Raw genomic sequence first — 72089 nt, 5'->3', positions numbered from 1 at the left:
TAACGTCGTCAAAGGGATGAGGGTTACGTAATGTCCAACAGTCCCGTAACAATCTAAAAACCTCATTTCTTACCCCAATTATCGACTCCGTCACTTGTGGGAACGTTTTGTTTAATAGTTGTAGCCCGATGTTCTTGTTCTCACTTTGGTGAGAAGCGAACATTACTAATCCGTAAGCAAAACATACTTCTTTATGTTGCATGTTAGCCACTTTTTCTAAATCACGAAGTCCAATATTCGGATATATTGAGTCAAAATAATTTCTTAACCCATTGCGTAAAATAGCATTTGGGTTCCCCGCAATATATGCGTCAAAGTAAACACATCGTAACTTATGGATTTCCCAATGTGATATCCCCCATCTTTTGAACGAAAGCCTTTTATAAACCAAGGCATTCTTGGAACGTTTTTCGAATGTCTTACAAACTGATCTCGCCTTAAATAGTTGTGCCGAAGAATTCTGACCGACTCTAGACAAGATTTCATCAATCATGTCTCCGGGTAGGTCTCTTAAAATGTTGGGTTGTCTATCCATTTTGTGTTTTTATACTGTAAAATAGACAAGAGTTATATTCATAAAAAAAATACTTATTAATACAAGCAATTTTTACATATATCATAAAGCATAAGCACACTATATTACATATATTACACCACACGAATACAACTATCTTATTCCGACTCGCTTGTTTCTTCTTTTTCGGTTTTGGTTCGTTTTGCCAAGTTTCTAGGGATATATGATGCTCCCCTAATACGAGCCGTCGTTTTCCACATTGGTTTAGAAAAACCTGGTGGTTTAGAGGTTCCCGGGTCATTGTTACAACTTAAGGACTTCGGGGGTTGACGATACATATAAAGTTCATCGGGGTTGGAATTAGATTTCTCTATTTTTATGCCCTTTCCCTTATTATTTTCTTTTGCCTTTTTAAATTCAGTTGGGGTAATTTCTATAACATCATCGGAATTCTCGTCGGAATCCGATTCATCGGAGAATTGGTAATCCTCCCAATATTTTGCTTCCTTGGCGGAAACACCATTGGCCATAATTAACCTTGGTCGGTTGGTTGAGGATTTTCTTTTACTTAACCGTTTTATTATTTCCCCCACCGGTTCTATTTCTTCATCCGGTTTCGATTCTTCTTCCGGTTCCGATTCTTCTTCCGGTTCCGACTCTTCTTCCGGTTCCTCTTCGGGAACTTGTGAATCAGTCCACGAATCATTCCAATTTACATTTGACTCTTCATTATTATTAGGTGAGTCAATGGGACTTGTTCTAGGGGTAGACATCTATCACATAATATCAAACACGTTAAGAGATTAATATATCACATAATATTCACATGTTAAAAATATATAGTTTCCAACAAAATTTGTTAAGCAATCATTTTTCAAGTAAACACGGTCGAAGTCCAGACTCACTAATGCATCCTAACAAACTCGATAAGACACACTAATGCAAAATTCTGGTTCTCTAAGACCAACGCTCGGATACCAACTGAAATGTCCCGTTCTTATTGATTAAAAACGTTCCATATTAATTGATTTCGTTGCGAGGTTTTGACCTCTATATGAGACGTTTTTCAAAGACTGCATTCATTTTAAAACAAACCATAACCTTTCTTTCATCAATAAAGGTTTAAAAAGCTTTACGTAGATTATCAAATAATGATAATCTAAAATATCCTGTTTACACACGACCATTACATAATGGTTTACAATACAAATATGTTACAACAAAATAAGTTTCTTGAATGCAGTTTTTACACAATATCATACAAGCATGGACTCCAAATCTCGTTCTTATTTAAGTATGCGACAGCGGAAGCTCTTAATAATCACCTGAGAATAAACTTGCTTAAAACGTCAACAAAAATGTTGGTGAGTTATAGGTTTAACCTATATATATCAAATCATAATAATAGACCACAAGATTTCATATTTCAATACACATCCCATACATAGAGATAAAAATCATTCATATGGTGAACACCTGGTAACCGACATTAACAAGATGCATATATAATAATATCCCCATCATTCCGGGACACCCTTCGGATATGATATAAATTTCAAAGTACTAAAGCATCCGGTACTTTGGATGGGGTTTGTTAGGCCCAATACATCTATCTTTAGAGTTCGCGTCAATTAGGGTGTCTGTTCCCTAATTCTTAGATTACCAGACTTAATAAAAAGGGGCATATTCGATTTCGATAATTCAACCATAGAATGTAGTTTCACGTACTTGTGTATATTTTGTAAATCATTTATAAAACCTGCATGTATCCTCATCCCAAAAATATTAGATTTTAAAAGTGGGACTATAACTCACTTTCACAGATTTTTACTTCGTCGGGAAGTAAGACTTGGCCACTGGTTGATTCACGAACCTATAACAATATATACATATATATCAAAGTATGTTCAAAATATATTTACAACATTTTTAATATATTTTGATGTTTTAAGTTTATTAAGTCAGCTGTCCTCGTTAGTAATCTACAACTAGTTGTCCACAGTTAGATGTACAGAAATAAATCGATAAATATTATCTTGAATCAATCCACGACCCAGTGTATACGTATCTCAGTATTGATCACAACTCAAACTATATATATTTTGGAATCAACCTCAACCCTGTATAGCTAACTCCAACATTCACATATAGAGTGTCTATGGTTGTTCCGAAATATATATAGATGTGTCGACATGATAGGTCGAAACATTGTATACGTGTCTATGGTATCTCAAGATTACATAATATACAATACAAGTTGATTAAGTTATGGTTGGAATAGATTTGTTACCAATTTTCACGTAGCTAAAATGAGAAAAATTATCCAATCTTGTTTTACCCATAACTTCTTCATTTTAAATCCGTTTTGAGTGAATCAAATTGCTATAGTTTCATATTGAACTCTATTTTATGAATCTAAACAGAAAAAGTATAGGTTTATAGTCAGAAAAATAAGTTACAAGTCGTTTTTGTAAAGGTAGTCATTTCAGTCGAAAGAACGACGTCTAGATGACCATTTTAGAAAACATACTTCCACTTTGAGTTTAACCATAATTTTTGGATATAGTTTCATGTTCATAATAAAAATTATTTTCTCAGAATAACAACTTTTAAATCAAAGTTTATCATAGTTTTTAATTAACTAACCCAAAACAGCCCGCGGTGTTACTACGACGGCGTAAATCCGGTTTTACGGTGTTTTTCGTGTTTCCAGGTTTTAAATCATTAAGTTAGTATATCATATAGATATAGAACATGTATTTAGTTGATTTTAAAAGTCAAGTTAGAAGGATTAACTTTTATTTGCGAACAAGTTTAGAATTAACTAAACTATGTTCTAGTGATTACAAGTTTAAACCTTCGAATAAGATAGCTTTATATGTATGAATCGAATGATGTTATGAACATCATTACTACCTTAAGTTCCTTGGATAAACCTACTGGAAAATAGAAAAATGGATCTAGCTTCAACCGATCCTTGGATGGCTCGAAGTTCTTGAAGCAGAATCATGACACGAAAACAAGTTCAAGTAAGATCATCACTTGAAATAAGATTGTTATAGTTATAGAAATTGAACCAAAGTTTGAATATGATTATTACCTTATATTAGAATGATAACCTACTGAAAGAAACAAAGATTTCTTGAGGTTGGATGATCACCTTACAAGATTGGAAGTGAGCTAGCAAACTTGAAAGTATTCTTAATTTTATGTAACTAGAACTTGTAGAATATATGAAGAACACTTAGAACTTGAAGATAGAACTTGAGAGAGATCAATTAGATGAAGAAAATTGAAGAATGAAAGTGTTTGTAGGTGTTTTTGGTCGTTGGTGTATGGATTAGATATAAAGGATATGTAATTTTATTTTCATGTAAATAAGTCATGAATGATTACTCATATTTTTGTAATTTTATGAGATATTTCATGCTAGTTGCCAAATGATGGTTCCCACATGTGTTAGGTGACTCACATGGGCTACTAAGATCTAATAATTGGAGTGTATATACCAATAGTACATACATCTAAAAGCTGTATATTGTACGAGTACGAATACGGGTGCATACGAGTAGAATTGTTGATGAAACTGAACGAGGATGTAATTGTAAGCATTTTTGTTAAGTAGAAGTACTTTGATATGTGTCTTGAAGTCTTTCAAAAGTGTAAGAATACATATCAAAACACAACATGTATATACATTCTAATGGAGTCGTTAAGTCTTCGTTAGTCGTTACATGTAAGTGTTGTTTTGAAACCTTTAAGTTAACGATCTCAATTAATGTTGTTAACCCAATGTTTATTATATCAAATGAGATGTTAAATTATTATATTATAATGATATTATGATGTATGAATATCTCTTAATATGATATATACATTAAAATATCGTTACAACGATAATCGTTACATATAAGTCTCGTTTCGTAATTCTTGAGTTAGTAGTCTTGTTTTTACATATGTAGTTCATTGTTAACACACTTAATGATATATTTAAATATCATTTTATCATGTTAAATATAGTGTATCAATATCTTAATATGATACATATATATTTAGTAGACGTTATCATAACGATAATCGTTATATATATCATTTCGAGTTTCTTAACTTAGTAATCTCATTTCTTATGTATATCACACATTGTTAATATACTTAGTGAGATACTTACTCATCATAATCTCATGTCAACCATATATATATGTCTATATATACCACAACATGTAGTTTTTACAATTTTGCAACGTTCGTGAATCGCCGGTCAACTTGGGTGATCAATTGTCTATATGAAACTTATTTCATTTAATCAAGTCTTAACAAGTTTGATTGCTTAACACGTTGGAAACATTTAGTCATGTAAATATCAATCTCAATTAATATATATAAACATGAAAAAGTTCGGGTCACTACATATGTAGTGACCCGAACTTTTCCATGTTTATATATATTAAATGAAATTTTTATTTACATGATTAAGTGTTTTCAACATGTTAAGCAATCAAACTTGTTAAGACTTGATTAATTGAAATAGGTTTCATATAGACAATTGACCACCCAAGTTGACCGGTGATTCACGAACGTTAAAACTTGTAAAAACTATATGATGACATATATATGGATATATATATATATATTGTTAACATGATATTATGATAAGTAAACATATCATTAAGTATATTAACAATGAACTACATATGTAAAAGCAAGACTACTAACTTAATGATTTTGAAATGAGACATATATGTAACGATTATCGTTGTAACGACATTTAATGTATATATATCATATTAAGAGATATTCATATATCATATTATCATGATAATATAATAATTTAAAATCCCATTTGATATTATAAACATTGGGTTAACAACATTTAACAAGATCGTTAACCTAAAGGTTTCAAAACAACACTTACATGTAACGACTAACGATGACTTAACGACTCAGTTAAAATGTATATACATGTAGTGTTTTAATATGTATTAATACACTTTTGAAAGACTTTAAGACACTTATCAAAATACTTCTACTTAACAAAAATGCTTACAATTACATCCTCGTTCAGTTTCATCAACAATTCTACTCGTATGCACCCGTATTCGTACTCGTACAATACACAGCTTTTAGATGTATGCACTATTGGTATATACACTACAATGATCAGCTCTTAGTAGCCCATGTGAGTCACCTAATACATGTGAGAACCATCATTTGGCAACTAGCATGAAATATCTCATAAAATTACAAAAATATGAGTAATCATTCATGACTTATTTACATGAAAACAAAATTACATATCCTTTATATCTAATCCATACACCAAAGACCAAAAACACCTACAAACACTTTCATTCTTCAATTTTCTTCATATAATTGATCTCTCTCAAGTTCTATCTTCAAGTTCTAAGTGTTCTTCATAAATTCTACAAGTTCTAGTTACATAAAATCAAGAATACTTCTAAGTTTGCTAGCTTACTTCCAATCTTGTAAGGTGATCATCCAACCTCAAGAAATCTTTGTTTCTTACAGTAGGTTATCATTCTAATACAAGGTAATAATCATATTCAAACTTTGGTTCAATTTCTATAACTATAACAATCTTATTTCAAGTGATGATCTTACTTGAACTTGTTTTCGTGTCATGATTCTGCTTCAAGAACTTCGAGCCATCCAAGGATCCGTTGAGGCTAGATCCATTTTTCTCTTTTTCAGTAGGTTTATCCAAGGAACTTAAGGTAGTAATGATGTTCATAACATCATTCGATTCATACATAAAAAGCTATCATATTCGAAGTGGTAAACTTGTAATTACTAGAACATAGTTTAGTTAATTCTAAACTTGTTTGCAAATAAAGTTAATCCTTCTAACTACACTTTTAAAATCAACTATACACATGATCTATATCTATATGATATGCTAACTTAATGATTTAAAACCCGGAAACACGATAAACACCATAAAACCGGATTTACGCCGTCGTAGTTACAACTGGGGGCTGTTTTTTGTTTGGATAATTAAAAACTATGAAAAACTTTGATTTAAAATCTATACTTCTGGGAAAATGATTTTTCTTATGAACATGAAACTATATCCAAAAATCAAGGTTAAACTCAAAGTGAAAGTATGTTTTTCAAAACAGTCATCAAGATGTCGTTCTTTCGACGAAAATGACTACCTCTTTCAAAAACGACTTGTAACTTGTATTTTCGACTATAAACCTATACCTTTTCTGTTTAGTTTCATAAATTCACGTTCAATACAAAACCTTGGCCGCTTAAATCACTCAAAACGGATTAGAAACGAAGAAATGGCGAGCAAAACAAAATTGGTAAAAACTACTCATTTTAGCTACGTGAAAATTGGTAACAAATCTATTCCAACCATAACTTAATCAACTTGTATTGTATATTATGTAATCTTGAGATACCATAGACACGTATACAATGTTTCGACCTATCATGTCGACACATCTATATATATTTCGGAACAACCATAGACACTCTATATGTGAATGTTGGAGATAGCTATACAGGGTTGTGGTTGATTCCAAAATATATATATAGTTTGAGTTGTGATTAATACTGAGATATGTATACACTGGGTCGTGGATTGATTCAAGATAATATATATCGATTTATTTTCTGTACATCTAACTGTGGACAACTAGTTGTAGGTTACTAACGAGGACAGCTGACTTAATAAACTTAAAATATCAAAATGTATTAAAAGTGTTGTAAATATATTTTGAACATACTTTGATATATATGTACATATTTGTTATAGGTTCGTGAATCGACCAGTGGCCAAGTCTTACTTCTCAACGAAGTAAAAAAACTGTGAAAGTGAGTTATAGTCCCACTTTTAAAATCTAATATTTTTGGGATGAGAATACATGCAGGTTTTATAAATGATTTACAAAATATACACAAGTACGTGAAACTACATTCAATGGTTGAATTATCGAAATTGAATATGCCCCTTTTTATTAAGTCTGGTAATCTAAGAATTAGGGAACAGACACCCTAATTGACACGAATCCTAAAGATAGATCTATTGGGTCGAACAAACCCCATCCAAAGTACCGGATGCTTTAGTACTTCGAAATTTATATCATATCTGAAGGGTGTCCCGGAATGATGGGGATATTCTTATATATGCATCTTGTTAATGTCGGTTACCAGGTGTTCACCATATGAATGATTTTTATCTCTATGTATGGAATGTATATTGAAATATGAAATCTTGTGGTCTATTGTTACGATTTGATATATATAGGTTAAACCTATAACTCACCAACATTTTTGTTGACGTTTAAAGCATGTTTATTCTCAGGTGAATATTAAGAGCTTCCGCTGTTGCATACTAAAATAAGGACAAGATTTGGAGTCCATGTTTGTATGATATTATGTAAAAACTGCATTCAAGAAACATATGTCGATGTAATATATTTCTATTGTAAACCATTATGTAATGGTCGTCTGTAAACAGTATATTATAGATTATCATTATTTGATAATCTACGTAATGCTTTTGAAACCTTTATTGATAAAATAAAGGTTATGGTTGTTTTAAAAATGAATGCAGTCTTTGAAAAACGTCTCATATAGAGGTCAAAACCTCGCAACGAAATCAATTAATATGGAACGTTTATAATCAATATGAACGAGACATTTCAGTTGGTATCCGAGCGTTAGTCTTAGAGAACCAGAATTTTGCATTAGTGTGTCTTATCGAGTTTGTTAGGATGCATTAGTGAGTCTGGACTTCGACCGTGTTTACTTGAAAAAATGATTGCTTAACAAATTTTTTTGGAAACTATATATTTTTAACATGTGAATATTATGTGATATATTAATCTCTTAACGCGTTTGATATTATGTGATAGATGTCTACCTCTAGAACAAGTCCCATTGACTCACCTAATAATAATGAAGAGTCAAATGTAAATTGGAATGATTCGTGGACTGATTCACAAGTTCCCGTAGAGGAACCGGAAGAAGAGTTGGAACCAGAAGAAGAATCGGAACCGGAAGAAAAATCAGAACCGGAAGAAGAAATAGAACCAGTGGGGGAAATAATAAAACGGTTAAGTAGAAGAAAATCCTCAACCAACCGACCAAAGTTAATTATGGTCAATGGTGTTTCCACCAAGGAAGCAAAGTATTGGGAGGATTACTAATTCTCCGATGAATCAGATCCCTACAAGGATTCCGATGATGTTATAGAAATTACCCCAACACAATTTAATAAGGCAAAGGAGAACAATAAGGGAAAGGGCATAAAAATAGAGAAATTTGATTCCAAACCCGATGAACTTTATATGTATCATCAACACCCGTATTTCTTAAGTTGTGATAATAACCCGGGAATCTCTAAACCACCAGGTTTTTCTAAACCAATGTGGAAAACGACGGCTCGTATTAGGGGAACATCATATATCCCTAGAAACTTGGCAAAACGAAACAAAACCGAAGAAGAAGAAACGAGCGAGTCGGAATAAGATAGTTGTATTCGTGTGGTGTAATATATGTAATATAGTGTGCTTATGCTTTATGATATATGTAAAAATTGCTTGTATTAATAAGTATTTTTTTTATGAATCTAACTCTTGTCTATTTTACAGTATAAAAACACAAAATGGATAGACAACCCAATATTTTAAGAGACCTACCCGGAGACATGATTGATGAAATCTTGTCTAGAGTCGGTCAGAATTCCTCGGCACAACTATTTAAGGCGAGATCAGCTTGTAAGACATTCGAAGAACGTTCCAAGAATGCCTTGATTTATAAAAGGCTTTCGTTCAAAAGATGGGGGATATCACATTGGGAAATCCATAAGTTACGATGTGTTTACTTTGACGCATATATTGCGGGGAACCCAAATGCTATTTTACGCAACGGGTTAAGAAATTATTTTGACTCAATATATCCGAATATAGGACTTCGTGATTTAGAAAAAGCGGCTAACATGCAACATAAAGAAGCATGTTATGCTTACGGGTTAGTAATGTTCACTTCTCACCAAAGTGAGAACAAGAACATCGGGCTACAACTATTAAACAAAACGTTCCCACAAGTGACGGAGTCGATAATTGGGGTAAGAAATGAGGTTTTTAGGTTATTACGAGACTGTTGGTCATTATGTAACCTTCATCCTTTTGACGACGTTACAACACATTGTCTTACTATCGGTCACAACGGTTATGTTCCACAAAACCAAGGATGGGAAGTGGTATTAGTAAAACCAGAATGCATGACTTGTTTCTGGACGTATGAATTACGTGTCTTTATTGCCTTTGCTGAACGCCTTATTTATTAACTAGAATTATCTTCGCAACTACTTTGTATCAAAATTTTATGTGCTATATTTCATGCTATATGTAAAAAAAAAAAAGCGGTATTGTAAGTTTGCAAGTTATTGTATAAAGGTTTGAATATGATATTTTTTTTTTGTGATTAGTTTTTCATATAGAATTGTAGTAGTTGAAATGGTATGTTAGCTACTAAGTATGAACTTAACGGGTAGGTACTACCCGAATTAAAGAGTATAAAACGCTAATATGAAGAAAAAGCTTTTATAAATAAGTTCATATTACGCTACGAAATACTATTGACTACTCTTGATATTCTATATGATTAACTCGTTTCATTTGACTATTTTCAAGGAAATGGCACCGACTACTCGACACACCTTGAATATGAGCGAAGAGGAATTTCGTGCCTTTCTTGCTTCTAACATATCCGCAGTACAGGCTGTGCTACATACCAACAATAACCTTGGATCTAGCAGTACAGGAAATCGTGTAGGATGCACCTACAAAGAATTCACTGCCTGCAAACCTTTGGAATTTGATGGAACCGAAGGACCGATCGGATTGAAATGGTGGACCGAGAAGGTCGAATTGGTGTTTGCCATAAGTAAGTGTACTGAAGAGGACAAAGTGAAGTATGCTACGCATACCTTCACAGGTTCTGCGTTAACATGGTGAAATACCTATCTAGAGCAAGTGGGACAAGATGATGCTTACGCACTACCGTGGTCAGCATTCAAGCACTTGATGAACGAGAAGTACCATCCCAGAACCGAGGTCAATAAGCTCAAGACAGAACTTAGAGGGTTACGAACCCAAGGATTTGATATTACCACGTACGAAAGACGATTCACAGAATTATGCCTTTTGTGTCCGGGAGCGTTCGAAGATGAGGAAGAGAATATCGACGCGTTTGTGAAAGGATTATCGGAAAGAATCCAAGAAGATATAAGTTCACACAAGCCCGCCTCCATACAACAGGCATGTAGAATGGCTCACAAACTAGTGAACCAGATTGAAGAAAGAATTAAAGAACAGACTGCTGAAGAGGCCAATGTGAAGCAAGTCAAAAGAAAGTGGGAGGAAAACAGTGATAAGAATCATCAATACAACAACAACAGCAATTACAACAATAATCGCAACAACTATCCCAACAATCGCAACATCAATCGCAACTACAACAAACGGCCAAACAACAACAACAACAACAACAACAACAACAACAACAGCAACTACAATAATCATCCCAACAATAATAATAACTGCAACAACAACAACAACAACAACAACAATCAGAAGCAGCTATGCCAAAGGTGTGAAAAGTATCACTCGGGGTTCTGCACTAAATTTTGAAACAAGTGTAAAAGAAATGGTCATAGCGCGGCGAAGTGTGAGGTCTACGGACCAGGGGTTAACAGAACGAAAGGAACAAATGGTGTCGGAATGAGTAATGGCGGAGCAAGTAGTGTCGGAGCAAGTTATGCCAATGTAGTTTGTTATAAATGTGGAAAACCGGGCCACATTATTAGAAATTGCCCGAACCAGGAGAACACGAATGGACAAGCTGCGGAAGAGTTTTCAATATTAATGCGGCAGAGGCACAGGAAGAGCCGGAGCTTGTTACAGGTACGTTTCTTATTGACAATAAATCTACTTACGTTTTATTTGATTCGGGTGCGGATAGAAGCTATATGAGTAGAGATTTTTGTGCTAAATTAAGTTGTCCATTGACGCCTTTGGATAGTAAATTTTTACTCGAATTAGCAAATGGTAAATTAATTTCAGCAGATAATATATGTCGGAATCGAGAAATTAAACTGGTTAGCAAAACATTTAAGATTGACTTGATACCAGTAGAGTTAGGGAGTTTTGATGTGATAATCGGTATGGACTGGTTGAAAGAAGTGAAGGCAGAGATCGTTTGTTACAAAAATGCAATTTGCATTATACGAGAAGAAGGAAAACCCTTAATGGTGTACGGAGAAAAGGGCAACACGAAGCTACATCTTATTAGTAATTTGAAGGCACAAAAACTAATAAGAAAAGGTTGCTATGCTGTTCTAGCACACGTCGAGAAAGTACAAACTGAAGAAAAGAGCATCAATGATGTTCCCGTCGCCAAAGAATTTCCCGATGTATTTCTGAAAGAATTATCGGGATTACCCCCACATCGATCCGTTGAATTTCAAATAGATCTTGTACCAGGAGCTGCACCAATAGCTCGTGCTCCTTACAGACTCGCACCCAGCGAGATGAAAGAACTGCAAAGCCAATTACAAGAACTTTTAGAGCGTGGTTTCATTCGACTAAGCACATCACCGTGGGGAGCTCCTGTTTTGTTGGTCAAGAAGAAAGATGGTACATTCAGGTTGTGTATCGACTACCGAGAGTTGAACAAACTTACCATCAAGAACCGCTACCCACTACCAAGAATCGACGACTTATTTGATCAACTACAAGGCTTGTCTGTTTATTCAAAGATTGACTTACGTTCCGGGTATCATCAAATGCGGGTGAAAGAAGATGATATTTCAAAGACTGCTTTCAGAACACGTTACGGTCATTATGAGTTTATGGTCATGCCGTTTGGTTTAACTAATGCACCAGCTGTGTTCATGGACCTTATGAACCGAGTGTGTGGACCATACCTTGACAAGTTTGTCATTGTTTTCATTGATGACATACTTATTTACTCAAAGAATGACCAAGAACACGGTGAACATTTGAGAAAGGTGTTAGAAGTATTGAGGAAGGAAGAATTGTACGCTAAGTTTTCAAAGTGTGCATTTTAGTTGGAAGAAGTTCAATTCCTCGGTCACATAGTGAACAAAGAAGGTATTAAGGTGGATCCGGCAAAGATAGAAACTGTTGAAAAGTGGGAAACCCCGAAAACTCCAAAACACATACGCCAGTTTTTAGGACTAGCTGGTTACTACAGAAGGTTCATCCAAGACTTTTCCAGAATAGTAAAACTCTTGACTGCATTAACGCATAAAGGGAAAAAATTTGAATGGAAGGATGAACAAGAGAAAGCGTTTCAGTTATTGAAGAAAAAGCTAACTACGGCACCTATATTGTCATTGCCTGAAGGGAATGATGATTTTGTGATTTATTGTAACACATCAAAGAAAGGTCTCTATTTTGTATTAATGCAACGAACGAAGGTGATTGCTTATGCGTCTAGACAATTGAAGATTCACGAACAAAATTATACGTCGCATGATTTGGAATTAGGCGCGGTTGTTTTTGCATTAAAGACTTGAAGGCACTACTTATATGGGGTCAAAAGTATTATATATACCGATCACAAAAGTCTTCAACACATATTTAATCAGAAACAACTGAATATGAGGCAGCGTAGGTGGATTGAATTGTTGAATGATTGCGACTTTGAGATTCGTTACCACCCGGGGAAGGCAAATGTGGTAGCTGACGCCTTGAGCAGGAAGGACAGAGAACCCATTCGAGTAAAATCTATGAATATAATGATTCACAATAACCTTACTATTCAAAAAAAGGAGGCGCAACAAGGAGTTTTAAAAGAAGGAAATTTAAAGGATGAAATATCCAAAGGATCGGAGAAGCATCTTAATATTCGAGAAGACGGAACCCGGTATAGGGCTGAAAGGATTTGAGTACCAAAATTTGGAGATATGAGAGAAATGGTACTTAGAGAAGCTCATAAAACTAGATACTCAATACATCCTGGAACGGGGAAGATGTACAAGGATCTCAAGAAACATTTTTGGTGGCCGGGTATGAAAGCCGATGTTGCTAAATATGTAGGAGAATGTTTGACGTGTTCAAAGGTCAAAGCTGAGCATCAGAAACCATCAGGTCTACTTCAACAACCCGAAATCCCGGAATGGAACTGGGAAAACATTACCATGGATTTCATCACTAAATTGCCAAGGACTGCAAGTGGTTTTGATACTATTTGGGTAATAGTTGATCGTCTCACCAAATCAGCACACTTCCTGCCAATAAGAGAAGATGACAAGATGGATAAGTTAGCACGACTATATTTGAAGTAAGTCGTCTCCAGACATGGAATACCAATCTCTATTATCTCTGATAGGGATGGCAGATTTATTTCAAGATTCTGGCAGACATTACAGCAAGCATTAGGAACTCGTCTAGACATGAGTACTGCCTATCATCCACAAACTGATGGGCAGAGCGAAAGGACGATACAAACGCTTGAAGACATGCTACGAGCATGTGTTATTGATTTCGGAAATAGCTGGGATCGACATCTACCGTTAGCAGAATTTTCCTACAACAACAGCTACCATTCAATCATTGAGATGGCGCCGTTTGAAGCACTTTATGGTAGAAAGTGTAGGTCTCCGATTTGTTGGAGTGAAGTGGGGGATAGACAGATTACGGGTCCGGAGATAATACAAGAAACTACCGAGAAGATCATCCAAATTCAACAACGGTTGAAAACCGCCCAAAGTCGACAAAAGAGATACGCCGACATTAAAAGAAAAGATATAGAATTTGAAATTGGAGATATGGTCATGCTTAAGGTTGCATCTTGGAAAGGCGTTGTTCGATTTGGTAAACGAGGTAAATTAAATCCAAGGTATATTGTACCATTCAAGATTATTGATCGTGTCGGACCAGTAGCTTACCGACTTGAGTTACCTCAACAACTCGCGGCTGTACATAATACTTTCCACGTCTCGAATTTGAAGAAATGTTTTGCTAAAGAAGATCTCACTATTCCGTTAGATGAAATCCAAATCAACGAAAAACTTCAATTCATCGAAGAACCCATCGAAATAATGGATCGTGAGGTTAAAAGACTTAAACAAAACAAGATACCAATTGTTAAGGTTCGATGGAATGCTCGTAGAGGACCTGAGTTCACCTGGGAACGAGAAGATCAGATGAAGAAGAAATACCCGCACTTATTTCCAGAAGATACGTCAACACCTCCAACTGCTTCAAATTTCGGGACGAAATTTATTTAACGGGTAGGTACTGTAGTGACCCGAACTTTTCCATGTTTATATATATTAAATGAAATTTTTATTTACATGATTAAGTGTTTCCAACATGTTAAGAAATCAAACTTGTTAAGACTTGATTAATTGAAATAGGTTTCATATAGACAATTGACCACCCAAGTTGACCGGTGATTCACGAACGTTAAAACTTGTAAAAACTATATGATGACATATATATATATATATATATATATATATATATATATATATATATATATATATATATATATATATATATATATATATATATAGTTAACATGATATTATGATAATTAAACATATCATTAAGTATATTAACAATGAACTACATATGTAAAAGCAAGACTACTAACTTAATGATTTTGAAACGAGACATATATGTAACGATTATCGTTGTAACGACATTTAATGTATATATATCATATTAAGAGATATTCATATATCATATTATCATGTTAATATAATAATTTAAAATCCCATTTGATATTATAAACATTGGGTTAACAACATTTAACAAGATCGTTAACCTAAAGGTTTCAAAACAACACTTACATGTAACGACTAACGATGACTTAACGACTCAGTTAAAATGTATATACATGTAGTGTTTTAATATGTATTAATACACTTTTGAAAGACTTCAATACACTTATCAAAATACTTCTACTTAACAAAAATGCTTACAATTACATCCTCGTTCAGTTTCATCAACAATTCTACTCGTATGCACCCGTATTCGTACTCGTACAATACACAACTTTTAGATGTATGTACTATTGGTATATACACTCCAATGATCAGCTCTTAGCAGCCCATGTGAGTCACCTAATACATGTGAGAACCATCATTTGGCAACTAGCATGAAATATCTCATAAAATTACAAAAATATGAGTAATCATTCATGACTTATTTACATGAAAACAAAATTACATATCCTTTATATCTAATCCATACACCAACGACCAAAAACACCTAAAAACACTTTAATTCTTCAATTTTCTTCATCTAATTGATCTCTCTCAAGTTCTATCTTCAAGTTCTAAGCGTTCTTCATAAATTCTACAAGTTCAAGTTACATAAAATCAAGAATACTTCTAAGTTTGCTAGCTTACTTCCAATCTTGTAAGGTGATCATCCAACCTCAAGAAATCTTTGTTTCTTACAGTAGGTTATCATTCTAATACAAGGTAATAATCATATTCAAACTTTGGTTCAATTTCTATAACTATAACAATCTTATTTCAAGTGATGATCTTACTTGAACTTGTTTTCGTGTCATGATTCTGCTTCAAGAACTTCGAGCCATCCAAGGATCCGTTGAAGCTAGATCCATTTTTCTCTTTTCCAGTAGGTTTATCCAAGGAACTTAAGGTAGTAATTATGTTCATAACATCATTCGATTCATACATAAAAAGCTATCATATTCGAAGTGGTAAACTTGTAATCACTAGAACATAGTTTAGTTAATTCTAAACTTGTTCGCAAATAAAGTTAATCCTTCTAACTACACGTTTAAAATCAACTATACACATGATCTATATCTATATGATATGCTAACTTAATGATTTAAAACCCGGAAACACGATAAACACCATAAAACCGGATTTACGCCGTCGTAGTTACAACCGGGGGCTGTTTTGGTTTGGATAATTAAAAACTATGAAAAACTTTGATTTAAAATCTATACTTCTGGGAAAATGATTTTTCTTATGAACATGAAACCATATCCAAAAATCATGGTTAAACTCAAAGTGAAAGTATGTTTTTCAAAACAGTCATCAAGATGTCGTTCTTTCGACGGAAATGACTACCTCTTTCAAAAATGACTTGTAATTTATATTTTCGACTATAAACCTATACCTTTTCTATTTAGTTTCATAAATTCAAGTTCAATACAAAACCTTGGCCGCTTAAATCACTCAAAACGGATTAGAAACGAAGAAATCGCGAGCAAAACAAAATTGGTAAAAACTACTCATTTTAGCTACGTGAAAATTGGTAACAAATCTATTCCAACCATAACTTAATCAACTTGTATTGTATATTATGTAATCTTGAGATACCATAGACACGTATACAATGTTTCAACCTATCATGTCGACACATCTATATATATTTCGAAACAACCATAGACACTCTATATGTGAATGTTGGAGTTAGATATACAGGGTTGTGGTTGATTCCAAAATATATATAGTTTGAGTTGTGATCAATATTGAGATATGTATACACTGGGTCGTGGATTGATTCAAGATAATATATATATCGATTTATTTTCTGTACATCTAACTGTGGACAACTAGTTGTAGGTTACTAACGAGGACAGCTGACTTAATAAACTTAAAACATCAAAATGTATTAAAAGTGTTGTAAATATATTTTGAACATACTTTGATATATATGTACATATTTGTTATAGGTTTGTGAATCGACCAGTGGCCAAATCTTACTTCCCGACGAAGTAAAAAAAACTGTGAAAGTGAGTTATAGTCCCACTTTTAAAATCTAATATTTTTGGGATGAGAATACATGCAGGTTTTATAAATGATTTACAAAATAGACACAAGTACGTGAAACTACATTCTATGGTTGAATTATCGAAATCAAATATGCCCCTTTTTATTAAGTCTGGTAATCTAAGAATTAGGGAATAGACACCCTAATTGACGCGAATCCTAAAGATAGATCTATTGGGCCTAACAAACCCCATCCAAAGTACCGGATGCTTTATTACTTCGAAATTTATATCATATCCGAAGGGTCTCCCGGAATGATGGGGATATTCTTATATATGCATCTTGTTAATGTCGGTTACCAGGTGTTCACCATATGAATGATTTTTATCTCTATGTATGGGATGTGTATTGAAATATGAAATCTTGTGGTCTATTGTTACGATTTGATATATATAGGTTAAACCTATAACTCACCAACATTTTTGTTGACGTTTAAAGCATGTTTATTCTCAGGTGAATATTAAGAGCTTCCGCTGTTACATACTAAAATAAGGACAAGATTTGGAGTCCATGTTTGTATGATATTATGTAAAAACTGCATTCAAGAAACATATGTCGATGTAATATATTTCTATTGTAAACCATTATGTAATGGTCGTGTGTAAACAGTATATTTCAGATTATCATTATTTGATAATCTACGTAATGCTTTTGAAACCTTTATTGATAAAATAAAGGTTATGGTTGTTTTAAAAATGAATGCAATCTTTGAAAAACGTCTCATATAGAGGTCAAAACCTCGCAACGAAATCAATTAATATGGAACGTTTATAATCAATATGAACGGGACATTTCAACATAAATTGTCGGGCCCATCCCTCGCTGGCGAAAAACATCACAGTGGGAAGCGGACAATCACTGCCCCTCTAACCCACCACCTACCAAATCATCGTCAACCACTTGACGGGAGGAAAAGTTCCGATTCTTAGCCAATTCCTCCAGACGGGGAATCCTTAAACTTGCTAAAGCCGCACAGGCTTACGTACACTTCCCATCAGCATCCTCCACAAGTTCATCTGAAATTGGTGTCGGAATAATATCCGGCACAGAAAGGTTTGACTTCACAACATCCCAGAAGCGCGATCACTCAAGAGCACGTGCAGCAACTATAGCCTTGCCAAATGGAATGCGAATACTCGGACAAGCCATAATATGCTTTGCAATCTCGGGAAGACCGGACCTTAAGGTCGAGTATTCAAATTTCAGGCTCGAGTATTCAGCTTTGAGGCTTGAGCATTCAGTTTGGAGGCCTGCACACTTGGCCTTTAGATCATCACGCTCATTAGCAACTATCTGGCGCCCCGCATTCAACTCCTCAAGCTGTTTTTTAAACTAACAGTTTTCCGAGGATGCAGTACCAAGTTATAGGGACATATTATTCACTTGTGACTCAAGATCAGCACGAACAGCTTCGAAACGTTTGATTTCATTCAATTGACGCTGGCACTCACCCACAAGATGAGTATTCCTACCTTCTGCTTTCAAACGAGCAGCAACCTCCTGATGAAGCTGCTCAGAAATCTGTTGTTTTTCAGCATCAAGCTTGGCAAACTCCCTTTGCTCACGCGATAGATGTTTATGACCGAGAATTATGGAATTAGACTTTTGTTTCAGACGGCTGATATCTTTGGCAAGATTAAACATCGTAGCTTGCGTGTCAACAAAAAGATCTTACTCGGGAGAAAGATTCTAAAACTTAGCAGCAAGATTAGAAGGAGCGCAGGCACCTAGATGCGAGAATTGCTGGGAAAAAGTAGGGACAGATATCTTAAAAAACACCTCAAAATAGTCCAGATTCATGTCCGGGGATAAAGCAAAGCTGGTAGGAATGTTGAGTTGGGTACGCTTATTGCGGCTAGTGTCAAGTGAAGAGGCGTCCGAGTACAAGTTGGTGCGCCTTTGAAATGGTGGAATCTCACAGGAAACATTTAAATCTGCAGTTGATTGATGAAGAATGGGAACAGTTTGGGATACTTGGGCTTCTGGAGCAGGGGCACGGTTGGCAGATTGTACCTCTTGGTCCACTTCAATCGGATTGCTAATATCTGCAACATAAAGAATTACAATGACATATATTTATAATAATAATAAATACAAAATAGAAATGTTCTACAACAGAGCATACAAGGGGCATACCTATAATTGGCCTTTTTCCAGCCACTTTCGAAGTTTCAACAACAGGGGATCGCTGAATTTCAACAATGGAAGACACGTCAGTTTCTCTCTCTTGACGAAGACTGGTTGTCATGCGCTTCGACGTAGCAGGAGCAGCTGGATTAGTTGGAGCCTTGATAATTTCTGGGTGCACATCAGAATCAGTATCGTGCAGATCTTTCTATCCATAAACAACGCCATCGGACGTCTTCAACAGCATGAACTCGTTCAAATCCATCTCTGCAAATACACGAATACATACAAATATGAGAAAAATGAAGCTAAACATACTATGTAATGCAGGTAAAAAAGGGATATACCCTTCTTGTTCTTAATTATAACAGGACGCTTATCAGCACGTGTCCAGTAGGTTGAAATGCAGCCGATAACTAAGGGGAGATTGGGATAAACATGAGATGGAAGTTGAAGGTTAAGGTAAGACTTGTAAAATTTGTCTTCCTCAGTAGGAATCGGCAGAGGTTTGTTTTTCTCCCCCTTCTTGCCAGAATACCAGATGAGAATACTATTAAACTTTTCAGAAATACAAGTAGCTTTAACAAAGAAAAATGATTTTTTCCACGCCCCCTTCACGCCCTGTTTCGGGGTAACACAAATCTTGGCAACATTATCAAAAGAGTACCAGCTCTCGTCACTCATGGAGGCACGAAACAGATTGGTAAAAATAGCTAAAGATGGCTTCTGACCGTTGGCACGACACCACATTTCAAAAATAGAAATGCGATTGGCACCATACGGACGGAGTTGGCTAATACCGATAGAATAGTGGAGAAGAACGTCCATGAAAAAAGGGGTTGGCAGAATACGGGTGTTGCCGAGCTCCAAAACTTTCTCGTAAACTGCAATCATTAACTCCGGTGGTTCATTAGCCCATTGGCCATTCAAAGGGGCAATTGGGGAATACTGCTCAAGAGGGGGATATTGTTGCACGATTTGGGGAATCTCCGATTCGGTGATCGACGACTCTATATCCTTGACGTTATTATCAGAAGACATGGCAGATCGATGCAAGATTAAAAAATGTAAATAAAAGACGGAAGGAAAGAAAGCACGGACCTTCGGATAACTGAATACGAACGGAAAAGCAAATGACTGCCGGAAAAAGAGTAAAAATTTGAAAATCAAGAGGAGCGTGTAAAATCTGAAAAGGGTAATTTGCCTATTTATAGGCAAGTATAAATGAAAATGACACGGATAATTCTTCAGCGTACACGTGTAACAATCTACGTGAGTTCACAATCGGCATACAATAGCAACTCTAGGCAGTTGCTTATGCCGTCATCATTATCTCTAGGGTAAATAGTGACAGCTGTTACCTCGGGTGACGGAATTACAGTTAAAAGGACGATTTTTCAACTATACGAATATATTGCATTAAATGCAAACGGCGGTTGGGTACACATACACGCATATAATGACCTGTGTCTTGCCAATACGTTAAAATACATAATCCTAAGATCCGAGGTAATTATTGGGCATTATTCGGTGATATTATTTTATTAAGTTTGACGCTATACACTTATTGGCATTGTATATAACATCGAACTGGGGGGACTTAATGATACGCATATGAAGCGACCCGTCCTAATCCATCCGGACGAAGTCCGTATCGATTATAAACGATTCACAATAGTTGATTACATCGCGAGGTACTTGACCTCTATATGATACATTTTACAAACATTGCATTCATTTTTGAAAAGACAATCTTTCATTACATCGAAAGTTGACGACATACATACCATTTCATAATATATCCAACTATAATTGACTTAATAATAATCTTGATAAACTCGATGACTCGAATGCAACGTCTTTTGAAATATGTCATGAATGACTCCAAGTAATATCTCTAAAATGAGCAAATGCACAGCGAAAGATTTCTTTTGTAGCTGAGAATAAACATGCTTTAAAGTGTCAACCAAAAGGTTGGTGAATTCATTAGTTTAACATAAATAATCATTTTCAACATTTTAATAGACCACAAGATTTTCATTTCCAGTTCTCATAAATATACGTCCCATGCATAGAGACAAAAATATCATTCATATGGATTGAACACCTGGTAACCGACATTCACAATATACATATAAGAATATCCCCATCATTCCGGGATCCTCCTTCGGACATGATATAAATTTCGAAATACTAAAGTATCCGGTACTTTGGATGGGGCTTGTTGGGCCCGATAGATCTATCTTTAGGATTCGCGTCAATTAGGGTGTCTGTTCCCTAATTCTTAGATTACCAGACTATAAAGGGGCATATTCGATTTAATAATCCACCCATAGAATGTAGTCTTAAGTACTTGTGTCTATTTCGTAAAATAGTTATAAAAGCAGCGCATGTATTCTCAGCCCAAAAATATAAAGGGTAAAAAGGTAAATGAAACTCACACATATATTTATTGTAAAACAGTTAACAAAGCATTTGCATGTATTCTCAGTCCCAAAAATGTAAAGAGTAAAAGGGAATCAAATGAAACTCATGCAAAAATCAATTTTAGTATTTGTATCCATTTCATAAAACAGTTATAAAGCAGCGCATGTATTCTCAGTCCCAAACATGTAAAGAGTAAAAGGGAGCAAATGAAACTCACCATACTGTATTTTATAGTAAAAATACATATGACGACAATGAAAAAGTGTAGGGTTGGCCTCGGATTCACGTACTTATATCATTTGTATATATTAAAATATATAATCGTAATCGAACAAGTTATGTAATATATTTGTCTTGTATATTTAATATTTATTTAGTGAATTAATAATAATAATGAAAATAATAACTTTGATAATAATAATAACGGTTTTGTTTGTAGTAATAATAATGATAATAATGATACTAGTAATAAAAATGATACTAATAATAATAATAATGTTAAAGTTAATAATCTTATTGTTAAAAATAATAATTTTATATATCTTTATACTTATCTTTATGACATATAAACTTTGTTGTAGTAATTAATATCTTACGTCATCTTTATTTTAATATTAGGATATATATATATTATGTTTGTAATCTAATTATAATTTTATTAACCTCTAGCTAATACTTTTAATTTCTAAGATCATAATATTAATATTAAAACTAACTTACTTAATAACAATAACAGTAATAATAAAAATAATAATAATAAAAATATTAAATAAAATACTACCTTAAAGGAAAATGGCCAAAAAAAGAAAAAGCAGCCCATGCCCAGGCTCGAACTCCCGACCTCTCGATTAAGCACCCATACCCCTGACCATTCCTCCTACTCCTCTTTTCTGTTCTATTATACGACTTATAAGCATATATCCCATATATTTTCGATGCTTCTTTCACATCTTTATTAAACCCAAAACCCCAAATCAGTTTTCATCATCATCATCATCTTTCAAACTTATCATTATATCTACATCATAAAGTCATAATCATAACTTAATCATCTAATCCTCACCATTGTTATCTAACCATCATCATCTTCGATCATACTTATATTATAACCATCATCTAACCTCATTGTATACATCATCATTAGCCATCGAAATCATCATCATGAATCATATATCCTTCTTATTCGCATTACTCTCTTTGTTGCATTTAGTATTAATAATATGATACAGAAACAGAGACATGAAGGTGCTGTTGAAGCTGTAGCGATACCTGCATTCCTTGTAAACGTAACAGCTTAAATTGGGTTGTAACATTAACTAATTCACAGCCCAATCATAGAAGTATGGTCCAATAGAAATTCACTAATATCTCGGCCCAAAAACAATTAGAAGTTCCGGTTTTTAAAAGAAAGATTCATCCAGGCTATTCACCAATGTACACTCAACCATACCTTTAAATGGAAATCGTTGCCTCTCTATATTCTTTAATACAAGTTACATGATGTCACGTGAATTAGAATGGGATACATCTTGGTCCACCTTTATCACATGTACAACAAGTTGAGAGGAAAAGTAGTAAAAGAAATGGGTCATGATGAATATATATACTAATTCATACGTAGTCAAATAACTAAGTAACAAAACCATAACTTTAATCAAGTGGGTGAAGTGAGTATATGTCGGCCATACCAAAGAGGAAAGAAAGAAAAAAAATTATTACATAAAGGTACCAATATATTTGTATGCTTTAGTTCCTCGTTTTTTTTTTCATCTCCGGTTTGTATGGTAACCAGAAACATGTGATGTAGCTGCAGCAGGTGAGGGTTTAATTGGGTCTGTGAACTAGTGAGCAAAACAGAAATAAAATCGGTTGCAACAGCAGTGAGTCAAGCATGGTGAGTATTTAAATGTGGTGATGGTTGTTCCGGACAGAAAACATAAAAGTAATGGGTTTAGCTTCAGTTTAATGCAGCAACGATTAGTAAAATGGATATGGGTGAAGCTTGAACCAGAAGGTAGTAGTCTGAAACAGTTACTGTGTTCATGGTGTTTGGTTCAACGTTAATCGAATTGTAATGGGTTTAGGATGCTGTAGATGGTTGAAGGTGATTTATATGAATGATGGTTTGTGTCTGGACTACTCATATTGAAACACAAAACAACTGTGAACAACGAACAGTAATGGATCATAAGTTGGTGGTTTTGTGGTCTGATTTGTTAACGGCAGTAATCAACCAAAATGATTCGACTAGTTGGTGATTGGTAATTGATAAAGTGAAGTTAGTTAACTTCCTTTGCAGCTGGATTTGATTAATTTTATAGGAAATTGATTTAGACGACAGGCATAATAATTTAGAAGATATACTAATAAATAAAAAAAAAAATAAATGAAAGCGATACAGACCATTAACTAATTTTGGCTTGATTCATTTGTTTAAGATCTGATTTGTACTGAATGAATCAATTTAACACAGGATGAAAATAACGTGTAACAACTCTTTCCAATTCTATGTATACTGCTTTTTATATAAATATTATTAATATATATTGAATTGATAATTCTAATGATATTACTAATAATTAGAATACTAATAATAATCATAAAAATAATGCTAGTGATAATAATATCAATAATACTATGACAATATTAATACTAACAATAATAATAATATAAGTGATAATAATAATCTTATTAGTTATAATAATATTGGTATTATTAACGATAATAATAATATCATCACTTTTACATAACAAATTTGATATATATATATATATATATATATATATATATATATATATATATATATATATATATACTTTATTTTAAAATTATTTGATATTAATAATACAAGTATTAATATTTACAATAATGACAAGGTAAGTAATGATAATAATATTAATATAACAATTATATGTTCAAACTTGTAATTATATTTAGTATAATAATATTACATATTATTAATTATGTAATATTTATATTAACATATAATAGTGAATATTTATACATATTATATATATTACAAAATTAATTGTGTACATAATTCATATATATACCTATATATATTTATTCTGATAGCATCTTATTTATTTGATATATTATTCTACGTATTGATCCAAATGATGGTATTATATTAATTCAAATTAATATATATACTTACTTTTATATTTACATATATATTTATTTACATATTTCATTACACACAATTTTTCGTGAATCGTTGGAAGCAGTCAAAGGTCAAATGATTTCATGAACACAGTTCAAAGTTTTTGAGACTTCACATTACAGACTTTGCTTATCGTGTCGATTATAGATTAAGATTAAAGTTTAAATTTAGTCGGAAATTCCCGGGTCATCACAGTACCTACCCGTTAAAGAAATTTCATCCCGAAATTTGATCGATGTCGTCATGGCTAACTATAAAAATGTTTTCTTGACGAATATGAGCTGATAAATAGAGTTTTCATCATTACAGAATAATACAGATAAAATAATTCGATTATTCGAAGAGCACGAATGAAACTATCATGAGAGAGGTCCCAACGGGCATCGTCCACCTTCGCCCAAAAACTTGCCCAAATTTTTAGCCGTTAAAAAAAATTTCAACGGCTATCCCAATGGTCACTTTTACACTATAAAAACACCAACCATATACTTCATTTTATACACTCAAACATATATTTCTTTTATATTTCCACCTTTCTCAAAATCAAAATCAAACACTCCCATTCTGCAAAATGTTAACACTTCCCCCAATGATTGTTTCATTTAATGTTCATTACGGAGGTGATTTCCGTAATCAAATGAAGGAATATGAATGGGGCGACAGTATTTGGTTTGAAGATATCGACATTCGTGATGCTGGTTTACAAGACTTTCTATCCTTTCTGAAGGAAAAAGTTCCGTGTGAATTCACGTATGTGTTATTTTATAAAGACGATTATGATGCGGATTGTAGGGCAAGTTTTCTGTATACCGATGATCAATGGTACTTTATAAAAGATACTATTGAAGATCGCGGTAAACGCATTTCTTTGTATGCGGTTCTTGAAGATGAAGAGACGTTGGGTTATCGTTACCTCGATGAATCAGCTGAAGCAGCAGTTGAGGCATCAAGAGAAATACCGATGTCTCCAGAGTACCTCACGGATGGTGAAATGACTGGTGAACGCTACATTGCAGATGACAATTGACGACGACAAGTAGTTTGATTGTAATCTTTTAATTTTTAATTGTCGTGATGTTTTAATTTTTAATTATTGTAATTTTAGTGTTGTTCTTGAGTTTTATATCTTCCTTTATGTTTCGGAGCTCTTCGTCTTTTTAATCTCCTCTCGATCTCTAGTAAAACAAGTAATGGTCTAGAATTTGTAAGTATGGAGTTTCGAATGAGTTTAATGTTATAATCAAGAAAGAACGTAATGGCACGATTTGATTCGTCAAATTACCAGAATCATTGAGAATAGAGCTATCAAGAATATACTTTCTTGATATGTTCAGAAGTTAATTAGAATAAAAGAGTTATGTAACATGACACATGATGGTGGTATGATCTACTGTGAACCACCATGTTCCATTAGAACTCAGCATGACTTACTGTAATATAATCACGTTGATCAAGTGTCATTATATTATACTAACTCATGCATCAGTTCCCAACATTACTTCAATAACATTCATATTTTAAGCTTGAAAGTTTACAGAATATAGAACTGACAGTTTCTATATGATGTAACACTGATAACACGAAGAGATTAATGATTTCAGATAAGAATAGTTATGAAAATATCTTCAAAAATATGAAGGATATTTATAATGAAAGATACGATGATATCTTGGAATTTCTAATATCAATGGATGATGAAGAAGATTTATCCGTAAAGGTTTAGATTCGGAAGCAAGGTATTCGCTAAAGATTTCATCAGAAACAGAATCATTTGAATTCTTTGAAGTCAAACTTATTCTTTGCGATTTTTCCACGGCGTTCTTCATAGTTTCGCATAATCTGCTTTTCGGTACTAAATTTTCTCTTGAATGTTTCCAATATAATGATACACAGGAAGCACGAAGAGATATATAATTTCGGACGAGAATATTTATGAAAATATCCTCAGAAATATCGAAGATATTGATGATGATATTTTGGAATTTCTAATTTCGATGGTTGATGGAGAAAGATTTTCCGCAAGTTTTTAACATGACTTCAGAGCAAGATATTCTCTAAAGATTTCAACGGATCTATATTTATCTGGGTTCTATGAATTTAGGGTATGTTACTTGTATTTCTCCTTGGTTTCCTTTATGGTTAGCTCAATCCGCTTTCCAGTTCCAACTTTTCTGAACTTTTCCAACATACAAATCTTTATCATCAAACTTTCGATGATTATGGTTGTTTACGGTTATCTACAGTTTCTGCTGCTTCATTCAGCTTTTTCAACATTCAGAGTATTGATTTGTGACTGAGTGCTTTTCAAAATTTCAGAATGGAAGATCATTATTCTAAAAGATAAAAGTTATACATATAACTGTTGATGTAGATATGCTGTGAGTTTTCCAAGTACTGATTGCCGATTCCTCTACATTTTCTGCTACATTATCTGAATCATTAGTTATCGATCCGAGATGATTTCAAGAGAATTGTGTTTTTAGATGATTAAACGCTGACGGTAATATGGTGGAATATAAAAGGTTCCCCGGTAACAATAAAAGAGCATACATATAAATCAAGGTGATAATAAGGTTGTTTCGAACGAAAAGTCGAAGTTGATTTGTTGAAGCTGTGACAAAATTGGCTAATTTGAAAAGAGATTGCAAAGTTATTTTCGATAATAATAACGCTAAAGGGATTAGCACAGCTACGCGTTAAACGTTTACTCAGTTTCCGAGAGTTTTCAGGTGCATAACTATACGCATCAATCTTTTCTTCCGTAGATAAAGTGCGGTTGGTTCATCCTCCCGATTGAGGTGTTTTCAAGAATCACGAAAGGTTTGAACGCAGATTGTAATTGTCAAAATACAAATGACATTTAAGATAAAATCAAGTGGCAACTTGAAGATTTGTTTAGTTTCATATGTTATAATCAATATTTTAATTCATTTTAATTGTCCACTGTTGATAGTCCTCAGTTGATTAGTCCATAGGTAGCTAGGATTTTGTTAGCGTGGATTCTTAACAAAATTTCTTATAGTTAATTTGTTTGTTTCTAACAAATTTTATTCCGTCAGATGTTTTCTTCGTTATGCCACTTGTTGGATTCTGATAGGTCAAAATTTAAATATGAAATATGAATTGAAATGGTTATTCTGTGGTGAACGGCTTCATATATTTGCGAATGTAAGTAGGATAGTAAATGACTGTTGAATCAGCTTTGAATAATGTACATTGTAACTTATTAATGTGAAATCTGAATATTCCTCGGGTATTACCTACCCGTTAAAATATTTTCACAATTAACACCTTGTACGAAAGAATTTTTAATTACAATCTTTATGAAAACATATATACATATATATTTTCTTCAGATGTAATCATGGATTCATTGAGTTAATATGATATTAAACTCATTTGGTTTACCGTTTAGAACTAGAATACATAATCTCTAAAACATTTAGAGATTACTTAATCGCCATGGAGAACGAAGATAATCGATGTAGAACAATACGTAGAACGATGATTATACTCGAGGTACATAATGAGATGTTGAGGCATGGATTGTTGATGGCACTGGTGCTGTTACTTGAAAGGACCCGTCCTAATCCATCTGGACGAAGTCCACATCGATTATAAATGATTCACAATAGTTGATTTCATTGCGAGGTACTTGACCTCTATATGATACATTTTACAGACATTGCATTCGTTTTAAAAGACAAATTTTCATTTACATAGAAAGTTAACGACATGAATACTATTTCATAATATATCTAACTATAATTGACTAAATAATAATCTTGATGAACTCAACGACTCGAATGCAACATCTTTTGAAATATGTCATGAATGACTCCAAGTGATATCTTTAAAATGAGCAATTACACAGCGGAAGATTTCTTTCGTACCTGAGAATAAACATGCTTTCAAGTGTCAACCAAAAGGTTGGTGAGTTCATTAGTTTAACAAAAATAATCATTTCATAATTTTAATAGACCACAAGATTTCATATTTCCATTTCTCATAAACATACGTCCCATGCATAGAGACAAAATATCATTCATATGGATTGAACACCTGGTAACCGACATTCACAATATGCATATAAGAATATCCCCATCATTCCGGGATCCTCCTTCGGACATGATATAAATTTCGAAGTACTAAAGCATCCGGTACTTTGGATGTGGCTTGTTGGGCCCGATAGATCTATCTTTAGAGTTCGCGTCAATTAGGGTGTCTGTTCCCTAATTCTTAGATTACCAGACTTAATAAAAAGGGCATATTCGATTAGATAATCCAACCAAAGAATGTAGTTTCATTTACTTGTGTCTATTTCGTAAAACAGTTATAAAAAAACAGCGCATGTATTCTCAGTCCCAAAAATATATATTGCAAAAGCATTTAAAAAGGGAGTAATGGAACTCACCTAATGTATTTTGTAGTAAAAATACATATAACGACAATGGACAAATGTAGGGTTGGCCTCGGATTCACGAACCTATATCATTTGTTTATTTATTAATACACATAATCGTAATCGAACAATATATATACACACATATATATATAAATTTATTAGTTATATCATTTTTATATTATTAATATATATATGTTTCATGTATTTCTTTTGGTGTGTGAAAATATTAATTTTGTTATGTTAATGTATTAATTATATATATAGTTTGTTTGTTAAAACTAATAATTGTACTAATACTAAAATGATATTTATAATGGTAATATGATAATATTAATAATACTTAATATTACTAATAAAAATAATAATGTTAGAAATTCTTTTAGTGATAAAAATAATGATATTAATAATCATAACTGTAAAAATACTAATTTTACTATTAAAGATGTTTATGATAATAATTAATTATTTAATAATGATACTCATGATAATATTAATAGTAATACTTTTAATGATTTGTTAACATTATTAAATAGGATAATCATAATAATAATAATACATAATGATAATAGCAATAGTTATAGAATGTTATTAATACTAATATTTATGGAAATAATATAAATTTATATTATTTTCATAATACTAGTAATAATAATAATCATAATAACTATAATAATGATATTACTACTTAATTGATAAAACTACAATAAGAATAACAATCATTAATAATAGTAACATCAGTACTACTTATCATATTTATAATAATAATGATAATAACAATTACAATTGTGATGAGACTACTAATATTAATGAGAGATATATTATATTTCATTATGATAGTAATATTTAAACTAACAATACTTATGTTTATAATAATAATTCTAATATTTATAATGATACTAGTTTTAATATTAATCAATATGATAATGAATTTTATTAGGTCCATAATAATACTAATAGTATTCATGATAATGATATTAATACTAAAATTATAAAAGTAATAATAATAACATTAGTAATTAGTAATACTTACAATAATAATAATGATAATAATAATAATAATAATAACTTTAATACTTATAACTATGAAACTAATAATAATAATAATAATAACAATAACCATAATGATAACAATGACAATATTAATAACAATAGCAATAATAATAATAATAATAATAATAATAATAATAATAATAATAATAATAATAATAATAATAATAATAATAATAAATGAAACTACCTTTCATGAAATTCGGCCTAAAAAAAAAGAGTAATGCCACTCCAGGGACTCGAACCCCCGACCTCTCGAACCCGATACCATCACTTAACCAATGAACCATTTCAAATTTTCTGATATAAACTACCACTTATTTTTATTTATCTCGATTAATTACCCGTTTATTCTTTCTTCTTCATTCAACCCAGGATCGAACAACTGGAACCTCTCCAACAATATAACAGCGACATTCATCACTTAATTCATGATTTGAAAATTGAAAAGAAACGTATAACAGTGATAAATTAATCAATCAGGCAGCAGAAAAAAATTAACAAATAGCAGCAGCAGTAACTCATGAACCCGTTATAAACTCAAAACTCAATCTCAAGTTTTAGGACGTTTTAGACGATGATTATAAAAGGAAATATGTTTTAAATCATACATAGAAACTCTTACAATCATCAATTTAATAGACTATATCAACACGGGTTCGAATTTTTGGCAAGAACAAAACTGTTGACTTTGTTTTGTAAACTTTGACTTTAGAAATTCGAATTCGATACGATGATTTGGTATTTGAAACTTTGCAGAAAGTTTGAACAAAGGATTTACAACAACTTTGTATTTAAAGATTTTGAAATGGGTTAATAAATCGGGGTTTTGATGAAAAGGTTCACGAACAGAGATAAATGTGCAGTTCAGTATTTTTCTGTTAATTTCATCAGATAATTGCAGCTGAAATTATTGAATGATAATAATTGGAAAATAAAAGAAGGAGTTTTATGTTTAATAACGAGAATCAATCAGCTGGATTTAAGGGATTTAGGAATCGTCATCAATCAGACATAAAACCAACTCAGATGAATAAAAATAAAATTTAGGATGTGATGTTTACCAGATACGTATCATTTGATATCAATTTTCAACAAACTCTGTAGACCAAAACAAAAATAACACAGTTGAAAGTGAGATGCAACTAACCTGAGAATCTATTTGTACGATATGTTTTTTCAAAAGAATTCCTAATTTATTTAATTGATATTAATAGTTAACATAAAAATATTAACAACAATAATAATAATAATAATAATACTAATTATATTAATAATAAGATTACTGTTAATATTATTATTAAATAGAAATTACTAACAATAATAATAATCGGAATAATAATAATATTATTAATAATATCAAACTAATATTAATATTACTAATATTAATGATAAAAGTAATGATAATAATAATTCTTAAATAAGAATGATACTTTTTAGTAATCTTATTCACCATGTAATAATAATAATAACTAATACAACTAAATTATAGTTTTAATTATTCTTATAATATTATTTATATTTAAGATCTTTATTTTTTGATAAAAATAACCTTTTAATTGTAATTATAAGAATAATAATACTAATATCAATAATACTATATTAATGTTAATATTAATAGTAATAATTAAAGTAATATTAATATTACTTACAACAACTATATTCTTAACTTGTAATTATTTTTATTTTATTAATATTACATATTATTAATTATGTAATATTTAATAATTATACCATATATATAATATGATTATATACATTGAATATTTAATATTTATACATTTTAATACAAACACAATACATAATTATATGTTTGCATTTGAAAATATAATTATCTCATATATATATGTTTATTTATTTATTTATTTACATATAATTGTTCGTGAATCGTCGGGAATAGTCAAAGGGTAATTGCATTTATGATAATAGTTCAAAAGTTTTAAGACTCAACATTACAGACTTTGCTTATCATGCCGAAATCATATAAAGATTAAGTTTAAATTTGGTCGAAAATTCCCGGGTCATCACAGTACCTACCCGTTAAAGAAATTTCGTCCCGAAATTTGAGTGAGGTGGTCATGGCTAACAATAAAATTGTTTTCATGACGAATATAAGCTGATAAATAGAGTTTTCAACACTACAGAATAATACAGATAAAATAATTTGATTATTTGAAGAGCACGAATGAAACTATCATGAGAGAGGTCCCAACGGCCATCGTCCACCTTCGCCCAAAAACTTGTCCAAATTTTTAGCCGTTAGTAAAATATATAAAAAAAAATTTCATCGGTTATCCCAACGGTCACTTTTACACTTTATAAACACCAACCCTATACTTCATTTTATACACTCAAACATATATTTCTTTTATATTTCCACCTTTCCCAAAATCAAAATCAAACACTCCCAAACTGCAAAATGTTAACACTTCCCCCAATGATTGTTTCATTCGATGTTCATTACGGAGGTGATTTCCGGAATTAAATGAAGGAATATAAGTGGGGCGACAGTATTTCGTTTGAAGATATCGACATTCGTGATGTTGGTTTACAAGACTTGCTATCCTTTCTGAAGGAAAAAGTTTCGTGTGAATTCACGTCTGTGTTCTTTTATAGGTAAGTTTTCTGTGTACCGATGATCAATGGTACCTTATAAAAGATACCATTGAAGATCGCGGTAAACGCATTTCTTTGTATGCGGTTCTTGAAGATGAAGAGACGTTGGGTTATCGTTACCTCGATGAATCAGCTGAAGCAGCAGTTGAGGCATTAAGAGAAATACCGATGTCTCCAGAGTACCTCATGGATGGTGAAATGACTGGTGAACGCTACTTTACATATGGCAATTGATGACGACAAGTAGTTTGATTGTAATCTTTTAATTTTTAATTGTCGTAATGTTTTAATTTTTAATTATTGTAGTTTCAGTGTTGTTGTCGAGTTTTATATCTTCCTTTATGTTTCGGAGCTCTTCGTCTTTTTAATCTCCTCTCGATCTCTAGTAAAACAAGTAATGGTCTAGAATTTGTAAGTATGGAGTTTCGAATGAATTTAATGCTATAATCAAGAAAGAACGTAATAGCACGATTTGATTCGTCAAATTACCAGAATCATTGAGAATAGTGCTATCAAGAATATACTTTCTTGATATGTTCAGAAGTTAATTAGAATGAAAGAGTTATGTAATATGACACATAATGGTGGTATGATCTACTGGGAACCATTATGTCCCATTAGAACTCAGCATGACTTACTGTAATATAATCACGTTGATCAAGTGTCATTATATTATACTAACTCATGCATCAGTTCTCAACATTACTTCGATAACATTCATATTTTAAGCTCGAAAGTTTACAGAATATAGAAACTAACAGTTTCTATATGACGTAACACTGATAACACGAAGAGATAAATGATTTCAGGTAGTATTAGTTATAACAATATATTCAGAAATATCGAGGATATTTATAATGAAAGATATGATAATATCTTTGAATATCTAAGATCAGAGGATGATGGAGACTATTGTCCGCAAGGGTTTAGAGTAATGAGCAAAATATTTGCTAAAGACTTCAGCAGACATTGAATCATTTAAATTCTTTGAAGTCAAACTTATTCTTTGTGATTTATCCACGGCTTCTTTCATAGTTTCGCATAATCCGCTTTTCGGTACTAAATTTTCTATTGAATGTTTCCAATATAATGATACACAGGAAGCACGAGGAGGTATATAATTTCGAACGAGAATATTTATGAAAATATCCTCAGAAATATCGAAGATATTGATGATGATATTTTGGAATTTCTAAGTTCGATGGTTGATGAAGAAAGATTTTCCGCAAGATTTTAACATGGATACAGAGTAAGATATTCGTTGAAGGTTTCATCGGATCCAGAATTACTTGGGTTCTTTGAATATATGGTATGGTCCTTGTATTTGTCCTTGGTCTCCTTCGTGGTTAGCTCAATCCGTTTTCCAGTTCCAACTTTTCTGAGCTTTTTCAACATACTATTCTTTATCATCAAACTTTCGATGATTAAGGTCGTTTACGGTTGTCTATGGCTTCTGCTGCTTCATTCAGCTTTTTAAACATTCAGAGTATTGATCCGCAGACTGGGTGCTTTTCAAAATTTCATAATGGAAGATCATGATTCTAAGAGATAAGTGTTATATGTATACATATAACTGTTGATGTAGTAATGGTGTGAGTTTTCAAAGTACTGATTGCTGATTTCCCGGTATTTAGTATGGCAGTTCTCTTTACAAGATACGGATGGGTATATGATAGGAATTTAATGAACAATTATAATGGTTTTTCGGAGATAAACTTAAGTTAATGAATAATGAATTTACTAGTAAGTTTACTGCTAATGTGGTGGTGTATAAACGGTTCTCTGGTAACGATGATGAAGGGGTAATCTTTATAATAAAATTTATTCGAATGAAAAATTGAAGTGAATTTGTTGGAGCTGTGACAAAATTGGCTAATTGTGAAAAAGAATTGCAATGTTATTTTGGGTGATAATAACACTAAGGAATTAGCACAATTATGTGTTAAACATTTACTCAGTTTCCGAGAGTTTTTCAGGTGTCTAACTATATGCATAAGTTTTTTCTTTCGTAGGTATCGTGTGGTTGGTTCATCTCCTCGGTTGAGGTGTTTTCAAGAATCATGAAAGGTTTGAACGCAGATTGTAATCGTCAAGATACAAATGAGGTTTAAGATGAAATCAAGTGGCAAACTTGAAGAATTGCTTTGTTTCATATGTTATATTTAATTCATTTTAATTATCCAATGTTATTAGTCCACAGTCGATAGTTCACAGTTGACAGTCCAATAATTCTTATACAGTTTAATATACAATATTCGAATTAATTAATACGTGTCGTGACCCGTATACGTCTCAGACTCGATCACAACTCAAATTATATATATTATTGTAGAATCAACCTCAACCCTGTATAGAGAACTCGATCATTACTGCATATAGAGTGTCTATGGTGATTCTAAATAATATATATAGATGCGTCGATATGATATGTCAAAACCTTGTATACGTGTCTCGATATTTAAAGTGCGTAAAATAAATAACAGAAATAAATGACCATAAATAAAGTGCGTAAAGTAAATAACATAAATTAATGACGTTAAATAAAATTGCGAGAATTAAAATTACGATAAAATAAATTGCGATAATTAAATTGCGAAAAATAAAATGTAACCAGTTAGCTCGGAACAGTTAGCGTGGATTCTTAACAATATTTCAATTAGTTAATTCGTTTGTTTCTAGCAAATTTTATTTTGTTCATTGTTTTCTTCATTATGCCACTTGTTGGATTCTGAGAAGTCAAAATCCAAATATGAAATTGAATAAAAATGGTTATTCTGTGGTGAACGGATTCGTATATCGATGAATGTAAATAAGATAGTAAATGACTATTAAATCAGATTCGAAGAATGTACAATGTAACTTATTAATGTGAAATCTAAATACTCCTCGGGTATTACCTACCCGTTAAAATATTTTCACCATTAACAGTTTGTACAAAGGAATTTTTAATTACAATCTTTATGAAAACATATATACGTATATATTTTCTTCAGATGTAATCATGAATTTAATGAGTTAATGTGATATTAATCTCATTTGATTTACCATTAGAACAAGAATATATAATCTCTAAAACATTAGAGATTACATAGTCGCCATGTCGAATGAAAATAAAATAGATAGAACGATACATAGAACGATGATTATATTCGAGGTACATAATGAGATGTGGAAGCTGGTGATGCGGATGTTGTTGTTGGTGGTACTAGTGCTATTGGTGCAAAGGTTGGTGATGTGACTGGTGTTGATGATACTGCTGGTGCTTGCAAATTGTGTACCGTGCTCTCTAAAGTTAACACTCGAGCTCAGAGTTCTTTAACTTCTACTATTAACCCTGGTTGGTTATCAGTGTGAGGTAGAGATTGGATATCTTCTCTAGTTCCGTTAATGGTAGTCTCAAGACGAAAAATTCTGGCAAAGAGGGTATAAACGGTGTTGCGAACAGGTTCGCCGGTGAGCGGGTCGAGTACTCCAAGGTTAGGTGGTAGATTCGGTTCATGATATGGTGTACCTTCTTCCTTTTTCCATAGGGTGAGTATGTCGCGAACCCACCCCCATTTTCTTCAGTAATCACGGTAGTTGATTGGTTGGTGTGCTCCTGTCACGCTGTCTTCAGAGTCAGAGGAACTTGGCCGATTCGTAGAGGCCATCTTACGCGATCTCAAGAAAGATTTTTTTTTTTTTTTTTTGAAGAGTTTAGTGACAGTAATTGATAGTTGGATGGTATTCTCAATGCATGATTTACATAGATATATATAGTACCAGGATCCCTTAAATTAAGGAGAAATTTACGAGAGATATCAGGCAAGGTCTACAGTAACAGATACGCCAAGATATGAATTGTCAGATACGCTAAGATATGAATTTTGTCTATACACTATTCATGCAGTCAATGCAGTAAAACGTGTCTAGACTAAGAATAATGAGTAGGTAATTTCCTAAGGGTGATAAGCAGGTGATTTCCGACAAAGATGATAAGCAAAACTTTTTGACATGCAGACGCGGTCGAAGTCCAGACTCACTAATGCATCCTAACGACTTATCAGTTAGACACACTAATGCAGACCCAGTTCACTAAGACCACCGCTCTGATACCAACTGAAAGGACCCGTCCTAATCCATCCGGACGAAGTCCACATCGATTATAAACGATTCACAATAGTTGATTTCATTGCGAGGTACTTGACCTCTATATGATACATTTTACAGACATTGCATTCGTTTTAAAAGACAAATTTTCATTTACATAGAAAGTTGACGGCATGCATACTATTTCATAATATATCTAACTATAATTGACTAAATAATAATCTTGATGAACTCAACGACTCGAATGCAACGTCTTTTGAAATATGTCATGAATGACTCCAAGTGATATCTTTAAAATGAGCAATTACACAGCGGAAGATTTCTTTCGTACCTGAGAATAAACATGCTTTCAAGTGTCAACCAAAAGGTTGGTGAGTTTATTACTTTAACAAAAATAATCATTTCATAATTTTAATAGACCACAAGATTTCATATTTCCATTTCTCATAAACATACGTCCCATGCATAGAGACAAAATATCATTCATATGGATTGAACACCTGGTAACCAACATTCACAATATGCATATAAGAATATCCCATCATTCCGGGATCCTCCTTCGGACATGATATAAATTTCGAAGTACTAAAGCATCTGGTACTTTGGATGTGGCTTGTTGGGCCCGATAGATCTATCTTTAGAGTTCGCGTCAATTAGGGTGTCTGTTCCCTAATTCTTAGATTACCAGACTTAATAAAAAGGGCATATTCGATTAGATAATCCAACCAAAGAATGTAGTTTCATTTACTTGTGTCTATTTCGTAAAACAGTTATAAAAAAAACAGCGCATGTATTCTCAGTCCCAAAAATATATATTGCAAAAGCATTTAAAAAGGGAGTAACAGAACTCACCTAATGTATTTTGTAGTAAAAATACATATAACGACAATGGACAAATGTAGGGTTGGCCTCGGATTCACGAACCTATATCATTTGTTTATTTATTAATACACATAATCGTAATCGAACAATATATATACACACATATATATATATATAAATTTATTAGTTATATCATTTTTATATTATTAATATATATATGTTTCATGTATTTCTTTTGGTGTGTGAAAATATTAATTTTGTTATGTTAATGTATTAATTATATATATAGTTTGTTTGTTAAAACTAATAATTGTACTAATACTAAAATGATATTTATAATGGTAATATGATAATATTAATAATACTTAATATTACTAATAAAAATAATAATGTTAGAAATTCTTTTAGTGATAAAAATAATGATATTAATAATCATAACTGTAAAAATACTAATTTTACTATTAAAGATGTTTATGATAATAATTAATTATTTAATAATGATACTCATGATAATATTAATAGTAATACTTTTAATGATTTGTTAACATTATTAAATAGGATAATCATAATAATAATAATACATAATGATAATAGCAATAGTTATAGAATGTTATTAATACTAATATTTATGGAAATAATATAAATTTATATTATTTTCGTAATACTAGTAATAATAATCATAATAACTATAATAATTATTTTACTACTTAATTGATAAAACTACAATAATAATAACAATCATTAATAATAGTAACATCAGTACTACTTATCATATTTATAATAATAATGATAATAACAATTACAATTGTGATGAGACTACTAATATTAATGAGAGATATATTATATTTCATTATGATAGTAATATTTAAACTAATAATACTTATGTTTATAATAATAATTCTAATATTTATAATGATACTAGTTTTAATATTAATCAATATGATAATGAATTTTATTAGGTCCATAATAATACTAATAGTATTCATGATAATGATATTAATACTAAAATTATAAAAGTAATAATAATAACATTAGTAATTAGTAATACTTACAATAATAATAATGATAATAATAATAATAATAATAATAATAATAATAATAATAACTTTAATACTTATAACTATGAAACTAATAATAATAATAATAATAACAATAACCATAATGATAACAATGACAATATTAATAACAATAGCAATAATAATAATAATAATAATAATAATAATAATAATAATAATAATAATAATAATAATAATAATAATAATAATAATAATAATAATAATAATAATAATAATAATAATAATAATAATAATAATAATAATAAATGAAACTACCTTTCATGAAATTCGACCTAAAAAAAAAGAGTAATGCCACTCCAGGGACTCGAACCCCCGACCTCTCGAACCCGATACCATCACTTAACCAATGAACCATTTCAAATTTTCTGATATAAACTACCACTTATTTTTATTTATCTCGATTAATTACCCGTTTATTCTTTCTTCTTCATTCAATCCAGGATCGAACAACTGGAACCTCTCCAACAATATAACAGCGACATTCATCACTTAATTCATGATTTGAAAATTGAAAAGAAACATATAACAGTGATAAATTAATCAATCAGGCAGCAGAAAAAAAATTAACAAATAGCAGCAGCAGTAACTCATGAACCCGTTATAAACTCAAAACTCAATCTTAAGTTTTAGGACGTTTTAGACGATGATTATAAAAGGAAATACGTTTTAAATCATACATAGAAACTCTTACAATCATCAATTTAATAGACTATATCAACACGGGTTCGAATTTTTGGCAAGAACAAAACTGTTGACTTTGTTTTGTAAACTTTGACTTTAGAAATTCGAATTCGATACGATGATTTGGTATTTGAAACTTTGCAGAAAGTTTGAACAAAGGATTTACAACAACTTTGTATTTAAAGATTTTGAAGTGGGTTAATAAATCGGGGTTTTGATGAAAAGGTTCATGAACAGAGATAAATGTGCAGTTCAGTATTTTTCTGTTAATTTCATCAAATAATTGCAGCTGAAATTATTGAATGATAATAATTGGAAAATAAAAGAAGGAGTTTTATGTTTAATAACGAGAATCAATCAGCTGGATTTAAGGGATTTAGGAATCGTCATCAATCAGACATAAAACCAACTCAGATGAATAAAAATAAAATTTAGGATGTAATGTTTACCAGATACGTATCATTTGATATCAATTTTCAACAAACTCTGTAGACCAAAACAAAAATAACACAGTTGAAAGTGAGATGCAACTAACCTGAGAATCTATTTGTACGATATGTTTGTTCAAAAGAATTCCTAATTTATTTAATTGATATTAATAGTTAACATAAAAATATTAACAATAATAATAATAATAATAATAATAATAATAATAATAATAATAATAATAATAATAATAATAATAATAATAATAATAATAATAATAATAATAATTATATTAATAATAAGATTACTGTTAATATTATTATTAAATAGAAATTACTAACAATAATAATAATCGGAATAATAATAATATTATTAATAATATCAAACTAATATTAATATTACTAATATTAATGATAAAAGTATTGATAATAATAATTCTTAAATAAGAATGATACTTTTTAGTAATCTTATTCACCATGTAATAATAATAATAACTAATACAACTAAATTATAGTTTTAATTATTCTTATAATATTATTTATATTTAAGATCTTTATTTTTTGATAAAAATAACCTTTTAATTGTAATTATAATAATAATAATACTAATATCAATAATACTATATTAATGTTAATATTAATAGTAATAATTAAAGTAATATTAATATTACTTACAACAACTATATTCTTAACTTGTAATTATTTTTATTTTATTAATATTACATATTATTAATTATGTAATATTTAATAATTATACTATATATATAATATGTTTATATACGTTGAATATTTAATATTTATACATTTTAATACAAACACAATACATAATTATATGTTTGCATTTGAAAATATAATTATCTCATATATATATGTTTATTTATTTATTTATTTACATATAATTGTTCGTGAATCGTCGGGAATAGTCAAAGGGTAATTGCATTTATGATAATAGTTCAAAAGTTTTAAGACTCAACATTACAGACTTTGCTTATCATGTCAAAATCATATAAAGATTAAGTTTAAATTTGGTCGGAAATTCCCGGGTCATCACATTACTGATGGTACTGTGGGTGCCGGTGATGTTGCTGAAGCTGGTACATTTTGTACCATATTCTCCAGATTGATTACTCGAGCGCGAAGTTCGTTGACTTCTCCTATTATTCCAAGATGATTGTCGGTCAGAACGAGCAGATGAATAAGGTTTAGAATTTTAGATAGAATATAATCGTGACGAGCTACCCTGGAAATGAGGCTGAAGATGGTGTTTCGGATAGGTCTGCCGGTAAACGCTTCAGGTTCATTGTCAAGAGGTGAATTCGGTTGGTGGAAGGGATCGCCTTCTTCGCGTCTCCATTGATTAAGTCAACTACGAATGCATCAGATGAATTGAGAATGGCTGATTGATTGATTCATACTGGTGACATCGCTTTCAGAGCTTAGGTGAATATTCATGTCGGAATAGCTGTCGGAATAACTATCGAAATAGCTATCGAAATCTGAGGGACTCGAACTGGTTGAGGGATTCATCTGGTACGATCAGATGAAGGATTTTCGATAAGAAATAGATTATAGGATGTAGATTCGTACCCTGCAATACATAATTTACATATGCATATATAATACTAAAATCCCATAAGTTACGGAGGAATCTACAGAAAATGTCAGGCAAAGTTTACAATAACAGATACGCTAAGATATGAATTAGCAGATATGCTAAGATATGAATTTTGTCCATACACTAATCATGCAATCAATGCAGTAAAACGTGTCTAGACTAAGAATGATAAGCAAGTGATTCTCTAAGAATGATAAGCAGGTAATTTTTGACACGAAGTGATAAGCAAAACTTTTGACATGCAGACACGGTCGAAGTCCAGACTCACTAATGCATCCTAACGACTTATCAGTCAGACACACTAATGCAGACTTGGTTCGCTAAGACCACCGCTCTGATACCAACTGAAGCGACCCATCCTAATCCATCCGGACGAAGTCCGTATCGATTATAAACGATTCACAATAGTTGATTACATCGCGAGGTACTTGACCTCTATATGATACATTTTACAAACATTGCATTCATTTTTGAAAAGACAATCTTTCATTACATCGAAAGTTGACGACATACATACCATTTCATAATATATCCAACTATAATTGACTTAATAATAATCTTGATGAACTCGACGACTCGAATGCAACGTCTTTTGAAATATGTCATGAATGACTCCAAGTAATATCTCTAAAATGAGCAAATGCACAGCGGAAGATTTCTTTTGTACCTGAGAATAAACATGCTTTAAAGTGTCAACCAAAAGGTTGGTGAGTTCATTAGTTTAACATAAATAATCATTTTCAACATTTTAATAGACCACAAGATTTTCATTTCTAGTTCTCATAAATATACGCCCCATGCATAGAGACAAAAATATCATTCATATGGATTGAACACCTGGTAACCGACATTCACAATATACATATAAGAATATCCCCATCATTCCGGGATCCTCCTTCGGACATGATATAAATTTCGAAATACTAAAGCATCCGGTACTTTGGATGGGGCTTGTTGGGCCCGATAGATCTATCTTTAGGATTCGCGTCAATTAGGGTGTCTGTTCCCTAATTCTTAGATTACCAGACTATAAAGGGGCATATTCGATTTAATAATCTAACCATAGAATGTAGTTTTAAGTACTTGTGTCTATTTCGTAAAACAGTTATAAAAGCAGCGCATGTATTCTCAGCCCAAAAATATAAAGGGTAAAAAGGTAAATGAAACTCACACATATATTTATTGTAAAACAGTTAATAAAGTATTTGCATGTATTCTCAGTCCCAAAAATGTAAAGAGTAAAAGAGAATCAAATGAAACTCACGCAAAAATCAATTTTAGTATTTGTATCCATTTCATAAAACAGTTATAAAGCAGCGCATGTATTCTCAGTCCCAAACATGTAAAGAGTAAAAGGGAGCAAATGAAACTCACCATACTGTATTTTGTAGTAAAAATACATATGACGACAATGAACAAGTGTAGGGTTGGCCTCGGATTCACGAACCTATATCATTTGTATATATTAAAATATATAATCGTAATCGAACAAGTTATGTAATATATTTGTCTTGTATATTTAATATTTATTTAGTGAATTAATAATAATAATGAAAATAATAACTTTGATAAAAATAATAACGGTTTTGTTTGTAGTAATAATAATGATAATAATAATGATAATAATGATACTATTAATAAAAATGATACTAATAATAATAATAATGCTAAAGTTAATAATCTTATTGTTAAAAATAATAATTTTATATATCTTTATACTTATCTTTATGACATATAAACTTTGTTGTAGTAATTAATTTCTTACGTCATCTTTATTTTAATATTAGGATATATATATATTATGTTTGTAATCTAATTATAATTTTATTAACCTCTAGCTAATACTTTTAATTTCTAAGATCATAATATTAATATTAAAACTAACTTACTTAATAACAATAACAGTAATAATAAAAATAAAAATAATAAAAATATTAAATAAAATACTACCTTAAAGGAAAATGGCCAAAAAAAGAAAAAGCAGCCCATGCCCATGCTCGAACTCCCGACCTCTCGAATAAGCACCCATACCCCTGACCATTCCTCCTACTCCTCTTTTCTGTTCTATTATACGACTTATAAGCATATATCCCGTATATTTTCGATGCTACTTTCACATCTTTATTAAACCCAAAACCCCAAATCAGTTTTCATCATCATCATCATCTTTCAAACTTATCATTATATCTACATCATAAAGTCATAATCATAACTTAATCATCTAATCCTCACCATTGTTATCTAACCATCATCATCTTCGATCATACTTATATCATAACCATCATCTAACCTCATCGTATACATCATCATTAGCCATCGAAATCATCATCATGAATCATATATCCTTCTTATTCGCATTACTCTCTTTGTTGCATTTAGTATTAATAATATGATACAGAAACAGAGACATGAAGGTGCTGTTGAAGCTGTAGCGAAACCTGCATTCCTTGTAAACGTAGCAGCTTAAATTGGGTTGTAACATCAACTAATTCACAGCCCAATCATAGAAGTATGGCCCAATAGAAATTCACTAATATCTCGGCCCAAAAACAATTGGAAGTTCCGGTTTTTAAAAGAAAGATTCGTCCAGGCTATTCACCAATGTACACCCCACCATACCTTTAAATGGAAATCGTTGCCTCTCTATATTCTTTAATACAAGTTACATGATGTCACGTGAATTAGAATGGGATACATCTTGGTCCACCTTTATCACATGTACAACAAGTGGAGAGCAAAAGTAGTAAAAAAAATGGGTGATGATGAATATATATACTAATTCATACGTGGTCAAATAACTAAGCAACAAAACCATAACTTTAATCAAGTGGGTGAAGTGAGTATATGTCGGCCATAACAAAGAGGAAAGAAAGAAAAATAATTATTACATAAAGGTACCAATATATTTGTATGCTTTAGTTCCTCGTTTTTTTTTCATCTCCGGTTTGTATGGTAACCAGAAACATGTGATGTAGCTGCAGCAGGTGAGGGTTTAATTGGGTCTGTGAACTAGTGACCAAAACAGAAATAAAATCGGTTGCAACAGCAGTGAGTCAAGCATGGTGAGTATTCAAACGTGGTGATGGTTGTTCCGGAAAGAAAACATAAAAGTAATGGGTTTAGCTTCGGTTTAATGCAGCAACGATTAGTAAAGTGGATATGGGTGAAGCTTGAACCAGAAGGTAGTAGTCTGAAACAGTTACGGTGTTCATGGTGTTTGGTTCAACGTTAATCAAATTGTAATGGGTTTAGGATGATGTAGATGGTTGAAGGTGATTTATATGAATGATGGTTTGTGTCTGGACTGCTCATATTGAAACATAAAACAACTGTGAACAACGAACAGTAATGGATCATAAGTTGGTGGTTTTATGGTCCGATTTGTTAACGGCAGTAATCAACCAAAATGATTCGACTAGTTGGTGATTGGTAATTGATAAAGTGAAGTTAGTTAACTTCCTTTGCAGCTGGATTTGATTAATTTTATAGGCAGTTGATTTAGTCGACAGGCATAATAATTCAGAAGATATACTAATAAATAAATAATAATAAAAAAATGAAAGCGATACAGACCATTAACTAATTTTGGCTTGATTCATTTGTTTAAGATCTGATTTGTACTGAATGAATCAATTTAACACAGGATGAAAATAACGTGTAACAACTCTTTCCAATTCTATGTATACTGCTTTTTATATAAATATTATTAATATATATTGAATTGATAATTCTAATGATATTACTAATAATTAGAATACTAATAATAATCATAAAAATAATGCTAGTGATAATAATATCAATAATACTATGACAATATTAATACTAACAATAATAATAATATAAGTGATGATAATAATCTTATTAGTTATAATAATATTGGTATTATTTACGATAATAATAATATCATCACTTTTACATATCAAATTTGATATATATATATATATATATATATATATATATATATATATATATATATACTTTATTTTAAAATTATTTGATATTAATAATACAAGTATTAATATTAACAATAATGACAAGGTAAGTAATGATAATAATATTAATATAACAATTATATGTTCAAACTTGTAATTATATTTAGTATAATAATATTACATATTATTAATTATGTAATATTTATATTAACATATAATAGTGAATATTTATACATATTATATATATTACAAAATTAATTGTGTACATAATTCATATATATACCTATATATATTTATTCTGATAACATCTTATTTATTTGATATATTATTCTACGTATTGATCCAAATGATGGTATTATATTAATTCAAATTAATATATATACTTACTTTTATATTTACATATATATTTATTTACATATTTCATTACACACAATTTTTCGTGAATCGTTGGAAGCAGTCAAAGGTCAAATGATTTCATGAACACAGTTCAAAGTTTTTGAGACTTCACATTACAGACTTTGCTTATCGTGTCGATTATAGATTAAGATTAAAGTTTAAATTTGGTCGGAAATTCCCGGGTCATCACAGCATATCCGCAAGACTATGCGGATTGCGCATCCAAAGCCCTAGAACACACATAAACTGCCATATAAGGCATGTGGCACGGGTATAGCCGCACAATATGTGCCTATACCATCTGATGCGAGTTTTGTATACTTGTATAAGGGCCCAGTACATTCTAGAAGAATGTACGGTATAATCAATTCGGATTCTCTTCCTTAAATAACGAATGTTAGTTGGGATAAGATTGCATTTAATTAGGGAAGAGATTCTACCGAAACCCTAATTCATGAGCCTATAAATACATAGCTCATAAACCCTAAATACAGAGACGTTCACTTGTTTACTCATACGTGAACTACAAATCTCTATCGTACGAACAAAGCTTCTTACGATCTCTAAAGACTTTCAGGTATGTATTGAACTATAAAACCTTCATGTCTTTGGGCCACTCAACCTCGTATGCTAGGTTGTTGGTGGACTCTCAAATCAGCCACCCTTTCGGAATCGAAATGATACCGATGTGGGTTATCCACGACTAAGCGTCGGAGGTTCGAATATTGTTAGTCCTTAAACCCCTTTATGCACTCAAGCATAGGTTCACCTTGACCCCGTGAAAATATGCTTGATCAATATCTATCTAAATCTCAGTTATTGCATCTAGCCACTTTTGTTTCCTTCAACCGTTGTCTTGTCCCGGTTGGCGCTCTCACAGCTTTCAGTCCTGGAACGTTTGGGTGCCGGATTGAAGGGTTCAGCCTTTTCGTACACATCATTAAATGGTTTCTCCCATCCGGTCCGGCAACACCAGCCGGTAACTGCCTTCTCTACCTCATTGACAATTACTGGATTTTTACTAATGAAGTGTGCTGGTGGGGAGAAGTAGGTTAGCCTTTTAAGAACATATACACGTTTTTCCTCCAGGATGTGTGGTATCCATGATTCGGCACATCGCCTATCTCGAGTGCACTCATTTTCGGGGAAAGGGTGTCGGGTGGATTGGACCATTGCCACGCCTCGTCGGGTTGGGAGTTTGAGTATACCATGAGCGGTAGAGGCTATTGCACCGAACTTCCTGAAGAACTGTCTTCCCAGTATCACATTTGTGGCAGTCATAGATTTGACGACATAAAAGTCAATGACTTCACTACGGAGGTAGTTGAGTACCCACCGTGACCGTTGCCTTGAGTTTACCTATGGGTTCTTCAGTGGAACCCGTGAACCCATAAATGATAGCGTTGGATTGTCTCATTTTTCTTCTAACGCACGTTGGAAGCTGGGAAAGGCAATGGGCGTACAAGACTTCAACTTCACTTCCCGTGTCGGTGTACATTCCACTGACCGGAAAGCCATCTATTAGGCTGGTAATTACTACCGCTTCATCCCTAGAGTATCGTGCCGGTAATCCCGTAAATATGATGGTAGCATCTTTCCAGGAGCTTTGCGGAACGAACTCATCTTTCTCGATGTTGATCATGTTGATGACAACTTTATCTTTTGGCTTCTCACGCTTCTTGCCGTCTTCCTTTTGCCAACTGAATGTTTTGTTGGGGTCAGCCTTTTTGAACTTCCTACCTGACAACAAGTGATTAAGTTCGCATACCTTGATTTTAGCTATGATTTCATTTATTAACACTTTGCATTCATCGGTGTCATGACCATTGTCTTCGTGGAATTCACAGTACTTGTCTGACTTTTGACCATCCCGCTTTTATAATGGTGCTGGAGGGGTAAACTTTGCCTTCACCGGCTCCGTTAACAGTATCTCCCTTGGAGTTTTGGAAAGGCTGTCAATTAGGGACCCCTTATCGTATGGTCTTCGACTGCTTTTATCATGCCAATGGCTGTCATGGCTTTTGCCGTGGCTGTTATGGCTTTTGTGATGGCTTTCACTGCGTCTGTTGCTGTCGTGACGGTGCCTGCCGTCGCTTCTCCTTTCCTCTTCTCTTTTCTTTTCGTCCCGGTGATACTCGGCTTGCCTTTCCCTTCCAGAGTGCTGGTATTGCCTTGCTACCATCACAGCATCTACAAATGTACTCGGGATGTTCCATCGGAGTTCAGAGATGAGCGATGGGTGTGCATCTTTGTCCAGGCATGTTATGAATCCGGAAATCTGCTGTGTTTCCGGGAGTCCTAGGATTTTTTGACACTCCAGCATATATCTTGTGATGAAGCTTTTAATTTTCTCTCCCTGGTACATTGGTATTTCGTGAGCATACAGGTGTGTAAACGTGTGTCAGCGGAGGTTCTAATATTGCATGAGAAATTTTTCACGCAAGTCCGCGAAGCATGTGATTCCATTTGGTGGTAGCTTGGCGAACCATTCCCTGGCAGCCGACTGTAGAACAGTCGGAAAGAGATGGCACGCTACCTCATCACTCCAATGTTGGGTCTTCATGGCACCCTCAAAGATTTGCAGGAAATCATCCAGGTCAGTAGTTCCATTGTACACCCCCAAAGTGACCGGTATGACGATGTTAGCAGGGAGTATACAACCGGTGATCCATTCGCATAGCTTTTGGCTAGTGGCTGACATCTCAAATGGTCGCTTTGCTTTGTTACCGGTAATTAGGGCAAACAGATTCTCAAGCGCAGTTCCCTGGACGGCGGGTTGTGACAGGGAGTGTTTATACGCCGGTGGCACAGCCTGCATAAGGAGCTCGGTCACCCATGCATTTGCGGCGGCCTTGGTGACACCCTCGCTTCCCGCACCGATGTTTAACATTGGGCTGGTCTTCAGAACATCAAGAGCTTGCAATTGCTGCCTCTCTGCTAGATTGTTATTGTCGTTCAGCATGGCCTTCAGCTTTTCAATTACTTGTTTTTTGACGTCGGCTGAGATCATTTTGGTGATCATGTCGATGTCATTGTGAGACGATCCAATGCCGCTCGAACCGCCGATTTTGAGACCAAGGGTGCCGAGCTTCAACCTCTCCCCCATCGGGTGGTGATCCCTCGTGTGTTTCCTCGTCGTCATCAGAGACATTCATCTCGTCTCCCGACGCTTCACCGGAGTGAATGTGAGCGATTGATTACTTTTGGGGTTGAGGTGGCTCCACCGTTGGCGAGCTTCCTTTGTTCAGAGGTGGTTGAACGTCATCGCTCGCGCCTTTCTTACTTGCCTTTTCGCTACTTGGTTTCATTGTGTTGTTCGTACATTTAGGTGGCACCATTTGATCAAACCAAAATCATCGAGTATGAATAGATTTTGGGTTTGAGTGCTTGATTTGGGAAAAAGAGTGGATCGAATGTTTTAACTCCAATAATTGTGCAAACCCTGATTTGAAATCTGGATTCCAAGGGCGTAAAACAATCGATTAGATTAACCTTATTCAATCGGAATCGAATAAGTTAATATCTAAAAGTGAGGATTAATTCCAATGACGATCGGAGTATTGATCGGAATTGTGTTAACGACTGGAGAAATGCTACCTCAATTAATTTGTGCAGAGTAACATTGATACATCCAGTGTTGTTGAATAAATGATCTTGTTCGTGTATTTATAGATGTTATGAGGGAATGGTGACGTGGCACATGTCCCTTTCATGGTTGTAACAAACTTTGCCAATCCCGAGGGGTGACGTGGCACATGTCCCTTTCATGGGAATAATCGAGTAGATCCTAACAAACTTTCCTAGATTCGTGGGCTGACGTGGCATACAACTTGCTTATATGTTTGTTCTGGGATCGAGTACTCGTTCCGGGATGAAGTGTCTATTTCGGGACACTGCTTGTCTCGGGAAGGTATCTTTATACCGGGTTGGAATATTGAACCGAGAAGTAGTGATGGTACCTGCAGCATGTTGGTCCCAGCTAAGATGTCACGGAGCACTTAGTTCAACCGAGAAGTAGTGACCGTTTTTCATTGTTCTTCCCAATAGTAACCCGAGATAAGAGAATGGAAATTCACCAATTCGACAATTTAAATAGTTAGCCATTTGCTCAACACTATCTTTACGAACCCCTATTCCATAAATGCAACTCTTTGAGAAATTGACCTTTAGACCCGAGAACACTTCAAAACATTTTAAGAGTTTGAATAAGTTGCTAGCATTCCTTTTGCTCCATTCAACAAAGAATACTGTATCATCGGCATATTGTAATTGAGAAATAGTGATTTTGTCTTTTCCCACCTCTAAACCTTTATAAAGATTATTAGCTAATGCACATTTTGTCATAACATTCAATGCTTCGGCCGCGATTATGAAATGATACGGGGATAAAGGGTCTCCTTGACGCACCCCTCTTTCAAGTGGGAATTCCTTTGTCGGGGATCCATTAACTAAGACCGAGATTGAAACCGATTCAAAACACGTTTTCATCCAAGCAATCCATTTTCGACCAAACCCCATTTTTCTCATAATATGAAAAAGAAACTCCCATCTAATGGTGTCGAAGGCCTTTTCAAAATCGGCTTTGAAAATTAAGCTTTTTTTCTTTTTATCCTTCATGTCACCAATAACTTCATTTGTAATAAGAACGCTATCGAGAATGAATCTTCCCTTCAAAAAAGAACTTTGTTCCTTCCCAATTACTTTATCAATCACCTTTTGAAGCCTATTTGAGAGCATTTTCGAGACAATCTTGTAGTAGCTTCCTATAAGACTAATTGGTCGGTAGTCACCAAGATTTATTGGGTTGTTTTTCTTAGGGATTAAGGTTAAAAATAATGCATTACAACCTTTTAAGATGCTTTCTTTCGCCCAAAAAAAGTCGATAGCATTTTTGAGATCGTCCTTAATAAGCCAAAAGAATTTCTTGAAAAAACCCATGTTAAAACCATCCGGCCCCTGCGATTTGTTTGACTCACAAGATTTTATTGCATTTCATATTTCCTCGTCTAAGAAACGACACTCCAAAGAGTTAGCAGCATCAGAGCTAATCGACTTAAAGGAGACCGAGGAGGTCATTGATTCAAAGTCAGGTTTGCATGATTTATTCTGTTTAAAGAGATTACTATAGAACGAGAAGATCTCATGTTTGATCGATTCAGGCTTTTCATTCTAAATGACATCAATGTAGAGCCCTCTGATGTTACTATGATTACATCTTGTTTTAATTGTTGAATGGAAAAATGCCGAATTTTCATCTCCCTCGATCACCCATTTTGCTCTTGATTTCTGATGTAGCATGTCTACTTTCTCCGATTCTTTCTGGATCCAATTGCTATGAGCATCACTCCAGAGTTTCCGTTCATTTTCGTTTAGAGTCCCATCATCAGCCTTACCTTCATATTCAAGAACAGTGTTTTTCCAAATCTCAATATCATTATCAATAGAACCATACTTAACCTTATTCCATGAACGAAGTGCAGCTTTGATGTTCTTAAGTTTGTCTCGAAATCACAGTGTGACGACCCGGAAAATTTTGACTAATTTTAAACCAAACTCTCGATACGATATTATATCTTTGACTCGATAAGCAAAGTCTGTTAGGTTGAATCTCAAAAATTTTGAACTGTTCAATTGACCTTCTGTCATTCTCGACGATTCACGAACATTAAATTGTAAATAGATATGTGTGTATATATATATATGTATATAAATAGTAATTGGAAATATAATTTGAATTATTATATGTTGTTGTTATTAAAACTAATTATGTAAAATAAAATAAAATATAATATTATAATAATTATTATTTAAAATAGATCAATATATATAATTAAAGTAAATTAAATGTATATTTGTGATTTCGAATCTAAATAGTAAACGTCAAAAACACTCGGTTGTCATTTCACTAATGTTCATATAAATCTAATAAGAATTTATGAAGATTTAAATTGAAAGTTGAATCGTAAATTGATTATGAAGATTTTAGGTTTGATAGAAATATTTTTATCTTTTTAGTTTAGATGTTAGTACTCCGTACATATAAATTGGAACAGAAAATAAATAATTATCGAACCTTTTTGATCAGGTTTCAAACAGTTAATGAGTGAAATAATTAAATATATTTAATCTAAAAATTTGGGATTCTTAGGGACATTTTTATATTTTAACTGTTTAGCAATAGACACGAAATAACATCCGTGAGAACTGTCGGCAACTTAATTGAGATTGATGATTTCATTTGTGCACGTTCTTAAGATTTTAATATTATTATATTATATTATATATTATATTATTACCTTTATATCTAATTATAAATAACATGTACATACATTGCATCTTTGCTATTTCAGTAACCTTCACCAATTCAACACCTAACACATCTAGGATTATAATCATTCTTGTTTCTATTGTTTAGAACACACATGCATCATTCACATTATCACTCGTACTTTTTTTTATTACCCAACAAGAATACACTCATTCATCTTCTATCATATTAAGTCTATCATCATCATCATCATCATCATCATCATCATCATCATACATGCTTAAGTTTGACAACTAACAACCCCCATGAACAACCAGGCAAAACCATGAACCACTTAACACTTCTTCCATTCTTCTCATTTTGTTTTCTGATTTGGTTCAAAGGAAACCCGTCACTTTACAACCCTTACTACCTTAAACCACCTTCAATCCGTTTAAATCACCACACACCTACAAGCAACTTGATCCTTCGTGTTTGAATTTCTAACCAGGAAACCACCTACACCATCAAGAAACGTCACCTTACACACCGTTATACTGTGATTGTTTTCTGGTTCATTCGAACACCAAACCAAACACTATGAATTGTTACTTGTTCTTTAGGTTAAACCGAAGCCAAACCCACCCGTTACCACTTTTCTCTACCGAACACCCGTCATTTTTTTAATCATCTACTACCCATATAACCACCACTAAGGACTATCGGTTACCACCTTTCGGTTACTATTGAAGGCTGAGACCATCACCACCTCTATCACCCTCGACCACCTTTCAAACCGACACCACCATCCTCTATACCTTTTCTCTCTCTCTCTCTCCTCTTCTTGATCATAAACCACAAACAAACTTCTATATTCATCGCTGTTAAGAACACCACCACTGCAACCCACCTGTAACAACCTCAATCGCGATTCAATCACCGTGAAGAACTACCGTAACTGTTTTTGTCTCCTACCTATCTGTTTCTATTTGATTTCGAGCAGTAACGCAACAAAGTTGCAGCTACTGCTGCTGTCATACTATCTCGTTTATAATAAGCAACCATCGCAAACCTTCTTCGTTTGTTACTGCTATAACGATGAAGAATGATGGTGACAAAACATGATGATGCGACTGAGATGATGATAGCTACTGTGACCATAAATGATGATACCCCAATTATTATTGATGATGGTAATTATAATAAATTAACTTTGATGATAATGATGTAAAAAAAAAAATCGATGATTGATTAAGTGGAATCCAGCTGGTTACTTTGATCGAATTCTTTTTTTTTTTTTGTTATGTTTAATTTGGGCTGAAATCGGGTATCACAATTACTATGTTGTTGGGCCATGAAACAAATATTTGGATGGGCTTTATAGTTGGGCCGAATTCATAGCATAAGAGAATTAAGAGTGTAAACTAAAACAGAAAGTGTTGGGCAGTTCAATGGTTGAGTGTGGGTGTGTTTATTCGAGAGGTTGTGAGTTCGAGACCTGTCAGAGACATTTTTTTGGGGAAATACCCTTTAAGGTAGTATTAGATTTCTATAACTATTACTATTATTATTATTATTATTATTATTATTATTATTATTATTATTATTATTATTATTATTATTGTTATTATTATTATTATTATTAGCATATTACAAATATTAAAAATATAATTATTATTATCATAAAAAGATACAACTTTTTATTTATTATTATTAATATTATTTTGTCAAATAACTATTAGTTATTTAAAACTATACTTAATAAATATAACATAACTATATTTTTAGTTATTCAAAGTACATAAAATAAGTACATTTATGAAACGTACAATTTATTAATATAAAATGATATTACTAGTAAATATATATAAATAAATTTGTTCGATTACGATTATATGTTTTAATATATATAACTGATATAGGTTCGTGAATCCAAGGCCAACCCTATACTTGTTCAAAATCGTCATATGTATTTTTACTACAAAATACATTAGGTGAGTTTCATTTGCTCCCTTTTTAATTGCTTTTGCAATATATATTTTTGGGCTGAGAATACATGCGCTGTTTTATAAATGTTTTACGAAATAGGCACAAGTACTAAAACAAATTCTACGTGGGTTTAAACCAGAAATATACCCTTAGCTTGGTAACATTAAACTACTTGTCTATGTACGGTATGCGCGAATCCTAAAGATAGATCTATTGGGCCTGACAAACCCCATCCTGACTATGGGATGCTTTAGTACTTCGAAGTTATATTAAACACACCTGATCTGGTGTACTTCAGAGGGTAAAACATGAACGTTAAGGCTTGTTACCAGGTGCCTACAACTTATAGAATACTTTTATACACTTGCGAGTGTACATATATTTATAAACGGAAATCTTGTGGTCTATTAATATATTGAAATGATTGTTATGAAAAACCTATGAACTCACCAACCTTTTGGTTGACACTTTTAAGCATGTTTATTCTCAGGTATTAAAGAAATCTTCTGCTGTGCATTAGCTCATTTTAAGGATATTACCTGGAGTTGATCATCGCAATGGGACCAAATGTTGATGACTTCGTCCAGGTGGATAAGGACGGGTCCTCACTGGTGGTATCAGAGCGTTGGTCCTAGCGAATCAGGTCTTGCATTAAGTGTGTCTAACTGATAGTTGTTAGGATGCATTAGCAAGTCTGGACTTCGACCTTAGCTGCATATTATAAGTATTGTTTATCATTCCTAGTGGAAAATTGCCTGTTTATCATTCCTAAGTCTAGACACGACTTCCTGCACTTATTTGATAGATAGTATATAGATAAATTCATATCCTAGCGTATCAGTTACTGTAAACTTTGCCTGACACGTTTCCTTATTTTTCTCCGTAATCTACAGGATCTTCTGTACTATAGATAGGTATTCTATGTAATTAGAATATCATCCGACATCTGAAAATCATTTCATATCGAAAATTCTTTATCTAACCGTGCAAGATGAAACTCGTAACTAGTTCAAGTTCCTCAGATTCCGACAGCTATTCCGATATGGAGTTTCACCTAAGCTCCGAAAGCAGTGTCACCAGAATAAATCAACCAATCATCCATCCCCAATTCATTTGATGGGTTCGTAGTCACCTTAATCAATGGAGATGCCAGAAGGCGATCCCTTCCACTAACCGAATTCACCTCTTGGCGAAGAACCTGAAGCACCTACCGGCGAAGCTATTCGAAACACCAATTTCAGCCACATTTCCAGAGTATCTCGTCACGACTATATACTATCTTAAATCCTAGACCTTATTCATCCACTCGTTCCGACCAACAATCATCCCGGAATAATGGAAGAAGTCAACGAGCTTTGCGCTTGAGTAATCAATTGGGAAAACGTGGTGCAAAACCTACCAGCTTCAGCAACAGTACCAGCAGCACCAGTACCACTAACAATAACATCCGCATCACCAACCTTGACATCACAATCTGTATCTCGAGCATAACCATCGTTCTACATATCGCTCTATATCATTAATCTACGTTCTGCATATCATTCTACATCGATTATTTCCGCTCGATATGGCGATTATATAATTTCTAAAAGTTTTAGAGATTATGTAATCTAGTACTAACGATAAATCAATGAGTTTAATATCATATTAACTCATTAAATCCATGATTGCATCTGAAGAAAATATATATGTAAGTATATTTTCATAAAGATTGTAATTAAAAATTCTTTTGTACAAACTGTTAATGGTGAAAATATTTTAACGGGTAGGTAATACCCGAGGAATATTTGGGTCTCACATTAATAAGTTACACTGTACATTCTTCAAATCTGATTCAACAGTCATTTACTATCCTACTTACATCCACAAAGATACGAATCCGATCACCGCAGAATAACCATTTTTATTCAATTTCATATTTGGATTTTGACTTCTCAGAATCCAACAAGTGGCATAATGAAGAAAACATTGAACAAAATAAAATTTATTAGAAACAAACGAATTAACTAATTGAAATATTGTTAAGAAACCACGCTAACTGTTCCTAGCTAATTGTTCCTAGCTAACTGATTACATTTTATTTATCGCAATTTAATTATCGCAATTTACATTCTCGCAATTTTATTTATCGTCATTTAATTTCTGTTATTTACTTTACGCACTTTATTTATCGTCATTTAATTTCTGTTATTTATTTTACGCACTTTAAATAGCGGGACACGTATACAAGGTTTTGACATATCATATCGACGCATCTATATATATTATTTGGAATAACCATAGACACTCTATATGCAGTAATGCGAGAGTTAGCTATACAGGGTTGAGGTTGATTCTACAATAATATATATAGTTTGAGTTGTGATCGAGCCTGAGACGTATACGGTCACGAAACGTATTAATTAATTCGAATATTATATATTAAACTATATATGAATTATTGGACTGTTAACTGCGGACTATCGACTGTGGACTAATAATATTGGACAATTAAAATGAATTAAAATATTAATTATAACATATGAAACTAAACATTTCTTCAAGTTTGCCACTTGATCTCATCTTAAACCTCATTTGTATCATGACGATTCCAATCCATGTTAAAATCTTTCACGAATCTTGAAAACACCTCAATCGAGAGGATGAACCAGCCGCACTTTATCTACGAAAGAAAAGATTGATACATATAGTTATGCACCTGAAAACACTCGGAAACTGAGTAAATGTTTAACATGTAGCTGTGCTAATTCCTTTAGTGTTATTATTACCCAAAATAATTTGGCAATCCCTTTTCAAAGTAGCAGATTTTGTCACAGCTCCAGCAAATCAATTTCAACTTTCGTTCGAAACAACCTATTATAACTGTGATATATATGCGTGCTCTTTTATTGTTACCAGAGAACCTTTTATATTCCACCATACTACCATCAGCGTTTAATCATCTAAAAACACAATTCTCCTGAAACCACCTCGGTTTGATAACCGAAGACCCAGATCCGTTAACTTTGAAAATTCTGACGAAGCAGCATGTTGTAGATGGTCTTAATGGCCAAAAAGTTGATGATAAAGAATGGAGTGTTGTAAACACTCAATAGAAAATTGATACTGGAAAATGGATTGAGCAAACTATGAAGGAGACTGTGGACAAATCACAAGGACTAAACCTGTATTCAAAAGAATCCATATGCTTCAGTGTCGATGAAATCTTCAGCGAATATCTTGCTTCCTACTTATTTCAATTCTTTGCAGAAAAAGTTTCTGCATCACCCTTTAATTTCAGGTACTTTAGAAATTCTAAGATATTATCGTATCTTTCGTTATAAATATCTTCGATATTCCTGAGGATACCTTCACAGCTATTCTTGTCTGAAATTATTTATCTCTCTGTGCTATCTATATTACATCAAAAAGAAACTGTTTTAGTTTCTATATTCTGTAACAATCGAGTTCAAATTATGAATGATTTCTTAGAGAAATGTTGGGAATTGAAGCATGAGTTAGTATAATATAATGACGTCAGGCCAACGTGATTATATTAGGGTAAGTCATGCTAAGTTTCTAATGTAACGTGATGATGATTCACAGACCTTATCCTCTTCACGTGCCATGTTACACGACTCTTTCATTCTATTTAATTTCTAAGTATATCACGGAAATATTTCCTTGATATTTCTGTTCTTCCGTAATTCCAAAAGTTTGCTAATAAATAGTGCTACATCATTTTCTTCTGATTAGAAGATTTTCCTAAAATTCCTTGAATTCCGGAAATTCACCATGACTTCGTCAAAAGTTAAATCTCTATCTCGATCTTTTGTGATAGCTCCACTCATACGCTTCAAGTAATCGAATTGTTTTATCCATATTACTCAATGATGATAAAACTCTATTATCAACTCATATTTGTCATGAAAAACATTTTTATTGTTAGCCATGACAACCTCGATCAAATTTCGGGGACGAAATTTCTTTAACGGGTAGGTACTGTGACGACCCGGAAAATTTCGACTAATTTTAAACCAAACTCTCGATACGATATTATATCTTTGACTCGATAAGCAAAGTCTGTTAGGTTGAATCTCAAAAATTTTGAACTGTTCAATTGACCTTCTATCATTCTCGACGATTCACGAACATTAAATTGTAAATAGATATGTGTGTATATATATATGTATATAAATAGTAATTGGAAATATAATTTGAATTATTATATGTTGTTGTTATTAAAACTAATTATGTAAAATAAAATAAAATATAATATTATAATAATTATTATTTAAAATAGATCAATATATATAATTAAAGTAAATTAAATGTATATTTGTGATTTCGAATCTAAATAGTAAACGTCAGAAACACTCGGTTGTCATTTCACTAATGTTCATATAAATCTAATAAGAATTTATGAAGATTTAAATTGAAAGTTGAATCGTAAATTGATTATGAAGATTTTAGGTTTGATAGAAATATTTTTATCTTTTTAGTTTAGATGTTAGTACTCCGTACATATAAATTGGAACAGAAAATAAATAATTATCGAACCTTTTTGATCAGGTTTCAAACAGTTAATGAGTGAAATAATTAAATATATTTAATCTAAAAATTTGGGATTCTTAGGGACATTTTTATATTTTAACTGTTTAGCAATAGACACGAAATAACATCCGTGAGAACTGTCGGCAACTTAATTGAGATTGATGATTTCATTTGTGCACGTTCTTAAGATTTTAATATTATTATATTATATTATATATTATATTATTACCTTTATATCTAATTATAAATAACATGTACATACATTGCATCTTTGCTATTTCAGTAACCTTCACCAATTCAACACCTAACACATCTAGGATTATAATCATTCTTGTTTCTATTGTTTAGAACACACATGCATCATTCACATTATCACTCGTACTTTTTTTTTTATTACCCAACAAGAATACACTCATTCATCTTCTATCATATTAAGTCTATCATCATCATCATCATCATCATCATCATCATCATCATACATGCTTAAGTTTGACAACTAACAACCCCCATGAACAACCAGGCAAAACCATGAACCACTTAACACTTCTTCCATTCTTCTCATTTTGTTTTCTGATTTGGTTCAAAGGAAACCCGTCACTTTACAACCCTTACTACCTTAAACCACCTTCAATCCGTTTAAATCACCACACACCTACAAGCAACTTGATCCTTCGTGTTTGAATTTCTAACCAGGAAACCACCTACACCATCAAGAAACGTCACCTTACACACCGTTATACTGTGATTGTTTTCTGGTTCATTCGAACACCAAACCAAACACTATGAATTGTTACTTGTTCTTTAGGTTAAACCGAAGCCAAACCCACCCGTTACCACTTTTCTCTACCGAACACCCGTCATTTTTTTAATCATCTACTACCCATATAACCACCACTAAGGACTATCGGTTACCACCTTTCGGTTACTATTGAAGGCTGAGACCATCACCACCTCTATCACCCTCGACCACCTTTCAAACCGACACCACCATCCTCTATACCTTTTCTCTCTCTCTCTCCTCTTCTTGATCGTAAACCACAAACAAACTTCTATATTCATCGCTGTTAAGAACACCACCACTGCAACCCACCTGTAACAACCTCAATCGCTATTCAATCACCGTGAAGAACTACCGTAACTGTTTTTGTCTCCTACCTATCTGTTTCTATTTGATTTCGAGCAGTAACGCAACAAAGTTGCAGCTACTGCTGCTGTCATACTATCTCGTTTATAATAAGCAACCATCGCAAACCTTCTTCGTTTGTTACTGCTATAACGATGAAGAATGATGGTGACAAAACATGATGATGCGACTGAGATGATGATAGCTACTGTGACCATAAATGATGATACCCCAATTATTATTGATGATGATAATTATAATAAATTAACTTTGATGATAATGATGTAAAAAAAAAATCGATGATTGATTAAGTGGAATCCAGCTGGTTACTTTGACCGAATTCTTTTTTTTTGTTATGTTTAATTTGGGCTGAAATCGGGTATCACAATTACTATGTTGTTGGGCCATGAAACAAATATTTGGATGGGCTTTATAGTTGGGCCGAATTTATAGCATAAGAGAATTAAGAGTGTAAACTAAAACATAAAGTATTGGGCAGTTCAATGGTTGAGTGTGGGTGTGTTTATTCGAGAGGTTGTGAGTTCGAGACCTGTCAGAGACATTTTTTTGGGGAAATACCCTTTAAGGTAGTATTAGATTTCTATAACTATTACTATTATTATTATTATTATTATTATTATTATTATTATTATTATTATTATTATTGTTATTATTATTATTATTAGCATATTACAAATATTAAAAATATAATTATTATTATCATAAAAAGATACAACTTTTTATTTATTATTATTAATATTATTTTGTCAAATAACTATTAGTTATTTAAAACTATACTTAATAAATATAACATAACTATATTTTTAGTTATTCAAAGTACATAAAATAAGTACATTTATGAAACGTACAATTTATTAATATAAAATGATATTACTAATAAATATATATAAATAAATTTGTTCGATTACGATTATATGTTTTAATATATATAACTGATATAGGTTCGTGAATCCAAGGCCAACTCTATACTTGTTCAAAATCGTCATATGTATTTTTACTACAAAATACATTAGGTGAGTTTCATTTGCTCCCTTTTTAATTGCTTTTGCAATATATATTTTTGGGCTGAGAATACATGCGCTGTTTTATAAATGTTTTACGAAATAGGCACAAGTACTAAAACAAATTCTACGTGGGTTTAAACCAGAAATATACCCTTAGCTTGGTAACATTAAACTACTTGTCTATGTACGGTATGCGCGAATCCTAAAGATAGATCTATTGGGCCTGACAAACCCCATCCTGACTATGGGATGCTTTAGTACTTCGAAGTTATATTAAACACACCTGATCTGGTGTACTTCAGAGGGTAAAACATGAACGTTAAGGCTTGTTACCAGGTGCCTACAACTTATAGAATACTTTTATACACTTGCGAGTGTACATATATTTATAAACGGAAATCTTGTGGTCTATTAATATATTGAAATGATTGTTATGAAAAACCTATGAACTCACCAACCTTTTGGTTGACACTTTTAAGCATGTTTATTCTCAGGTATTAAAGAAATCTTCCGCTGTGCATTAGCTCATTTTAAGGATATTACCTGGAGTCGATCATCGCAATGGGACCAAATGTTGATGACTTCGTCCAGGTGGATAAGGACGGGTCCTCACACACAGTCACCTCTAGTGCTAGAAACCGTTTCATTCCACGTGGAGATGATAATGTTTTCAACATCCGTTGACTCGAGCCAAACATTATAGACCTTGAACGGTTTCGGGCCAAAATCAACGTTATTATCACGAAGTAAGATCGGTCAATGATCCGATGTATATCTATCTAAGGCAATAGAAGATACATCGCCCCATGTATGAAGAAAATCATCCGAAACTAAGAAACGATCGGGTTTACTCATTTTTTTGCCATCATCACTAATTCTCGTGAATCTTTTACCACACAAAGGAATTTCAATTAACTTCGCGTCATCAATAAAGTTATTAAATAGCTCAGCCCATCTAGTATTAAACTTACAATTTTGTCTTTCATAATCAAAGCGAACCTCATTAAAATCCCCACCAACAACCCATTCGACACCTTCAAAGTATAGGGCTTCTTGAAGATCTTCCCAAAACATTTTCTTTTGCGGTTCCTTATGAGGTCCATAAACATTAACGATCACCGTTTCCTTCTCTTTACCTACCCACCTACCTTGAATTGCCACAAAATATTTTTTCTCGATTGCTTCATTAACATGAAAAACATTGGGGTCCCAAAGGATAAGAAGACCCCCAGACTTACCAGTTTTGGGTTTCTGAACATAATTAACATTCGACGAGCCCCAAATGTAATCAATCCAACGATCCTTCACCTCATTACATTTTGATTCTTGGACTAAAACGATATTCGGATTTTCAGTCAAACGAATTTTCTTAAACCAACCTATCTTTTTTTCTCTTTTATTACTACTACCGAACCCCCTAATGTTAACAGACACAATCTTCATAAAATCAGAAAACTTACCAGTTGAGGGAGGATAGAGTAAATCATTGGGATTTATCCTCCCAGCGTAGGCCCATTCTTGTCTTGAATTCATCCATACCCACACTGACCGAAGAAGAGGAACTTTCCAAAGCTTTTTTGTTTCTACCAGCGATTGGGACCGAATTGTACTTGGATGGTTTGCTAGAGTTTTGTGAAGAGATCTGTTTCGGAGCTCTGGGTTCATTTACGGATATATTTTCACCTCGTGCTAGTCTCTTAAATTGAAGAATGCGAGATGAAGCTTTCCAATTGCGAAGAGGTTTAAGCGATTGATTTCCCGGTTAGCTAAAACCAATTTTCTTATTATATAATCTTATTGAAGATTGATTGATCGATATTGATGGAGTAGTATGTTTTTGCTAGGATTATTCCTTTTTATAATCATTAATTAAATAAATCGCTTTTTATACTAAATTTACTATTTACGATTTAAGATATTGTTAGAATATCGTATACATGAACATCGTGGAGAATAATCTAGCAAAGTAGCAAATACTATCACATTGATTTATTCCACCAGCAAATTAAATTATTATTATTATTATTATTATTATTATTATTATTATTATTATTATTTATATATCTAATAGACAAAATCCAGCACTATTCATCAATAGTAACCAGGGGTATTTTCGTCATTTCACTTTTTTTGTTGGTCTCCAACGATAAAAGAAGCAACTCTCATAAAAAAAACACTTCAATTTTACCAAAAGATGTCGAAAAAAATTCTTTTTTACCAAAAAAATCAACTAACCTTTTTTTTTTCCTCAACGATAAAGGAGGCAACTTTCATAAAAGGAACAACCCTTCAATGCTATCAAAAGATGTCGAAAAACATTCTTTTTTACAAAATAGATCAACTAACTTTTTTTTTTAAAAAAAAACCAAAAAAAAAAAAAACGAACGCTAAAAGAAGCAACTTTCACAAAAGGAACAACCCTTCAATGTTAGATGTCGAAATTTTTTTTTTAACAAAATAGATCAAGATTTTTTTTTTAACTCGCATTCAAAACGGAGCCCCGCCGCGAAGCAAGGGCTCCACAACTAGTTATTATTTTATTATTATTCTACATATAACACCAACAATTAACAGTTAATTATTAATGCAATCCTAATCCGAATATATATAGTAATACTAATTAAATAATGCACATTGCACGTCAAGCTAAATATTAAACTTTAAACTTACATATTATTTTATTCAATATAATTTAGTATAATTATAAATTATTGTTAAATATCACGAACACGACCCAATAGGCTAACCATATCTTATTAGATTATTTGATAATTTGATAATAGATATGTACGTGTCCAATATATTAGTCAACTATTTTTTTTTTTCTTCTTCTTGTTATTATTATTTTCTTGTTCAAGATCGTGTTGGTAGCAGCCCTACCTGTAAACAAAAGTCATTGCAAAGTTTTCTAAATTTATATAACTTACTATTATAAAATTATAAATTATATAATATCAATCATAGTCCCATTGCTTTCAATCACGGAAGATAGGGAGTAGGGTGTTCAATATTTGTTTTAAACCATTTAAATCGAATATCGAATTGAAACCAAACAGAAGAAAACCAATCCGAATTTGTAATATGATTTTTGGATCGAGCACAACCGAAACCGATAAATTTGATTTTTTCAGTTCAGTTTTTGATTTTGAAAAATCTAAATTTGGTTAACCGAAAACATAATATCAAACCGAATTCAATTTATATAATATTTAAAATACATATTAAGTTATTATAATTATTGTATACATATACGTTGTATAATTTGAGTAAATATCTTAACTTTTCAAGTCAAATTATATTTACCCGGATTCGAAATCCTAGTTGAATCTTTAATTTTATACTCTTCTAAAATACTTTTGCTTCACATGTTTAAAATCGTAACCAACTCAAGTCGAATTTCTTATTCAAGTTAATATATGTGTATGTGTGTCGAATCAATAAAATGTATGCACAACTTCCTTTAAAATAATTTTTTTATTTAAAAAGTATACACACTGTAACTAAGATAGAGATAGTTTTAGTTTTTCTCTTTATTGTTAATTTTTTTATTTTATTGATATAATATGTATTTTATTTTGTATATATGTTCTTCGCTTTAAACTGAAACCGAACCGAATTCGAATTCAGTATATATAATTTTGTATATTTGGAAGTCGAATTTTGTTTAAACCGATACCGAACGGAATCTAAATTCGGTTTGGTTTCGATTTCAATTTCGATATTTGAATTCGATTTTGGTTCAGTTGTCATTTTTGAATTTTAGAGTTTCAAAATCGAGAAAATCAAACAGAATATGCTGAAAATCAAACCGATAAAACCTCTAATACGGAGCAATTTTTTTTAAATAGTTTATTCTACCCTTTTGATTTATTAAGCGTGAGCACGATATATCGATTAGAAATAATTATAATATAATAACGATCTATCTATCTATCTATCTATCTATCTATCTATCTATCTATACATTATATAAAACACGTGTCATTATGCTGATGTGTCATCTCCTCCTTTATTTTTGCCACATGTCATTTGATTGTTCTTCCCATCTATTTAATTAATTTTCTCAAATAAGAAAAGTATTCATATTCTAAATAAAATACAATTACTTTAAATATCAAATTAAATAAATAAAATAATATAAATATAAATATAAAAATGGAAGTAACAGGAGCAATAGAACTTCACATTTAACGTTAACAAAAATATGAAATTAAACAATAATTTAAATTAAATAAATAAATAAAATAAAATAAATATAAAAGTTAATATTATTTAATCATATTCTAAGTATAATACAATTACTTAAATATTAAATCAGCTATTAGCAGGTATACACATAAAAAGTACGGAGTAGTAAACAGTATGTGCACCCTAATACATAAGATTTTATTTGAGCATAAATTATAATCCACAAAACAAATGTGTGTGTGAAATGTACGGGAAATAGGTGAATAAACTTTAAATAAAATTTGGTATATAACTTAATTTAAATAAACAATCAAATATCTATACTAAATACAAAATATGATATTTAAATAAATTTAAAGTATATCAACTTTTTGACATTTGCAATATGTATTTTAATGGATGGGCGCATAAACGTATCACTCTATGTTCAAGAAACTTTGCGACATTTAAGGAGAACAACTGATTCTTGTATTGTAATTGTATTCAATACTAACGTTTACAATACTAATGTTTTCAATACCTCATACTCATGTTATAATACATTATATAAAGTGTGTGTAATACTAACGTTATCGTATACAATGTTTTTGATAGTAATACTTTCGATACAAATGTTATCAGTGATAAACAATTTTTTTATTATAATTGTATTATACATTTGGTGAGTATCAATACTAACATAATCGTATACTAATTTATACAAATATCGTGCAACGCACGGGCTCATAAAACTAGTACATTATATAAAACGTGTGACAATAATCATATTTGTCACCTCCTCATTAATTCTTGCAACATGTCAACTCCTCCTTTATTCCTACCAAGTGTCACTCTATATAAAACACGTGTCATTATGCTGATGTGTCACCTCCTCCTTTATTTTTACCACATGTCATTTGATTGTTCTTCCCATCTATTTAATTAATTTTCTCAAATAAGGAAAGTATTCATATTCTAAATAAAATACAATTACTTTAAATAACAAATTAAATAAATAAAATAATATAAATATAAATATAAAAATGGAAGTAACAGGAGCAATAGAACTTCACATTTAACGTTACCAAAAATATGAAATTAAACAATAATTTAAATTAAATAAATAAATAAAATAAAATAAATATAAAAGTTAATATTATTTAATCATATTCTAAGTACAATACAATTACTTAAATATTAAATCAGCTATTAGCAGGTATACACATAAAAAGTACGGAGTAGTAAACAGTATGTGCACCCTAATACATAAGATTTTATTTGAGCATAAATTATACTCCACAAAACAAATGTGTGTGTGAAATGTACGGGAAATAAGTGAATAAACTTTAAATAAAATTTGGTATATAACTTAATTTAAATAAACAATCAAATATCTATACTAAATACAAAATATGATATTTAAATAAATTTAAAGTATATCAACTTTTTGACATTTGCAATATGTATTTTAATGGATGGGCGCATAAACGTATCACTCTATGTTCAAGAAACTTTGCGACATTTAAGGAGAACAACTGATTCTTGTATTGTAATTGTATTCAATACTAACGTTTACAATACTAATGTTTTCAATACCTCATACTCATGTTATAATACATTATATAAAGTGTGTGTAATACTAACGTTATCGTATACAATGTTTTTGATAGTAATACTTTCGATACAAATGTTATCAGTGATAAACAATTTTTTTATTATAATTGTATTATACATTTGGTGAGTATCAATACTAACATAATCGTATACTAATTTATACAAATATCGTGCAACGCACGAGCTCATAAAACTAGTACATTATATAAAACGTGTGACAATAATCATATGTGTCACCTCCTCATTAATTCTTGCAACATGTCAACTCCTCCTTTATTCCTACCAAGTGTCACTCTATCATTTATTTCCATACATTAATTGAATTATTAGATTTTGTAAGTTAATTTAATATACGGATTTCATTAGCTAAAATATTATATTATATTATTTTATCATATAATATAATGTTATAGTAGATAATAATAATATCATAATAACTTTAAATTTATATTAAATCGATACATTGATTTAATATATATATATATGGTCATATATTGAAAATCATTTACAATGTTTTTATGATAATAAAAATTGATATTTATTTATTAATATTATAATATTGTTTAAAAATGATATTTTATATAATATAAAATTAAATTATTGCGCATAAATTTTAAAATTACATTAATATAATATTTGTAGAATATTATATAAACGAATGGGCTCATGTTTGTCGATTGAAGTTAGTTGGGGTTTGGATATAACTGTGTAGGAGATGAATGCGTAGGTGGTTAAGTCCCCTTAGGTAATCCTAACAGCTGTAAAAAAAAAAAAAAACAATACTTGCAAAAACATGAAACATTCTCACATTTTTTTGTTTGTTTTTGTTTTTAGGTGTTGCCGTGTTAGGTTGCATGAATTATAAGTGATTGGTTGACAAATATAAACCATTACTTCATGCGGGAAAAACTTACTTTTAGTTTGTTTTTTTTTTTTTTTTTAGTTCGCAAAGAAAAATCTCCGTAGTGACAATCACATTAGATCTCCACTAGTGAGTAATACCCTAGGTGACGAGCCCTCGATCGACGACACCTGTAACCTGGTGTGTTGCGCACATTGACGCCCCCCCTGGTTAAGAGCCCAGTTAATTAAATCTTGAGCGTTACCAAGAATTGAATTCGGATCTTCAGCTTCATTGAGAATTCGGTGGCCACTTGGAGCTATGTTCAAAAGGTTTGCAAGAAACCTAGTTACGTTTACACTATTTTTATGGTGACAAGTTTTCTACTATGTTGATTTGGTAAAAAAAGTTATCGTGTTAGATTATATTAGTGAGGCTAAAAGCAATTACCATGTATTTTTTGTTTTTTTGTTATTAAAAAAAAACTACCATATGTTACCATATGTCCTACCAATACTTCAGTGGTGCCCGATACCTGTGAAGTTAAGACCTGCCATATGGAAGCTTTGACATAAAATAGGCAGAGGTTCAATCCTCACTCGCGTCAAAAATTTACAACTCTTATGGTAGTGGGATGATGATTGCTTTTTTCACATGTGTGAGGACCCGGTGAAAGTACTTTTCCGGCTTCCGACTCTTTCGGGGTGGGGGCGGGTTTCCAAAGGAAATACAGGGTTGAGTTGTCCCTGTCAAACGTATACATTTTTTTTTTTTTAAATATATAAGCCTCTAAGGCCACCTGTTTTAACATAAAAATTTTTATTAAAAACTAGCAAGGAGCTAGATAGAAAATTTATAAAGGATTGCAAAGATATAAATTTTAAGAAAATGTTACTTTACTTCTAGCCTTAAACCAATAAAAGAACGATAATCTAACATTATCGAAAAGATCATCCTTCCTAATATTATTAGCTTAAAAAATAATGTCATTTCTGAGACATTACGACCACCATAATAAAGTTGGGACAATGAAAAAAGTTCTGATGATGATCGTAGATTGAGAACAAGAGTTGATCTAAGAGGACATATTGCTAATGGAGGATAACGAAGTCAATTGAGTATCAATTGAAGTACCAATCCGAATCCAAAAAAATCTCGATGTACTACAATTAAGGAAAATATGGTCTCTTGTTTCTACACTGACTCCACATGTAGCGAAAATGATACGAGATGATAGATTAAAATGTGAGGACAATCTTTTCAAAAACAGACTCCATAAGAAGATGTTAGTGTTAAAAGCAAGTCTAGGGGTGTCATTGTAATTCTTAAAAGTGTGGGGTCCAGTTTAATGCTTGTTAAGTCAATCGAGTTATAATACAAGGACTAGTGTCGTAACTTTTCTGTTTTCAGTCCGGTAGTCGGTTATTCTTTTAATAGCTCCTAATTTAGGGTTCATGTATATAATTGGGGGGTTCACATTGTAATCAATAACTTTTCGATTCCACTTATAAATCATTTATAAATAATAAAACGAGTTAGTTTTCAATCTCAATTTGATTCAATTCTTTTCGTATTTTACAACAATTGGTATCAGAGCTAGGCTCGACAACTGCGTACAAAGATGTGAAATTGAATTGGTGTACGATTGAAAGATAAGATTGGAAGTCACAATGTCGTCGTTCAAGTTTGACATTGAGAAGTTCAATGGGAAGAATGATTTTGGGTTATGGAGAGTCAAGATGAAGGTTTTGTTGGTTCAACAAGAGACTGCAGGTGCTTTAATGGGTATAGAAGCATTACCAGATGCTTTGTCCGATCAAGAGAAGATAAAGATTATGGAGAAAGCGCATTCTGCCATAATCTTGAGTGTTGGTGATAGAGTTCTTCATGAAGTTGGTAAAGAAGAGATTGCAAAAGTCATTTGGAAAAAATGGAGAGTCTGTACGTGACAAAATCTTTGGCTAATCGTTTGTACTTGGAGAAGAGGTTGTATACTTTCCAGTTGAATAGTGGTAAATCTATAGAAGATCATATTGATGAATTCAATTAAGTGATATTGGATCTGGAAAACATAGATGTGCAGATAAATGATGAAGATAGGGAAATTATTTTTCTAACTTCATTACCACAATCATATGAACATTTTATTGATAATTTGATGTATGAAAGAGAAACTCTTTCAATGGATGATGTTCTTTCTGTTGTTAATTCAAAGGAATTAAAGAAAATAATAGAAAGCAAAGATGATATAGGAGATGTTTTGATTGTAAGAGGCAGGAAAAAGAAGTGTAACATACTGAAACCTGAGCTAGATGTAAGATGACTATTTTGCCCTTAGGTTTATAGTTGTGTTTAAATATGCTTTTATTTTAATAATATGTGTATTATTAATTGGCTATTTGATTAAGACCAGTTTGTGACAAGGGTTACAGAACAGGTTCGTTTATTTAATTTAAACTCCGTTAGGATGGCCAAACTAAGTACGAAAGATATCAGATAACTGATAAATACCCGTGTGTTGTGAGGTTTGGGTTTTAAACCCCATTAAGTGTATGATTATCTGTTTAGTGAGTTCATTCACTAGAACACTCCCATTAAAATAAAACCCATACTTTTTTTATCCCTTCACAAACCCTAATCAAATCCAAGGGAGAAATTGAATCAAGAGGCTTTAGTGACTGATTCTTAGCATCATTGTAAGCATTCATCCAGGTTTGTTTGCTTGAATTCGTGTTTTAATTCTTAAGAAATGTGTTTTGGGTGTAAAATGGGTTTTATGTATTTTTGAGCTTGAATCTTCATGAATTGTATTTGTTATGCTCAATTGTTGTTAGAAATAGCTTATATATAGTTTATATGATGTTTTTGATGTTAGAACTTGCAAAAATCAAGATTTGGAGTCAGAAACGCGAAAACAGCGAGCTGGAGCTGTTCATCAGCTCCCACACTTTTGAAAGCTCAACCACGCGGTTGAGCACCCGTTTGAGGCTCAACCACGCGGTTGAGGGATCAACTGTACGGTTGAGGGCTCAATCATGCGGTTGAGCACTGGTCAGCTGTTGGTAGAATTAAAAAGGGCATAACTTTCTAACCGTAACTCCGTTTTTGATGAAAGAACTATCGTTGGAATCGTCTTGAGGTCTACTTTCCAATGATAAAGGATAAAATTTTATTTCAGTCAGAAAAGGGGGTTTTAAAGTGTATGTCTTGTGTTGCACACATTGAGTGTCGTTATTGATTGAATTTATGATGTAGACTTATCATATAGTGAATGCATGATTGTATGTATTGATTTAGTGTATGTATCAATGTTTGATGTCGTGAATTTTGGGTTGAAAAAGGTCTAAATAGTTGCTGCTACTATTCTTCATCACTCGCATAAGTGAGCCTTCACTCGTACAGTTGGGGCGGTCAACCGTGTTATGAACCGTGCGAGTGAGTGGATAGGGATAACTATTATTTTAGTTAAGATGATACGTACGGTTGAGATGTGACTCGTACGAGTCACTGGTCACTCGTGTGGCGAACCGTACGGATCAGGTGATTCATTGATGGATGTTCAGTTATAGACCAAACGTACGAGTAAGTTGTCAACCGCACGGTTGAGTGTTCTCAAAAGTGCGTTTAAGAGTGTTACTCGTACGGTTGGCAGACCAGTCGTAAAGTGATTAAATGTTGGTATTTGGTGTTATTGTCTTGTTGTGAGGTTGTTATCAAGACATGATTACTGACTATGTTATTTCTATTCTCAGGTGGGAAGGATAAAGAGAAAGCTCAGTAATTAGAATCTGAGCCGCTGCTGGTAATTGGTGAGTGGGTCTATCTTTGGATAGAGTTTAAGTAGCAAATCATGCTACTGTGGATTACTCTGATTACCTTGTATAGTATAGTGATTGCCATGCTAGTAGTTAATTGCATGCTATGTGAATTGTTTGTTGTATATGCGCGCTGTGTTGACACCAACTGAGGCTAGGCAAAGTTGGGAACTCACAGAGGCTAGGCAAGGTCGGGTTCGTATGAGGTCAACCGAGACTACGCTAGGTTTAGTCCAAGCCCTACAGTCTATTTAGTATAGCATAGAAGAAAGCATGTGTTGCGTTTAGATAGTTATGAAGAGACTTGGTAGGAAGGACTATCGGTAGATCGTAGCCCGATCAGCTAGGGTCGTGTGCCCGTACAAACCACTGATCCTTATATTGTCCTTATTCGTATGCTTGTTGGTTGTAAGCATGTTAGATGATTGTTGGATGATGGATTGCTTAAGCTTAGTCTGTAGATAGATTCCATTCACTTAGCGGTGCGCTAATCCCCCACATTCCTCCCCCTACATGTTTAGCTACTGCTGATGGGATCAGATCATGTTGTAGAAGACATGTTTGACTTGCAACTCTGA

This window comes from Rutidosis leptorrhynchoides, chromosome 7 (assembly GCF_046630445.1).
Source record: "Rutidosis leptorrhynchoides isolate AG116_Rl617_1_P2 chromosome 7, CSIRO_AGI_Rlap_v1, whole genome shotgun sequence".
Classification (NCBI taxonomy): Eukaryota; Viridiplantae; Streptophyta; class Magnoliopsida; order Asterales; family Asteraceae; genus Rutidosis; species Rutidosis leptorrhynchoides.
The sequence above is the reverse complement of the archived record's forward strand: the minus strand, read 5'-3'. Positions refer to the sequence as shown.